The 72,089-nt window shown below is 48.1% G+C and overlaps 1 protein-coding gene across 4 annotated transcripts; it reads right to left on the reverse strand.

The window, feature by feature from the left end:
* Positions 1–4,364: 4,364 nt before the first annotated feature.
* LOC134928511 (7-alpha-hydroxycholest-4-en-3-one 12-alpha-hydroxylase-like) lies at positions 4,365–51,257 on the reverse strand. 4 transcript variants are annotated; one of them, XR_010177941.1, is made up of 3 exons: positions 23,722–23,819; positions 5,686–8,216; positions 4,365–5,545 (listed from the first exon to the last, which is right to left on the reverse strand). XR_010177941.1 is itself a non-coding variant. In XM_063924346.1 (2 exons), exon 2 carries the CDS (start codon positions 8,206–8,208, stop codon positions 6,673–6,675), a length of 1,536 nt encoding a protein of 511 aa, XP_063780416.1. In that variant the 5' UTR covers positions 8,209–8,216; positions 51,236–51,257; the 3' UTR covers positions 4,365–6,672. The 4 variants fall into 4 exon arrangements, 3 of the variants coding, with proteins under 3 accessions (XP_063780416.1, XP_063780415.1, XP_063780414.1); XM_063924346.1 differs by lacking the exon at positions 23,722–23,819 and adding an exon at positions 51,236–51,257 and having other exon boundaries at positions 4,365–8,216; XM_063924345.1 differs by lacking the exon at positions 23,722–23,819 and adding an exon at positions 50,418–50,533 and having other exon boundaries at positions 4,365–8,216.
* Positions 51,258–72,089: the final 20,832 nt, after the last annotated feature.

Here is a 72,089-nt window from a genome sequence, read left to right on the forward strand (position 1 = left end):
GAACGGCAAGCACTGAACTGATCGCAGATGCCGAGTAAGTCTCGAGCTACTCAGAAACTGCACAGAGATGTATTTTCGCAATAATGCGAATCTTTTGTTCGCAATTTTAAGAAGCTAAGATTCACTCCTAGTAGGCGGCGGTTTAGCGTGTGCAATGCTGCTAAAAGCAGTTTGCGAGCGAACAACTCGGAATGACCCCCATAGTTGGGTGATTTTTCCAGAACGCCCAATTATGCATTTGCTAAATCAAACTGTGAAGCAGATAATGGCCCTCATTCCAAGTTGATCGCTCACTACTTTTAGCAGCCGTGCAAACACATAGTCGCCGCTCACGGGGCAGTGTATTTTTGCTTTGCAAGTGTGCTAACGCCTGTGCAGCCGAGTGGTACAAAAACATTTTGTGCAAAACAAGACCAGCCCTGTAGTTACTTATCCTGTGCGATGATTCCAGCGACGGAGGTCCTGGAATTGACGTCAGATACCCGCCCTGCAAACGCCTGGTCACGCCTGCGTTTTCCCTGCCACTCCCAGAAAACGGTCAGTTGACACCCATAAATGCCCTCTTCCTGTCAATCTCCTTGCGATCGGCTGTGCAAATGGAATCGTCGCTAGAAGCAGTGCACAGCAACGATGCTGTTTGTACCCGTACAACGCGCGTGCGCATTTCGGTGCATACGCATGCGCAGTTTTGCCGTTTTTATACCTGATCGCTGCACTGCAAAAATCGGCAGCGTGTGATCAACCCGGAATGACGCCCAATGTGTCTGTCACTGCAAAAGCTGTATCACACCTGGAGGCATTAGTTTCCCTTATTTCTGTTGAAGAGCCAGTCAGTCGCGGGACTCCTCTGTGGCCTTGTGATGGTGTTTGGTGTCTGACGATGCTGCTATATGTTGTTGTAAGCACAGATCAGTCTAGACAAGGGGGCTGATTCTCATTCACGCAATTCTTAATGCAGTTTCAGTATTTAGCAAACTGTGCATGCGTTGTGTGCTGCAGAATAATTTTAAAGTACTTACGAGCCATCTTGAATCAAACGCAGAGTGGTCATTTGTCACTTGTGGATGTATGGGCATTAGTGGGTGGCAATGTGGCATTTGCATATAGAACACAGAGTTGTGTCCTCAGGGCGGCCATAAGGAATTGTGTGACAAAATAGGCAGGGCCCCCACCCCCAGAGGTGAAACAGACTATGATGCCCCCCTCCCCTGATAGCGCATGCGCAGTAGCACAGCTGGGGGGACAAAGTTGTTAGTAATGTGTCAGTCCAGCCAGCCCCCCTTGTTTCTCTCCAACCAGCCCCCCTTCTGTCTCTCTAGCAAACCCCCCTTCTGTCTCTCCAGCCAGCCCCCTTATGTCACTCCAGCAAGCCCCCCTTGTTTCTCTCCAACCAGCCCTCCTTCTGTCTCTCTAGCCAACCCCCCTTCTGTCTCTCCAGCAAGCCCCCCTTATGTCACTCCAGCAAGCCCCCCTTGTTTCTCTCCAACCAGCCCCCCTTCTGTCTCTCTAGCCAACCCCGCTTCTGTCTCTCCAGCCAGCCCCCTTTATGTCACTCCAGCAAGCCCCCCTTGTTTCTCTCCAACCAGCCCCCCTTCTGTCTCTCCAGGGAGCCCCTCTTTTGCCTCTCCAGCCGGACCGTCTTCTGTATCTCCAGCCAGACACCTGTTCTGTTTCTCCAGCCAGTCCTCGGTTCTCTCTCTCCTGCCAGCTCCCCTTCTGTCTCTCCGGCCAGCCCCCATCTGTCTCTCCAGCCAGGACCACTTCTGTCTCTCTAGCCAGACCCTGTTCTATCTTTCTAGCTAGACCCCCTCCTGTCTTTCCTGTCTCCCCAGCCACCCTTCTGCCACACCTGCCAGCTACCCTTCTGTCTCTCCAACCAGCCCCCATCTGTCTCTCCAGCCTCCTTCTGTCTCTCCAGCTCCAGCCTGCACCCCTTCTGTCTCTCCAGCCAGACCCTCTGCTGTCTCTCCAGCCAGACCCCCTTATGTTCTGCTTCTCCAGCCAGCCTTCAGTTCTCTCACTCCTGTCAGCTCCCCTTCTGTCTCTCCAGGCAGCCCCCTTCTGTCTCTCCAGTCAGCCCCCCTTCTGTCTCTCCAGCCAGCCCCCTTCTGTCACTTCAGCCAGGTCCCCTTGTTTCTCTCCAACCAGTCCCCCTTCTGTCTCTCCAGCCAGTCCCTCTTTTGTCTCTCCAGCCAGACCCTCTTTTGTCTCTCCAGCCAGTCCCCCTTCTGTCTCTCCAGCCAGTCCCCTTCTGTCTCTCCAGCCAGCCCCCTTTGTTTCTCTCCAACCAGCCCCCTTCTGTCTCTCCAGCCAGCCCCCTTCTGTCACTTCAGCCAGCCCCCCTTGTTTCTCTCCAACCAGTCCCCCTTCTGTCTCTCCAGCCAGTCCCTCTTTTGTCTCTCCAGCCAGTCTCTCTTTTGTCTCTCCAGCCAGCCCCTCTTTTGTCTCTCCAGCCAACCCCCCTTCTGTCTCTCCAGCAAGCCCCCCTTATGTCACTCCAGCAAGCCCCCCTTGTTTCTCTCCAACCAGCCCCCCTTCTGTCTCTCTAGCCAACCCCGCTTCTGTCTCTCCAGCCAGCCCCCTTTATGTCACTCCAGCAAGCCCCCCTTGTTTCTCTCCAACCAGCCCCCCTTCTGTCTCTCCAGGGAGCCCCTCTTTTGCCTCTCCAGCCGGACCGTCTTCTGTATCTCCAGCCAGACACCTGTTCTGTTTCTCCAGCCAGTCCTCGGTTCTCTCTCTCCTGCCAGCTCCCCTTCTGTCTCTCCGGCCAGCCCCCATCTGTCTCTCCAGCCAGGACCACTTCTGTCTCTCTAGCCAGACCCTGTTCTATCTTTCTAGCTAGACCCCCTCCTGTCTTTCCTGTCTCCCCAGCCACCCTTCTGCCACACCTGCCAGCTACCCTTCTGTCTCTCCAACCAGCCCCCATCTGTCTCTCCAGCCTCCTTCTGTCTCTCCAGCTCCAGCCTGCACCCCTTCTGTCTCTCCAGCCAGACCCTCTGCTGTCTCTCCAGCCAGACCCCCTTATGTTCTGCTTCTCCAGCCAGCCTTCAGTTCTCTCACTCCTGTCAGCTCCCCTTCTGTCTCTCCAGGCAGCCCCCTTCTGTCTCTCCAGTCAGCCCCCCTTCTGTCTCTCCAGCCAGCCCCCTTCTGTCACTTCAGCCAGGTCCCCTTGTTTCTCTCCAACCAGTCCCCCTTCTGTCTCTCCAGCCAGTCCCTCTTTTGTCTCTCCAGCCAGACCCTCTTTTGTCTCTCCAGCCAGTCCCCCTTCTGTCTCTCCAGCCAGTCCCCTTCTGTCTCTCCAGCCAGCCCCCTTTGTTTCTCTCCAACCAGCCCCCTTCTGTCTCTCCAGCCAGCCCCCTTCTGTCACTTCAGCCAGCCCCCCTTGTTTCTCTCCAACCAGTCTCCCTTCTGTCTCTCCAGCCAGTCCCTCTTTTGTCTCTCCAGCCAGTCTCTCTTTTGTCTCTCCAGCCAGCCCCTCTTTTGTCTCTCCAGCCAACCCCCCTTCTGTCTCTGCAGCCAGACGCTCTTCTGTCTCTCCAGCCAGACCCTCTTCTGTCTCTCCAGCCAGACCCCCTTATGTTCTGTTATCCGGCCAGCCCTCAGTTCTCTCTCTCCTGCTAGCTCCCCTTTTTCCTCTCCAGCCAGCTCCCCTTCTGTCTCTCCGGCCAGCCACCATCTGTCTCTCCAGCCAGGACCACTTCTGTCTCTCTAGACAGATCCCATTCTATCTTTCTAGCCAGACCCCCTTCTGTCTTTCCTGTCTCCCCAGCCACGCCGTCCTTCTGTCTCACCTGCCAGCTCTCCTTCTGTCTCTCCAACCAGATCACCATCTGTCTCTCCAGCATCCTTCTGTCTCTCCAGCTTCAGCCAGCACCCCTTCTGTCTCTCCAGCCTCCTTCTGTCTCTCCAGCTCCAGCCAGCACCCCTTCTGTCTCTCCAGCCTCCTTCTGTCTCTCCAGCTCCAGCCTGCACCCCTTCTGTCTCTCCAGCCAGGAACCCTTCTGTCTCTCTAGCCAGCCCCCCTTTTATATTCAGCCAGCTCAACTTTATTCATTGTACTGTACCAGCCAGCCTCCGGTGAGCGCCAGTGACCACCACACTACCACTTCTACACTACACACTATATGCAGTGATCCATCCAGTTTAAGTCAGAACGTCAGGACCAAGCATAGCATTGGTGCACATGCTGACTATAGTGTTGGCAGCTGCTCTCTGAAGTGAAAGGCTGGGAGCAGTGTGGTGATGTGAAGGACTCAGAATACCGGCAGTTGTTTGCATGGGACTAATGATAGAAGTACTTGTCTGGAATTGCAGCCGCATCACATGCAACTCAGATTGAGGTCCAATGACTTTTTGAATTAAAATTTGATTTTCACATGGAATACTGTTTTATTAAAATAGAATTTACTCAATAATAAGATTAAAGCCATATTAAAGCATTAACAAAATAGATTGTAACATATGATGTACAATTTGCTACAGTTTAACTTCATTGTTATATGATTACATACAACTATGACTATATTTGTTTCTAGAGTTATGTCGTGATACAGCTCCCTGTAGTATGTAGAAACTTTAGTCGTTGACTTACCCTCATTATGTTAGCAAAGAGTTAGGGTGATCCTGCACAGCTGATGACAGCAATCTATCAATTGTGTATAAGAACCAACTATAGAGCTCATTTTTATAAATCGTAATATAAGTGCCTGTATAAGTGTTGGTGGTGCTCCCCTGAGGAAAATGACATGAATATTACAAAAGGTTGTCCCTGTATAGGAACAGGGAGACAGAAAGTTAACCTCTTTGTGGGGATACTCTTGTATATAATAAGTCTTGTTATTTTTTAAAATAAAACTTTTATTTCGTACTAAATAGATAAAAAAAAAGTTTTTGAGTTAAACAGAGAGTTCCTATCTCCTCCGCAGATTAGCAACTTCTACTATTAAAATGAAGAGGACATTAGTTATACAAGAAAAAGTTTCTATATGAGCCTCTAATATCCCTTTTCCACTAGCTCAAAAAACACAAGTAAATGCACGGGGGCGCACATTTATCCGTGTTTTTTTCTAGTGGAAACGGCTCCCTCAGGAAAAACCCAGATCAAGTGACCCGTGAATCCTACCCGGGTAGCTACCTGGGTAGGACACGGGAATGATCCGGGTAAGGTGTAGTGTAAACGGAAGCCGTGTTGATGAGACACGGCTCCCATTTACACTGTATAGAAGGGCGGCGCTGGGAGATCATGTGATCTTTCAGCGCCGCCCCTGCCATGTCACCAGCAGCGTTACCAACCCGCCAATATGCCGGGATGGTGACTGCTGATGGGAAAGGGGCCGATGCGGGTCGCAGCCGGGTAGCACCCGTGTCAGGCTCCCGGCTGCGACCCGCATCGTAGATGGAGAAGGGGTATTAGTAATCTAATTACATGGAAATCCTTTATAGTTAATTAGTCATAGAAAATTCTTTTGTCATTAAATTTGTAGTTAATTTGTGGGTGATAATATTGTAATTCAGTGGTAATTCCTCTAACCAAGGCATGTCCAAACTGCGGCCCTCCAGCTGTTGTTGAACTACATATCCCAGCATGCCCTGACACAGTTTGCTATCTAAGAATGCTAAAGATGTGTCAGGGCATGCTGGGATGTGTAGTTTCTCAACAGCTGGAGGGCCGCAGTTTGGACATGCCTGCGGTCTAAACACTTTCAGGCACTATCTGTAAATATTCCTGCGGAGAGAGACACGTTTCTATAGATTGTGCTTATACTATATTAATAAATGGCGAGAGAGCAGAGAAGCCATATATTGGTATATACAAGAAATTGTATTGCTCAATGTTCCCCGTTACACAGGAAATGATGTGTGTAAGCACTTATTCCAATATCACTAAGAGATGAATGTACCTGAACCGGGTCTCCAGTAACCTCTGCTTCCTTCTCATGTGTGTCTAAGCACAGTGAATGAGAGGTGAGAGGGTTAACTGGTCAGTGCTGGTAGGAAGAAAGTAGTGGCGTGTCTGCTGTTGGAGGCTGCAGTGCTCGGCAGCTCTGATAACCCTTTGGTCATTGCAGAGTGTCCGGTCCTGCCGCACCCCAATGAGAGGATGTTAGGATACCTGAGGTGTATGCGTGTGTCACAGCTCCATTCAGTTGTCTCTCAGTAAAAGATGTTCCTCTCCGTGCCTGGTAACCAGCCCCGTGTGCGCTGCACGGGATTCCGGAAATGACATAGGGTACGGCCTCGAACGTACGTTTCACCCAGGGCAGGGCTTGCTATGAGCAGCATTACCAGTTCTAAAAAAACTCCTACCTTAGTAAATGTACCCCTCAGAGTGCTGTTTCTTTCTGCATAGTGCATTTTTCTGAACTGTGCTATTTACCTAGAACAGAATTGGACGTTATGTATATATACTCTGTGGTGTGTGTATATGTATATACAGTATATATATATATATATATATATATATATATATCAGCCAGTTGAATGCATATTTCAAAGTTTGCTTTGCTTTTGGATGCTTAATATAATTTTTCTGGTGAAATTCTCCCAGCATCTCTGCAGTTCTTTCATCAACTGTGCTTTCCTTCACATGGACCGTCTCTGAAACATCTGTGTTCTCAGTTCCCCTTGAAAACCTTACGGGAAGCAGACAGGTTAGTGGTGGTTCCTTTGCAGCTAGTAGCGTAATCGATACTTGAACTGGACGTCGTGCGTAGGTTGCATGGAGCCAAAACCCCATCGATTTGCATCGATGCCTGGAATCTCTTCTTTGGGATTCACAAGCTCAAATTCAAAATATGTCAACATAAGAAACACAAACTGTTTCAGTTCATTGGTAGCAAAGAAACGACCGGGGCAAATGGTGGTTCCTGCTCCCCATGGCATTGTGAAGAACTTCAGCCGCTTCCCGTTCTTGTAGAAATCATTTTTTTTAGTGCCATCCTCATTTAGGAAACGGTTGTACTTGAACTTCTCTGGTTCTGGATGCACTTCTGGATCCATTTGAACAGCTGTGTAGGGGAAAAGGGCAACTCTGTCCCCTTTACGAATGGCATACTCTTTCCCACTGGACATCTTGAGGTTCATGTTCTCCTTCACCGCTCTAATCAGGACAGGAGCAGCAGTCAGCCGCAAGGTCTCTTCCACAACGCTGTCCAGAATGGGGGTCTTCAGTAGCATATCTCTGGTGAGATTGATGGGAGGGCTTCCAGGTTTTACTTCTTGTCTCGTTTCTTTAATTACCTTTTTTACCTCTTCACTGACAGCCTCCATAGCTTCAGGATGCTTCATTAGGTAGAGAAGTAGCCAGAAGCAAGATGGACCTGTATTGCCTTGGGAGGCCCAGAGAAGAAGAAACATGAACCTGTCCTGCATATACTCTGGCATCCCATTTTCTTCTCGAAATTGGAACTGATCTGTGATCCACCCACTTATATTTTCTTTCTGCAGGGTTCTCTTAATAGACAGTATATTCCAGAACAATCGTTTAAGTCTCTCAGCCTCCAACTTGTCTTTTGGAGGAAGAACGGCATACGCCAGACGTGGGAATAGGCGATCATACTTTCGAAACTCGGTAAACAACTTGTCTGAACTTTCCCGATCAACTTTCTTGGCCTTTTCTATGCCTTCTTTGCCTTTAGCTGGCTCATTACCAAATAAAGCAAGATAACCAGCCCGGAAAACAATATTGTAGCTGTAATTGAAAAGCCCGTCCTGATGCCATTTTTTTTCACCAACCCCGGAGCCAATGTCATGAAGCATCAAGTTTTGGAGGTTGTCCATCATCGCTTGGGTCATGACTACTAACCCATCACCCATGAGATGCTTTGTGCTTGCCTTCTCAAGCATTTTGTGGTCATTTTGTATAGAATGATAGCCAAATACTCTGGCCACCAACTCCATTGCAAACTGCTCAAAGTCCAACTTTGTTCTGGCTTCCTTTACAATGGGCCCAAATGAAAGTGGGTCTGTTACGAAAGTGAAGTAATAGCCGGCAATTTGGACCGTGAAAATGTCTCCATGTTTTTTCTGCATTCTCTGTAGAAAGGTTGCGCTGTTATTTCTAAAGTCCAGAGCGTAACCCAACCATGGAATACTGCCTTTGTCTAGAGGGGGCTCATTCGGTCTCCTCTTCCGGAACATCCCTAACATGTAGAGGCCTCCAAGAAGGGAAACCAACACAGCCAAAAGGACTGGGAGCAACAGGCCCATCTTGGATGCTAAAAACAAAGCAAAAGCAAATAGTTTATATTATGAAAAGTTAGAAACATCATCAAAATGAATACAGCAAGGATACAGTACTTATTTTGAAAGCATTATACATGTGTGTATTATTTTATTGCCTCCTTGTAAAAACAACAAATTTTTAACATTTGTCCTGGCCACATTGGATTCCCTTCTTTTAATGCCTATAAAATGGTATTCGACCCTAACTTGGCTTAATATGCAGCTTAACAGATACATAATCATCTACCCTTCTCAAAACGTTGGGGAGACTCCTGAATCTCATGGAGATCTCCTGGACTCCCGGGAACATAGACTAGTCTCCCAGTGTAGTGAGAGGACTGAGAGCTTGATTACATGGATGGCACCAATTGACAAGAATGAGCACATAGCAATTATGTTAACGAATGAAAATAAATAGTTGGTAGCTGTCCATAATTGGTAGCTGTCCCTACTTTCCAGGGACAGTATGGCATTTTACTTCAGTACATACTGTAGAAAAGTATTCACCCAATTTTGGCAATCTCACATTTTATTTCCTGCAATTTTTGTGTCTGTGTATATTTACTAACCATCAGTTTTGGTCCTAAACCAAAACTACTGATCAACAGCGGTTATCAATGGGTTATAGATGTCCAAACACCGACTAATTATCATCCTTCGGGTTTCAGCTTCGATTGAAGTGCGTCGTTGATGTCAGTCGGGTTCCTGCAGCTCTCAATGCAGTCGCTGGTTTTGATAGTTTCAGTACAAAACCAACGGCAAACAAAAGGTAAAATAAACTATGGCAAACCAGTCCTAACAGATGCATACCTCCCAATAAGACCCTCTCCAGGAGGGACAGAATGCTCTGCTCCTGGTCTTCCCTCTTAGTTTATGATTGCCATCACCTGTGCTGAAACACCTTTCTTATCCATTGACCTGTTCAAAACAGGTGCCAGCAATCATAAAATTAGAGAAAAGTCCAGAACCAGAGCATTTTGTCCCTCCTGGAGAGGGTCATGTTGGGAGGTATGCACATGCACGGCACAGATCACTATTATCCGTGAAGGTTGAAATGTATACAAAAGGGTTAAAATAACAAAACAAAAAAAGTTTGATTCCCAACCCCCCCCTTCCCCCCACGTCCAGATCAGTAACCAGCCATGGACCTCTCTGCCTGGGCTGGTACTGGAATAGGTTTCCCCTGTTTTCCAATAGTTGGGGGCTTTCCCCTGTTTTCCAATGAACTAGTTGGGGGCTTAATGCCATAGCAGGGAGGCACACAGCGTGCAGTTCCCCCTGCCATAATATTTGCTAGCCCCAAATTGGTCAACAGGCCCACCATCAAAGGGGTGCTGCGTGCACAGTTGTCCCAGGCCCAGCATCTCTAACAGAGAGGAGTGGTCCCGGGCTGCCCATGACGCCATCCGCCTGCCTTCCTCTGCCGCCGCAGTCCGCAGCAATCTAATAAAAATGTCCCGCTCAAAATGGCCGCCACCTCAGAGGAGAAAGTTATTAAAGATACTAGAGGAGGCTCTAGTATCTTTAGTTACTGTCTCTTCTGAGGCGGTGGCCATTTTGGGAGGGACGTTTTCAACTGAAGCAGGAAGGTGCGAACAGTCTGCACTGCAGTGGCAGTGGCTGCAGCAGCAGCGGCAGAGGTGGGGGGGGAACCCCCGAACCCTCTTACAATGAGCAGAACCCTCACAATGAGCAGGTACTACATAATTAATGTGGGGGCATAATATGGTGAAAAGGTCATTAATGTTGGGGGCATAATATGTTGTCAGGAGGATTACTGTATGGGGCATAATATGGTGAAGGGGCTATGGTGTTGCTCCGTATGTGTATAGGATTTTCTTTTAAAAGTTATATTTACTTTTCTCTAACGTCCTAGTGGATGCTGGGGACTCCGTAAGGACTATAGGGAATAGACGGGCTCCGCAGGAGACAGGGCACCTCAAGAAAATTTGGATTCTGGTGTGTTCTGGCTCCTCCCTCTATGTCCCTCCTCCAGACCCCAGTTAGAATCTGTGCCCGGACGAGCTGTGTGCTACTTAGTGAGCTCTCCTGAGCTTGCTAAAAAGAAAGTATTTTGTTAGGTTTTTTATTTTCAGAGTGTTCTGCTGGCAACAGACTCTCTGCTACGTGGGACTGAGGGGAGAGAAGCAGCCCTACTAACTGCGGATAGGTCATGCTTCTTAGGCTACTGGACACCATTAGCTCCAGAGGGATCGAACACAGGAACGCACCCTTGTTCGTCCGATCCCAGAGCCGCGCCGCCGTCCCCCTCGCAGAGCCAGAAGCCGGTGTGAGAAGCATGAAGACGTCAAAAGCGGCGGCAGAAGACTCCAGTCTTCATATGAGGTAGCGCACAGCACTGCAGCTGTGCGCCATTGCTCCCACATTAAACCCACACACTCCGGTCACTGTAGGGTGCAGGGCGCAGGGGGGGGAGCGCCCTGGGCAGCAATTAGAGACCTCTTTGGCAAAAGTTGGCATAATATACAGTTGGGCACTGTATATATGTATGAGCCCCCGCCAAAATTGTACATGAAAGCGGGACAGAAGCCCGTCGTCGAGGGGGCGGGGCTTCTTCCTCAGCACTCACCAGCGCCATGTTTTTTCTCCACAGCACCGCTGAGAGGAAGCTCCCCAGCCTCTCCCCTGCAGTTACACGGTAGAAGAGGGTAAAAAGAGAGGAGGGGCACATAATTAGGCGCAAAAATCAATATAAACAGCAGCTACTGGGTTAACATTAAGTTACTGTGTTATTCCTGGGTTAATAGCGCTGGGGTGTGTGCTGGCATACTCTCTCTCTGTCTCTCCAAAGGGCCTTATGGGGGAATTGTCTTCAGATGAGCATTCCCTGAGTGTGTGGTGTGTCGGTACGTGTGTGTCGACATGTCTGAGGTAAAAGGCTCCCCTAAGGAGGAGATAGAGCAAATATGTGTGTGTGAGGGTGTCTCCGTCGACAACGCTGACACCTGTTTGGATATGTGTAATTAAGTGCTAAGGTGAATTTATTGCACAAAAGATTAGAGAACAGACAGGAAATCTACCCATGTCTGTCCCTATGTCGCAGAGACCTTTAGAGTCTCTCAATGCTCACTATCCAAAATAATGCACTGATATTATCGACACGGAGTTTGACTCCAGTGTCGACTACGATAATGCAAAGTTACAGCCAAAATGGCAGAAAAGTATTCAATATATGATTATTGTAATAAAAGATGATTTGCATATCACTGATGACTCATCTGTCCCTGACACAATGGTACACATGTTTAAGGGGAAGAAAGCTGAGGTAAATTTCCCTCCTCTCATGAGGAAAAAGAGCAGGAATCTCCAGACAAGAGACTGCAGTTTCCCACAAAGAATTCTCAGGCAGTATCCTTTCCCCACTAGGGCCAGGATATGATGGGAATCTTCCCCTAGGGTGTCACGTTTGCCCAAAAGGTAGCCCTGACGTAACAGCTATTCTCAGGGATCCAGCAGATAGCGTGCACATTCTGGTACACTACTCAGACCGGCGATTGTGTCGGCATGGGTTTATAGCGCTGTGGCAGCGTGGACAGGTACCTTATCAGCAGAGATTGAGATCCTAGTATGTATATAGATATACATATGTATATATAGATATATATATATAGTAATGATGCCGACTTAAGAGGCATATAGAAGGCTGAGGATTGTGTGGAGAAGGGTTCTCGGACCAGGTCTCCACAGCTATAGCTGTTAATTCTGATATTTTGCCTTATATTCCTGCACAGCCTAAGAAAGCACGACATTATCAAATGCAGCCTTTCGAATAAAGAAACAAGAAAGTCCGAGGTGCGTCCTTTCTTGCCAGAGGCGGAGGCAGAGGAAAGAAGCTGCACAACACAGCTAGTTCCCAGGAACAGAAGTCCTCCCCGGCCTCTACAAAAATCCACCGCATGTCGCTGGGGCTCCACAGGCGGAGCTAGGCCCGGTGGGGGCACGCCTTCGTAAGTTCAGCCACAAGTGGGTTCACTCCCTGTTAGATCCCTGGGCAATAGATATTGTGTCTCAGGGATACGAGCTGGACTTTGAGAAGATGCCCTCTCACCGACGGCCCTGCCGGCTTCCCCCCACGAGAGAGAAACAGTGTTAACTGCAATTCACAAATTGTATCTTCAACAGGTGGTGGTCAAGGTTCCCCTCCTTCAACAAGGAGGGGGTTATTATTCGACCATGTTGTAGTCCCGAAACCAGACGGTTCGGTCAGACCCATATTGAATTTAAAATCCCTGAACATATACCTGAAAAGGTTCAAGTTCAAGATGGAATCGCTAAGAGCGGTCATTGCAAGCCTGAAAGGGGGAGATTTTATGGTGACTTGGGACATAAAGGATGCATACCTTCATGTCCCCATGTATCCACCTCATCAGGCGTACCTCAGAATTGCGGTACGGGATTGTCATTACCAATTTCAGACGTTGCCGTTTGGTCTCTCCACGGCCTTGAGAATATTCGCCAAGGTAATGGCGGGAATGATGGTGCTCCTGCGGAAGCAAGGTGTCACTATTATCACGTACTTGGACGATCTCCTCATAAAAGCGAGATCAAGAGAGCAGTTGCTGAACAGCGTGTCACTTTCTCTGGAAGTGTAACGGCAACACGGCTGGATTCTATATATTCCAAAGTCGCAGTTGGTTCCTACAGCTCATCTGCCTCTCCTAGGCATGATCCTAGACACAGACCAGAAAAGGGTTTATCTCCCGATAGAGAGAGCTCAGGAGCTTGTGACACTGGTCAGGAATCTATTAAAACCAAAACAGGTGTCAGTGCATCACTGCACTCGAGTCCTGGGAAGGAGGGTGGCATCATACGACACCATTCCCTTCGGCAGGTTCCATGCGAGGACCTTCCAATGGGACTTACTGGACAAGTGGTCCAGATCACATCTTCAGATTAATCACCCTATCCCCCAGGGCCAGGGTGTCTCTCCTGTGGTGGCTGCAGAGTGCTCACCTTCTCGAAGGTCGCAGATTTGGCATTCAGGACGGGGTCCTGGTGACCACGGATGCAAGCCTCTGAGGGTGGGGGGCAGTCACACAGGGAAGAAATTTCCAAGGGCTGTGGTCAAGGCAGGAGACTTGCCTTCACATCAATATCCTGGAACTAAAGGCCATATACAACGCCCTAAGTAAAGCGGAGACCCTGCTTCGCGACCAACCGGTTCTGATTCAGTCAGACAATATCACCGCAGTGGCTCATGTAAACCGCCAAGGCGGCACAAGGAGCAGGGTGGCGATGGTAAAAGCCACCAGAATTCTTCGCTGGGCGGAGAATCACGTAAGCGCACTGTCAGCAGTGTTCATTCCGGGAGTGGACAACTGGGAAGCAGACTTCTTCAGCAGGCACGACCTCCACCCGGGTGAGCGGGGACTTCATCAAGAAGTCTTCACACAGATTACAAGTCGTTGGGAACTGCCACAGGTGGACATGATGGCATTTATTTTGATTTTTATTTTATATATATATATATATGTCAAAAAGTGCCGGCACTCCCTCCTCATACAAGTACTGTAGATGACCAGGTGTCTCCAAACAGGTCTAACGACCACATAGACAGATGGTACCGGTATGAATGGTCGACAGTCATTATGTCGACCACTATTGGTCGACATTGACATGGTCGACATGGACAAATGGTCGACACATGAAAATGATTGACACATGAATTGGTTGACATGGATTTTTGAACTGTTTTTGGTGTAATTTTTTCCATAACATGACCAGGAACCCCAATTGGTGTACTGTATCCCCTTGCATGGCTCGCTTTGCTCGCTTGATACTGCACCACATTACTAAACACAAATACTACACCCACTACTACCAAGACACACATACTGCACCACTACTACCAGGACACACATACTGCACCACTACTACCAGCACACTCATACTGCACCACTACTACCAGGACACACATACTGCACCCACTACTACCAGGACACACATACTGCACCACTACTACCAGGACACACATACTGCACCCACTACTACCAGGACACACATACTGCACCACTACTACCAGGACACACATACTGCACCCACTACTACCAGGACACACATACTGCACCACTACTACCAGGACATACATACTGCACCCACTACTACCAGGACATACATACTGCACCCACTACTACCAGGACACACATACTGCACCACTACTACCAGGACACACATACTGCACCCACTACTACCAGGACACACATACTGCACCACTACTACCAGGACACACATACTGCACCCACTACTGCCAGGACACACATACTGCACCACTACTACAAGGACACACATACTGCACCACTACTGTCAGGACACACATACTGCACCTACTACTGTCAGGACAGACATACTGCACCCACTACTGTCAGGACACACATACTGCACCACTACTACCAGGACACACATACTGCACCACTACTGTCAGGACACACATACTGCACCACTACTACCAGGACAGACATACTGCACCACTACTACCAGGACAGGCATACTGCACCTACTACTGTCAGGACAGACATACTGCACCCACTACTACCAGGACACACATACAGCACCCACTACTGCAAGGACACACATACTGTACCCACTACTGTCAGGACACACATACTGCACCACTACTACCAGGACAGACATACTGCACCCACTACTGTCAGGACACACATACTGCACCTACTACTGTCAGGACAGACATACTGCACCCACTACTGTCAGGACACACATACTGCACCACTACTACCAGGACACACATACTGCACCACTACTGTCAGGACACACATACTGCACCACTACTACCAGCACACACATACTGCACCTACTACTACCAGGACACACATACTGCACCCACTACTACCAGGACACACATACTGCACCCACTACTACCAGGACACACATACTGCACCACTACTACCAGGACATACATACTGCACCCACTACTACCAGGACACACATACTGCACCACTACTTCCAGGACATACATACTGCACCCACTACTACCAGGACATACATACTGCCCCCACTACTACCAGGACACACATACTGCACCACTACTACCAGGACACACATACTGCACCACTACTACCAGGACACACATACTGCACCCACTACTACCAGGACACACATACTGCACCACTACTACCAGGACACACATACTGCACCACTACTACCAGGACACACATACTGCACCCACTACTACCAGGACACACATACTGCACCCACTACTGTCAGGACACACATACTGCACCACTACTACCAGGACACACATACTGCACCCACAACTGTCAGGACACACATACTGCACCCACTACTACCAGGACACACATTCTGCACCCACTACTACCAGGACATACATATTGCACCCACTACTATCAGGACAGACATACTGCACCCACTACTGTCAGGACACACATACTGCACCTACTACTGTCAGGACAGACATACTGCACCCACTACTACCAGGACACACATACAGCACCCACTACTGCCAGGACACACATACTGTACCCACTACTGTCAGGACACACATACTGCACCCACTACTGTCAGGACACACATACTGCACCACTACTACCAGGACACACATACTGTACCGACTACTGTCAGGACACACATACTGCACCCACTACTACCAGGACACACATACTGCACCCATTACTACCAGGACACACATACTGCACCCACTACTACCAGGACATACATACTGCACCACTACTGCCTGGACATATTCTGCACCCACTACTACCAGGACACACATACTGCACCCACTACTGTCAGGATGCACATACTGCACCCACTACCACCAGGACACACATACTGCACCCACTACTACCAGGACACACATACTGCACCCACTACTACCAGGATTCACATACAGCACCCACTACTGCCAGGACACACATACTGTACCCACTACTGTCAGGACACACATACTGCACCACTACTACCAGGACAGACATACTGCACCCACTACTGTCAGGACACACATACTGCACCTACTACTGTCAGGACAGACATACTGCACCCACTACTGTCAGGACACACATACTGCACCACTACTACCAGGACACACATACTGCACCACTACTGTCAGGACACACATACTGCACCACTACTACCAGCACACACATACTGCACCTACTACTACCAGGACACACATACTGCACCCACTACTACCAGGACACACATACTGCACCCACTACTACAAGGACACACATACTGCACCACTACTACCAGCACACACATACTGCACCTACTACTACCAGGACATACATACTGCACCCACTACTACCAGGACACACATACTGCACCCACTACTACCAGGACACACATACTGCACCCACTACTACCAGGACACACATACTGCACCACTACTACCAGCACACACATACTGCACCTACTACTACCAGGACACACATACTGCACCCACTACTACCAGGACACACATACTGCACCCACTACTACCAGGACACACATACTGCACCCACTACTACCAGGACACACATACTGCACCACTACTACCAGGACATACATACTGCACCCACTACTACCAGGACACACATACTGCACCACTACTACCAGGACATACATACTGCACCCACTACTACCAGGACATACATACTGCACCCACTACTACCAGGACACACATACTGCACCACTACTACCAGGACACACATACTGCATCACTACTACCAGGACACACATACTGCACCACTACTACCAGGACACACATACTGCACCCACTACTACCAGGACACACATACTGCACCCACAACTGTCAGGACACACATACTGCACCACTACTACCAGGACACACATACTGCACCCACTACTACCAGGACACACATACTGCACCCACTACTGTCAGGACACACATACTGCACCACTACTACCAGGACACACATACTGCACCCACAACTGTCAGGACACACATACTGCACCCACTACTACCAGGACACACATTCTGCACCCACTACTACCAGGACATACATATTGCACCCACTACTATCAGGACAGACATACTGCACCCACTACTGTCAGGACACACATACTGCACCTACTACTGTCAGGACAGACATACTGCACCCACTACTACCAGGACACACATACAGCACCCACTACTGCCAGGACACACATACTGCACCCACTACTGTCAGGACACACATACTGCACCCACTTCTGTCAGGACACACATACTGCACCACTACTACCAGGACACACATACTGCACCGACTACTGTCAGGACACACATACTGCACCCACTACTACCAGGACACACATACTGCACCCACTACTACCAGGACACATATACTGCACCCACTACTACCAGGACATACATACTGCACCACTACTGCCAGGACATATTCTGCACCCACTACTACCAGGACACACATACTGCACCCACTACTACCAGGACATACATACTGCACCACTACTGCCAGGACATATTCTGCACCCACTACTGTCAGGACACACATACTGCACCCACTACTGTCAGGACACACATACTGCACCCACTACCACCAAGACACACATACTGCACCCACTACTACCAGGACACACATACTGCACCCACTGCTACCAGGACACACATACTGCACCCACTACTACCAGGACATACATACTGCACCCACTACTACCAGGACACACATACTGCACCCACTACTGTCAGGACACACATACTGCACCCACTACCACCAGGACACACATACTGCACCCACTACTACCAGGACACACATACTGCACCCACTACTACCAGGACACACATACTGCACCCACTACTACCAGGACATACATACTGCACCCACTACTACCAGGACACACATACTGCACCCACTACTGTCAGGACACACATACTGCACCCACTACCACCAGGATACACATACTGCACCCACTACTACCAGGACATACATACTGCACCCACTACTGTCAGGACAGACATACTGCACCCACTACTACCAGGACACACATACTGCACCCACTACTACCAGGACACACATACTGCACCCACTACTACCAGGACACACATACTGCACCCACTACTACCATGACATACATACAAATTGATCCCTCTCCACAACCTGTACTTCTTTCCATTAGAAAGGAGCAGGACCATTGGCATTTCTATAATGGGTGCAATGCACCTATATTTTAATACTTACCTTCCGGAGACCAGCGTCGGGCGCTGCAATCGCCGCAAAAAGCACAGCTAAAATGTCCACAGCGCATGCGCAGTAGTCAAATTGGTCTCCGGAACATGACTGGCGACATGTTTCCAGAGACCTGCGCATGCGCAGTAGATTCTGGCACAATGCCGGAGACCACTGCGCCGTGCAGAGGAGGGGGCACACCCGGAGGTGAACATGCGCCCCCTCCTCTGTTAAAACGCCCCTGAGGTGGGCTTTGGGATCTAATGCCATCTGGAACTGGAATCAGTTCAAACCAATGAGAAATAATACTTATAAAGGCAAAATAATGTTTCCTATAGATTTATTTTACACCCTTCGCACACCTTGGCATAGTTTCCAGAAGAACGTGTTTCAGGCAGAGTGAAATATTCTATTAGGAATAAAAGAGAAACACCTCAGACAATGTGAGGAAATGCAATATCTGCTGGAATCCAAACAACGGCCCCAGAAATGCTGCAGACCATTGTACAGTTTCCCCTCTGTTCCTCCCATGTTAGCGCTAGTTGTAAAGACTCATTTCTTGCTCCACAAATGGCTCATTTCATCTTATGCTGCATTTTGGCTTCTGTTGATATCTTACGATTGCTACCTTGTTCTGAAACAAAATATTAATATAAATAACCCTACCCAGTTAATTATCCTTTTAATTAATTTGCAGGAAGCATTGGGTTACTAAGAAGAAATCATTTTAATATGGTTATGCAAGATAGAGTCCACTTTTTAATATAAACATACTACTTTTTGCTAGGGAAGTAGATGGGAGTCAGGAGGGAGCCCTGCTCTCACAGGACTCTAGGGAACCTCCCTGACATCCAGGAGTCTCCCAGACAGGAGAGCAGGCAAGTATCAATAAAGTACAGGTTGAGTATCCCATATCCAAATATTCCGAAATACGGAATATTCCGAAATACGGACTTTTTTGAGTGAGAGTGAGATAGTGAAACATTTGTTTTCTGATGTCTCAATGCACACAAACTTTATTTAATGCACAAAGTTATTAAAAATATTGTATTAAATGACCTTCAGGCTGTGTATATAAAGTGTATATGAAACATAAATGAATTGTGTGAATGTACACACGCTTTGTTTAATGCACAAAGTTATTAAAAATATTGGCTAAAATGAGCTTCAGGCTGTGTGTATAAGGTGTATATTAAACATAAATGCATTCTGTGCTTAGACTTAGGTCCCATCACCATGATGTATCATTATGGTATGCAATTATTCCAAAATACGGAAAAATCCGGTATTCAAAATACTTCTGGCCCCAAGCATTTTGGATAAGGGATACTCAACCTGTATTGTCAAATTAGAGCGCAAGCAGTTGTGGCACCACAAATGCCAGCATGCACTGACAGGCCACGCATGAGTATTTTGGCATGCTAACACAAGTAGAACTACTAGTCCTAGCATGCACCTGCCTGACAGTGGATGTCATTCATAATGCCACAAATGAGCCCTACACGTGCTGTACTAATTCAATACATTGCAGTGCCCATTTTAGATCAATAATTAGCTTTAGAAGTTTTGCAAACCACAAGATATTGGTTTTGAATTCATGCCTCTGGACCACAGGACAGCAAATACTTTTTGTTGAAGCTGAAATAACATCCGATGTGTTATAGTATGAAAACCACAAAAAAAAATCCCTCAAGTTCTTATATTTTCTCTACTGAACATTTTGTTTAGCCTTTCCTTTGCATAGTGGGGGTCATTCCGAGTTGATCGCTAGCTGAATTTGTTCGCAGCGCAATGATCAGGCTAAAAAATGGCAGTTATGCGCATGCGGCACAATGTGCACGCGCGATGTACGGGCACACCGAACGATGCAGTTCTGCACAGGGTCTAGCGATGCATTTCAGACGCACTGGTTGCCGCAGAGTGATTGACAGGAAGAGGGCGTTTCTGGGTGGCAACTGACCGTTTTCAGGGAGTGTTCGGAAAAACGCAGGCGTGCCAGGGAAAACGCAGGCGTGGCTGGGCGAACGCTGGGCGGGTGTGTGACATCAAATCCGGAACTGAATAGTCTGAAGTGATCACAAGCGCTGAGTAGGTTTTGAGCTACTCTGAAACTACACAAAAAATGTTTGCAGGCGCTCTGCGATACAACCGTTCGCACTTCTGCTAAGCTAAAATATACTCCCAGTGGGCGGTGGCATAGCGTTTGCATGGCTGCTAAAAACTGCTAGCGAGCGATCAACTCGGAATGAGGGCTAGTGTCCTCTCTCATAGTGCTTTGTATGGTCAGAATACTTACATTTGCAGTAAGCACCAATAACATCTGTAACAGTCCCCTGGTATGTGCAGCATCCATATGTTCTGCTACAGTTTACTGGGTGGTAGCGCAGCGCCAGTCTGCTACTGATTCTTACTTATTTCCCTGGTGTAATAACCAGTTCTACATAAATTATTTTCCTTCAACCTCCAATAACTACTAATGCAAGTAATTACAGGGTGTCCGTAGCTTGATGCCCCCAGTTTTCTAACATGTAAATTGCTTGACAAATTCAACAAATTAATAAAATCAAATTGACAACATTTTTAAATAATTTCCAATTTGCTGCTGAGCCCCTGAATGTAAACATGTCTTGTGCTGTACAGTCTCAGGGGGTAATTCTGAGTTGATCGCAGCAGCAAATTTGTTAGAAGTTGGGTGGGTTATTTTGTTTCCGTGCAGGGTAAATACTGGCTGCTTTATTTTTACACTGCATTTTATATTTCAGTTTGAACACACCCCAGCCAAATCTCTCTCTGCACATGTTATATCTCCCCCCCCCCCTGCAGTGCACATTGTTGTGCCCAACTGCCAACAAATTTGCCACTGCAATCAACTTTGAATTAGGCCCTCCATGCACTACAATCTCCATCATGTCTTGCTTAATGAGTTTAAGCTCTGTAAAATAGAGCTTAACTACTGTATAGTTGTTACACAATAAAGATAATTTCTACTTGTTTTGTGTAAGTTTAATACTAATATGGCACCAGCATAAACTAAAATTATTTGTCAATGTGTAGTACAAAAATGTAAAATAAATAAATTTAGAGGTTTCTTAACAGTACAGGTACGATGGTGTGCAAATTAACTTGGGACAGAGTACGTTTCTGTGATTTTGGAGTTTTAAATGTGGGTGCTAGATAGAAAAAAAACATTAATGACAGTGATATTGCTGACTTTGCTGAAGTCAGTTCATCTAGTGTTTCGAGACTACTTATAACTTAGCGAAAACTGATCCATGTCACCAAACTAGAAGGGAAAATGTGGATGGAAATGTAAAAAAATATTTAAAAAAGGACAAACTATGAATTTGAAAAACTGTTATTTGTCCAGAAAAAAAACTGGGGGGGGGGAGATGTCTAAAACTTTGGAGAGAGATAAAGTGGAGATAAATAAAGTATTAATCAACTTCTGTCATGACTATGTTTGAAAAATGATACCAATTGATCAGTTGGTTATTTATCTTTCTCCATGGTTTGATACATATCACCCCAGATTTTAAACAGTTTGGCACAAACTTCAAGAAGTGGCATGAACTACTAGAACAGTGATTTTCAACCTATTTTAACTCACGGCAAACTAAATAAGATGTAAAAATTGCCAAGGAACACCATCATTTTTTTTTAACTCAAATGTACAGTATAAAGTATTGGTACTTCCGCACCTGGAATATTTTGTTCAGTTTTGGGCACCACTGTATAAAAAAAGGCCTAGAGGGAGTAAGAGGGACTAGATTATGAGGAAAGGCTTAATAGGTTGAATAGGTATACACTAGAAAAGAGGCGCCTAAGAGGGGATATTATTAATATCTTAAAATATGTAAAGGGACATCACAAAGAGTTATCAGAGGAATTATTGCCGGAGCCGCGTCTGAGAAAGCCAGTTAGAATTGGTGATGTAACCACTAGACCCACCAGTATTGATCGTTCCAGGGCTACAGTGGTGACTGCGAACTGGTGGGCCTTAAGACAAAAGTACTCCCGCACCAGATTTTATCAATAAATGATCACACAGGGAATATTGATGGCGTACCAGTCTATGTTGACAAATCAAATGTTCCAACATAACGCACATGTATGTGGTGCTGCTTGTTGATTGTATATTATATACGAATTTTAAAGAGAAAGTAGTCAATCAACTTGAATAGCAGCACTCTTCCCCTTCAGAGAAAGATTCAATTCTTCTTTAATGAAAAAAGCAACAACATGTTCTATACTTTACTATTAAAATTGAGGTTACGATACCCATATGTGATGTAAATGTTACATCACATATGGGTATCGTAACCTCAATTTTAATAATAAAGTATAGAACATGTTGTTGCTTTTTTCATTAAAGAAGAATTGAATCTTTCTCTGAAGGGGAAGAGTGCTGCTATTCAAGTTGATTGACTTCTTTCTCTTTAAAATTCGAACTGGTGGGCCTGGCTCTGCTTCTATGGCGGGACACCTTAGGACTGCTCTGTGCCGCGGCACAGTGGTTGAAAAACACTGTCCTAGAAGATGATAAAAAAAAATCATCTCCTCATAACGAAAATTAAGATAACTCATATTATTTATTAATACTATGTAAAAAAAATTGTGGATGTTTTTTTTTTTTTTTATAAATACCAGTAAACACAAAAGCTGTGTCCCAGTTACATTTCTTACCACTGTACAATAGGTGTCTGTATTATGTTCATGCAAGAAAAACTTGAAAAAATAAAATGCAACTTCAAGTTCATTGGATACAGAAACCAGTTGCTGAATCAGAGTAACCCAGAACCCACAGTGACTTTGCTGCAATTCTGTAGCACGTAACTGACACAAGAGCTAACAAACTCCAGTGATTATTACACAGTAACACCAATGCTGCTGCTGCAGGACCATAGACAGCCTGGTGCTCTCCGCTGTAATATGGTCTTGTAGCCACTGACAGCTGCCCCAGGACAGTCCCAAATATTAGAGAACTGTCCCTCAAATTGTTGTCCCTTTAACATGTCCCTATTTGTTCTGTACTGAAGATCCACAAAACCTCCTCCTTGTCCTCCATGTTAGATGCAATGTATTGTAGTCTTTAGTAGGCGGAATTTATTGAAAATTAGGATTTATTAAAATCTAAAAAAAAACCTCTCTATAATCAGACCAGGTAGACGTGACTTAGTGCGGATTGTGCAAAGCACGGCCGCCATAGCGTGTAATCTGCGCAGATGCTCCCAAATAGAGGAAAACGTCCTGGGAGAATAGTGTAATGTTAGCAGCTGTGGACAGCAGAGTCTCATTCTCATACACAGACAGCGATGACACAAACATGAAGGTCTGTTACCTGCTACCAGCCGTCAGTAGAGTTCCCAGCTAGACTGAGGCTGTCAGTAAGAGTTCCCAGCTAGAAGGCAGCAGTCAGTGGCCTCACTGTTTGGTTAATCTTCAGATATCCAGCCTCCCCGCCTGCTCCACCTATTCTCTACTTGTGTGGAGTAACTCTTTCACAGCCAGGAACACCACAGAGGACTTTTACTCACATTTTGGGGCCTATATATTCAGGGCCGTAACTAGGTGTGTGCGGAGGGGGCACTGTACATTGCGCTGCAGGGGAGGGGGCACTGTTGGCGGCACTTGTCAATTATCTGTTTTAATTACTTTCACTTGCAGCGGGTATGGGTCATTAGGTCAACAGTCATTAGGTCAACCACTATTGGTCGACATACATTAGGTCGACATGAGTTTTTTTTTACTTTTTTTGGTGTTGTTTGCTTAGTAAAGTGACCGGGAACCCCAATTGGTGCACCATGTCCCCTCGCATGGCGAGCGAAGGGCAAGGTTACTATTCCCAATTGTAGTCCACATGGATCATAAAGTATGAAAAATTTCAAAAAAATTAAGAAAAAGAACTGTGAAAAACACGTCGACCTAATGACCATGTCAACCTACAGTGGTCGACCTAATGATTGTCGACCTAGGTGTGGTCAACCAAATGACCGTATCCCCTTGCAGCTTCCCCTCTTTTTGAAGCCCAGCATCTCCTGACCGCCACTGTCTCCTATCCTGACCCTTTCTGTCACTAATACTTATACAACATTCATGAACTCATCTTGAGATTACTTTCTTATTCAGTCACACTGCCCTTTATTACATTTGAAGATGCTGACATACCCGGGATTCAAACCCATTGCCTGTGGCATTGCAGTCAGACAATCTATTCATTGAGCTATCTGCTCTTGCATAGAAAGGTAGATAATTCTGTGCTAGAGAATTCTAACTATTTGAAGCTGAGCAGATCTATGTAGTGTATGGCTGCAAGAGATTGGATATGTGGCTGCACACATATCCAATCCCTAAGGGCACTACACACTTGGCGATGTTAGCGATTTTATCGACCAACGATATTATCGATGGTCAATTTTTTCCGCTAACAATTTTTACTTACACACTGGGCGATATCAATGGGCAATTTAGACGATATGTTAGTACATAAATTTATATCGTCCAAATTGACTTGCATGTATTAACGAGGCTAGATCAAGGATGAACGATCGTGGGGCCACGTATCATTCATCGTTGATGCATACACACTGACCGATATGAATGATTTATCATAGAGATGAGCGGGTTCGGTTCTCAGAGAACCAAACCCTTCCAGACTTCATGCCACGAGCCCGGATCCGAGTCAGGCTCGGGTTTTCCCGCCTGACTCGGAATCCAGAACGGGGCAAAATGTCATCATCCCGCTGTCGGATTCTCGCGGGATTTGCATTCCATATAAACAGCCGCGCGTCCCCGTCATTTTCACTCCGGCGTTGGAGAGTGTAGAGAGAGGACGTGTCTCCGTCCTCAGTGTCCCCAGTGTCCGTGTCTTGTGCTGCATCTGTCCAGTCACAGTGGTTGTGTCCTGTGCTGCCATATGTCCAGTGCTGTTGTATAATTTATTGCAGTGGTGCTGTGTTCTGCTGCATCAGTCCAGTGGTGGTGTCCCTGTGCTGCCGGCCTGCCGTATATGTCCAGTGGTACTGCTGTATATGTCCAGTGATCCTGCCGTATATGTCCATTAATAATGCCGTATATGTCCAGCGGTACTGCCGTATAAATCCAGTGGTCCTGCCGTATAATTCCAGTGATCCTGCCATATAATTACAGTGATCCTGCCATATAAATACAGTGGTACTGGCGTATAAATACAGTGGTACTGGCATATAAGTCCAGTCCAGTGATACTGCCGTATATGTCCAGTGATACTGCCGTATATGTCCAGTGATACTGCCGTATATGTCCAGCGGTACTGCCGTATATGTCCAGCGGTACTGCCGTATAAATCCAGTGATCCTGCCGTATAATTACAGTGATCCTGCCGTATAATTACAGTGATCCTGCCAGATAAATCTAGTGATCCTGCTGTATAATTATAGTGGTACTGGCGTATAAGTCCAGTCCAGTGATACTGCAGTATATGTCCATTGATACTGCCATATATGTCCAGCGGTACTGCCGTATATGTCCAGCGGTACTGCCGTATATGTCCAGCGGTACTGCCATATAAATCCAGTGATCCTGTCGTATAAGTCCAGTGATCCTGTCGTATAAGTCCAGTGATCCTGCCGTATAATTCCAGTGACCCTGCCGTATAATTCCAGTGATCCAGTGGTACTGGTGTGTATAAGTCCAGTGATTCTGCCTTATAATTCCAGTGATTCTGCCGTATAATTCCAGTGAGATGGGCCAGGTGTTTGTGCCGCACACTTGTGTCACTTAGCTTAGTCATACAGCAACCTTGGTGCACCTCTTTTTCATCTTTGCATCATGTGCTGTTTGGAGCATGGTTTTTTTTTAAAGTGTCATTCTATCTGACACTGCCGTATAAGTCCAGGGGTACTGCTGTATTAGTCCAGGGGTACTGCCGTATAAGTCCACCCATTGCAGAATTTTTGAATAATGACAGGAACGTGCAGGAGATGCTGTCAGTAAACTGAAAAATTCTGGGCCACTTTCGACATTCAGCCACTGCGTGCCACTACTAGATGGGCCAGTTGGTTGTGTCGCTTAGTTTAGTCATACAGCAACCTTGGTGCACCTCTTTTTCATCTTTGCATCATGTGCTGCTTGGTGCTTGGTATTTCAAAGTGCCATCCTGTCTGACACTGCAGTGCCACTCCTAGATGGGCCAGGTGTTTGTGTCGCTTAGCTTAGTCATACAGCTACCTCATTGCACCTTTTTTACATTTTTGCATGATGTGCTGTTTGGGGCCTTTTTTTTTTATATCTGCCATCCTGTCTGCCACTGTAGTGCCACTCCTAGATGGGCCAGGTGTTTGTGCCGCACACTTGTATCGCTTCGCTTAGTCATACAGCCACCTTGGTGCACCTCTTTTTCTTATTTGTATCATGTGCTGTTTGGGGACCAGTTTTTTTAAGTGCCATCCTGTCCGACACTGCACTGCCACTCCTAGATGGGCCAGGTGTTTGTGCCGCACACTTGTTTCACTTAGCTTAGTCATACAGCGACCTCGGTGCAACCTTTTGGCCTAAAAACAATATTGTGAGGTGTTCAGAATAGACTGGAAATGAGTGGAAATGAATGTTATTGAGGTTAATAATACCGTAGGATCAAAATTACCCCAAATTCTGTGATTTTAGCCATTTTTATGTTTTTTTCAAAAGTCATCCAGATCCAAAACCAAAACCGAAACACGAAAGGGTGGTTTTGGCAAAACCAATCCAAAACCAAAACACGAGCGGAGAATTAGAACCAAAACCAAAACACAAAACACGAAAAGTGTCATTTTTGAACAATAGCAATCATCGTTATCGCCAAGTGTGTAGGACCCATTAGATCTGCTCAATTGCAATGCTGAGTCATTTTTTTTATAAAGTACCAGTAGCTTCGTATAGAGAGAGTAATTCAGACTACATCACTGCAGCGGCAGCGATCGCAGTGTGAATTACTTTGTGGCATGCGCACTCGCAGCGGCCGAACTGTGAGTGCGCTCCCCGGGAGCCCAGTGAGATGCTATCAGCATCTCACTGGTGCGATCACCTCTGCCTGATTGACAGACAGAGGCGGTCGCGGGGCATGACAGTGGCGTTATAACGCCATTTTGCGGGGCGCGGTCCGTACTAATGATCAATTAATTATTATTTTATATATTCACCAATACTGTGCTTTCTCTTACGTCCTAGGGGATACTGGGAATCCATTTAGTATCCATTTAGTACCATGGGGTATAGACGGGTCCACTAGGAGCCGTGGGCACTTTAAGAAATTGATAATGTGCGCTGGCTCCGCCCTCTATGCCCCTCCTACCAGCTCCTAAAGAGTTTTCTGCATTTATTTTCTGTGTTTGTTATTTTCAGGCAGGACTGGATGGCACCAGCCTGCCTGCTTCGTGGGACTTAGGGAAGGGAGGGGAGAGAGGGAACGGCCCAACCTCTCTCAGGGCTAAATGGTCCCATTCCCCACTGACAGGACACTAGCTCCTGAGGGAACTATTCGCAAGCCCCACCACGGCGAGCGTACATTCCCGCAGCACGCCACCACCCCTAACAGAGCCAGAAGAATGAAGAGTGGTGAGTACTAAGCCGTCGCGTCCGGTTTAGCGGGTCGCTGGCCATTATGGCGGCATGAGGGTACGGAGACGCACGGCATCTAAATGGGGCAGACTGCGTCTCCCGCTGTGTACGGACACAGACGCTAAACAGCGTACACAGTACCCAGACTGGCAACATAGCCATAAAAGGAGTCTGTCTCCATTTTATGCATAAGACACATACAGTCATTATGAAAAAGTGCAGAAAGTCTGCGCGCCATTGAAGGGGCAGGGCTTCACTATGAGCGGATCCAGCAGCTTACCAGCACCATTTTCCCTCTGCAGCTGACACAGACGCTGACTGACAGGGATTCGCAGCTCCTCCGGAGAGGCTCCAGATTACCTCAGCAGTGCCAGGGGGTCATAGCAGGGGGGGAGCGATTGTTAGTGTACTAAGTCCCTAATCTAGGTACTTAGGGGGTCATTCCGACACAATCGCATGCTGCAGTTTTTCGCAGCGGTGCGATCAGGTCTAAACTGTGGATGCACCGCGACTGCAATGCGCAGGCGCGTCGCTGCCCGGCGACGGGAAACGTCGGGCAGGGTGGGGACCTTACAAAGAATGCAATCGCAGCGGCGATCGCAAGGTGATTGACAGCAAGAAGGCGTTTCTGGGTGGCAACTGACTGTTTTCTGGTAGTGCCGTGGAAAACGCAGGCGTGTCCAGAAGTTTGCATGGCAGGTGTCTGATGTCAATTCCGGGACATGACAAGCTGAAGTGATCTCAGTGGCTGAGTAAGTTCAGAGCTACTCAGAAACTACACAAAAACTTTTTGCACAGCTCCCCTGCACAAGTGATCGCACATTTGCTATGCTATACATAGGCGTCGACTATCTGATTGCATGGCTGCAAAAAACTGCTACCGTGCGATCAGCTCGGAATGACCCCCTTAGTCTGCGACTCGGCTAAGCTTGGCACTAGCGTTAAGGGTGCCGTGTGCTGGTTCCATACTCCCTCTGTGTCTCCCTGAAAGGGCTCTTTGGGGGTAATTCCTAGTTGATCGCAGCAGGAAATTTTTTAGCAATTAGCCAAAACCATGTGCACTGCAGGGGGGGCGGCAGATATAACATTTGCAGAGACAGTTAGATTTGGGTGGGTTATTTTGTTTCTGTGCAGGGTAAATACTGGCTGCTTTATTTTTACACTGCAAATTAGATTGCAGATTGAACACACCACACCCAAATCTAACTCTCTCTGCACATGTTAAATCTGCCTCCCCTGTAGTGCACATGATTTTGCCCAGCTGCTATCAAAATTCCTGCTGCGATCAACTTGGAATTACCCCCTTTGTACTGTAGGCTAATTGTGCAATTAACCTTTTCGTGTGAGTGAGTGCTGTCACTGTTACAGTACATCAGGCAGAGAGTGTGTTTCATGTAAAGCATAGTGTTCCTCTTCCCCAGGGGGTTCACTAGTGTGCACTCAATGTAGTGTCCCTTCCCAGGCTAGCGAGACAGAACCAGCATGGCTGGACTCCATTTGGGGAATGATTTCCACAATCTCTACTAAGTTATCTCGGAATGAGAAAGAGACCTAATACTTAAGACAATCTATGACTGAGATGAAAAGAGACTCCGTACCCAAACCAGCGTCTCAGTCCCCTGCCATTTGTACGCAAAAACGCACTTTGTCTCATATCCTGCAGTCTGACTTGGATGATGAGGGGTCAGACATGGAGGAGGGTAAGGTGGACTCAGAGGTGGGGGAGGGTACTGTGTCGCAGGGAATAGAGGCTCTCATAGAAGCTATCAGAGGAGTTCTGAATATCCCTGATAAGGTGACAGAGGAGAGTGAGGAATCTTATTTTAATATAAAAAATAAATCCTCAGCCACTTTTCCTGTGTCAAAGGAATTAAATACCCTGTTTGAAGAACCATGGTGGTCATTCCGAGTTGATCGCTCACTAGCAGTTTTTAGCAGCCATGCAAACGCTATACCGCCACCCACTGGGAGTATATTTTAGCTTAGCAGAAGTGCGAACGAAAGGATCGCAGAGCGGCACCAAACTTTTTTTGTTCAGTTTTAGAGAAGCTCAATACCTACTCAGAGCTTGCGATCATTTCAGACTGTTCAGTTCCTGTTTTGACGTCACGAACACGCCCTGCGTTCGCTCAGCCACGCCTGTGTTTTTCCTGGCATGCCTGTGTTATTCTGAACACTGCCTGAAAACGGTCAGTGGACACCCAGTAACGCCCTCTTCCTGTCAATCACTCTGCGGCCAGCAGTGCGAATGAAAAGCTTTGCTAGACCTTGTGTGAAACGACATAGGGGGTAATTCTGAGTTGATCGCAGCAGGAACTTTGGGGGTAATTCCAAGTTGATCGCAGCAGGAAATTTTTTAGCAGTTGGGCAAAACCATGTGCACTGCAGGGGAGGCAGATATAACATGTGCAGAGAGAGTTAGATTTGGGTGGGTTATTTTGTTTCTGGTCAGGGTAAATACTGGCTGCTTTATTTTTACACTGCAATTTAGATTTCAGTTTGAACACACCACACCCAAATCTAACTCTCTCTGCACATGATATATCTGCCCCCCCTGCAGTGCACATGGTTTTGCTAACAAAGTTCCTGCTGCGATCAACTCAGAATTACCCCCATAGTTCGTTGCAATAGTATGACGCGCATGCGCATTGCACCGCATACGTATGCACAGAAGTGCCATTTTTTTGCCTCATCGCTGCACAGCGAACGAATGCAGCTAGCGATCAACTCGGAATGACCCCCTGTGGGTTAATCCTGAAAGGAGATTTCAAATCGCTAAACGGTTATTATCATCCTTTCCTTTTCCTCCTGAGGATAAGAAAAAATGGGAAAATCCACCAATAGTGGATGCATCAGTATCAAGGCTCTCACGGAAAACTATATTGCCTGTCCTGGGTGCAGCCTTTCTGAAAGACGCGGCTGACCGTAAGATTGAGACTACGCACAAATCTTTATATACAGCTGCGGGGGTGGCCCAGAGACCCACTATAGCATGTGGGTGGATTATGCGAGCCATTGCTAAATGGTCGGGTAACCTAATTGAGCAGTTAGATACCTTACCTCAAGGGGAGATTGTTTTACTCCTGCAGCATATACTGGACTCTTCAAAATTTATGGTGGAAGCCATAAAAGAAATAGGCTTGCTTAATGCACGCACTACAGCTATGGCAGTGTCTGCACGCAGGGGTCTATGGCTACGCCAGTGTACTGCAGATGCAGACTCCAGGAAAAGCGTGGAAGGTCTATCTTTCACAGGCGAGGCCTTATTTGGAGATGAACTAGACAAATGGATCTCCAAAGCTACTGCAGGTAAGTCCACATACCTTCCTTCTGCAGCTCCCCCAGCTAGGAAGGACTATTTAGGACCCAATTAACAGTCCTTTCGGACTGCCAAGTTTAGGGGCAAGCCCAGAGGTTCTTCTACAGCCAGAGGCACTAGAGGTTCTACAGCCAGAGGCGCTAGAGGTCCTGTGCTGGTTCACAGGAACAGGGCTCAAGCTCTGCTTCCTCAAAACCTTCAGCATGACGGTGGAACGAGATGCCTGGAAGACTGGCAGGTGGGAGCCCGGCTAAAATTCTTCAGTCACATCTGGACAACATCGTGCCAGGATCCCTGGGTCATGGATCTTATTTCCCAGGGCTACAGACTGGAGTTTCAAGAGCTCCCATCTCACAGATTCTTCAAATCACGCTTACCAGTTTCACAAGAGGCAAGTATAACTTTACAGAACGCCATTCAAAAACTAGTACAGATCCAGGTCATTGTTCCAGTTCCACCTCATCTGTAAAACTGGGGGTACTATTCCAACTTGTTTGTAGTACCAAAACCGGACGGTTTGGTGAGGCCGATTCTGAACCTCAAGTCGTTGAACCCGTACTTACGAGTGTTCAAATTCAAGATGGAGTCTCTGAGAGCGGTGATCTCAGGTCTGGAGGAGGGGGAATTCCTAGTGTCTCTGGATATCAAGGATGCGTACCGTCACATTACGATCTGGCCGCCTCACCAGGCTTATCTACGGTTTGCACTGCAGGACTGTCACTACCAGTCACAGGCCCTGACTTTTGGTCTTTCCATGGCACAGAGAGTGTTCACCAAAGTGATGGCAGAGATGATGTTTCTACTCCGCAAACAAGGAATGAAAATAATTCCATACCTGGACGATCTTCTGATAAAGGCAACGTCCAGAGAGCGGTTGTTGGACAGCATTGGCCTCTGAACCAGACTACTCCTGGATAACGGGTGGATTCGGAACCTACCAAAATCTCACCTGGAACCGACACAGAGGCTACCTTTCCTGGGAATGATACTGGACACAGAGTCTCAGAGAGTGTTCCTTCCCTTGGAAAAGGCTATGGTAATCCAGTCGATGGTTCAGGCTGACCTGAAGCCAACCCGGTTCACAGAGATCTGATGCGCAAGGTTTTAAAAGTCCTCCCTGTGCATCAGCCTGCTGTTGATTCACAGACTGGTGTAGCTTTAAAGGTATTGGCAGTAGGAGCAAGGGGTGGGCCCCACTCTCTGTAAGGGCCTGGGACACTGGTCCCCACAGTCCCCCCCCCCCCCCCTGATGGCTGCCCTGTCAGTTAGTTATTCATCTATATTTACCATGCTGCTTGTTTGTATTCAGGGCCGTCGAGAACAGAGAGGGGCCGGATACTGTGGGGTGGGTGTGGTCAAATCCAAAAGGTATGGCTCTGCAGAGGGGGGAGGAGATGCCCTGCACTATAAGCAGCACTGTATAGTTTTGCTTGTGGGAATTAAAGCCACCATCAGATGCTGTTGATTCCAGGAGCCTTCTCCTTCCAGGGCCGGATCTACACCTTGCGGCACCCCGGGCGAAAAATAGGGGCGTGGCTTAATGGAGAAGGGGCGTGGTCAGTTATGCCCCCTGTAGCTGTGCCCACAGTAGTATTGCCCCCAGTACTGTGTCCCCTGTAGAATTGCCCCAGTACTGTGCCCCCTGTAGAATTGCCCCCAGTACTGTGCCCCCTGTAGAATTGCCCCAGTAAAGTGCCGCTCTTCGGATCTATGGGAGAGATGTCATGACGTCTCTCCCATAGCACCGCATAGACACTAGAGGTCAACTATGACCTCTAGCATCTATGTGCCGCTCCCACAATGCAGTGCGGTGCGCAATTACTTAATCGCACACAGCACCGTACAGCACCACACAGCACCGGCACCAGTAGCGGATCTTGCCACGGTGGCGGCGCCCTCCGGAAGGCGGTACCCCGGGCAAAAATCCTGCTTGCCCATAGCAAGATCCGCTACTGGCTCCTTCCTATGGGAGGGCGGTCCGGCGTTGTGAACAGGGATCTGCCCCTGCTCGGTTCCCTCTGATGGATGTCAGGTTCTTTGTGCAGGTGTGGATCATTGCATCGACAGGTTCTAGGTCGACAATGTTTCAGTCGACCACTATAGGTCGACAGGCACTAGGTCGACAGGGTTGGAAAGTCGACAGGGGTTCTAGGTCGACTTGGTCTAGGTCGACAGTTCAAAAGGTTGACAGGAGTTTTTCATGTTTTTTTGGTGTCGTTTTCTCCATACAGTGACCGAGAAGTCCGATTAGTGCATCGTGTCCCTTCGCTCGGCACAGGTTACCGTTCCAATCGTAGTCCACGTGGATCGTTAAGTACAGTATGAAAAAATTCAAAAAAAGAAAAGATTTTAAAAAGTCATGTCGACCTTTTGACCCGTTGACCTAGAACATGTCGACCTAGGAACCATGTCGACCTAGTGACTGTCGACCAATAGTGGTCGACCTAGACAGTGTCGACCTTCAGACCGGATCCCCTTTTTGCACATGCTACTTTTCACTGCTGCCAAAGTATCAGTTACAGAGATTGCGGGGACAGATGATTTTTGTATCAGCTGTCCCCACACCAGAGCAATGTTGAATTGTTACAGTGTTTTTTAGTATCAACCGCTGCTTGATACATCTCCCCCATGAACTTATGTAACTTCTGCCCTGTAAAATGTAATCTCTCACCTGCACCGTGCTCTACCCTGTGTCTTATGTCTGTCCCCTCTCTGTCATCCTTGTCTGATCTTGTCATGTTTTATGCAAACTGTTTATGTGGGTTCAGTATGAGTTACCGATGGACGGGATGCCGGCGGTCAGTACAACAGCGGCATCCCGTCCATCAGAATCCCAACAGCCCCCCATTAAGCCCTTTCACCCTCACCTTTTCCCTACCCTAACCCTAACCCTCCCCTCTGGGTGCCTAACCCTAACCTTCCCCTTCTATGTGCCAAACCCTAACCCTCCCCTTCTATGTGCCTAACCCCAACCCTCCCCTTCTATTTGCCTAACCCTAACCCTCCCCTTCTATGTGCCTAACCCTAACCCTCCCCTTCTATATGCCTAACCCTAACCCTCCCCTTCTATGTGCCTAACCCTAACCCTCCCCTTCTATGTGCCTAACCCTAACCCTCCCCTTCTATGTGCCTAACCCTAACCCTCCCATTCTATATGCTTAACACCAACCGTCCCCTTCTATGTGCCTAACCCCAACCCTCCCCTTCTATGTGCCTAACCCTAACTCTCCCCTCTGGGTGCCTAGGTGCCTAACCCTAACCCTCCCCTCTGGGTGCCTAACCCTAACCTTCCCATTCTATGTGCCTAACCCCAACCGTCCCCTTCTATGTGCCTAACCCTAACCCTCCCCTTCTATGTGCCTAACCCTAACCCTAACCTTCTATATGCCCAACCCTAACCTTCCCCTTCTATGTGCCTAACCCTAACCCTCCCCTTCTATGTGCCTAACCCTAACCCTCCCCTTCTATGTGCCTAACCCTCCCATTCTATATGCTTAACACCAACCGTCCCCTTCTATGTGCCTAACCCCAACCCTCTCCTTCTATGTGCCTAACCCTAACTCTCCCCTCTGGGTGCCTAACCCTAACCCTCCCCTTCTATGTACCTAACCCCAACCCTCCCCTTCTATGTGCCTAACCCTAACCCTCCCCTTCTATGTGCCTAACCCTAACCCTCCCCTTCTATGTGCCTAACCCCAACCCTCCCCTTCTATGTGCCTAACCCTATCCCTCCCCTTTTATGTGCCTAACCCTCCCCTTCTATGTGCCTAACCCTCCCCTCTGGGTGCCTAACCCTAACCCTCCCCTCTGGGTGCCTAACCCTAACCTTCCCATTCTATGTGCCTAACCCTAACCTTCCCCTTCTATGTGCCCAACCCTAACCCTCCCCGCTTGGTGCCTAACTGTAACCCTTCCTCCCCCGATGCCTAACCCTAACCCTCCCCTCTAGGTGCCTAACCCTAACCCTCCCCTTCTATGTGCCTAACCCTAACCCTCCCCTTCTATGTGCCTAACCCTTACCCTCCCATTATGTGTGCCCAACCCTAACCTTCCGTCCCTGGTCCCTAACCCTAACCTTCTTGTGGCTGCACCCTTACCCCCCTTCTGCTGCCTATACCTAATTTCCCATCCACTGAAGTGCGTCCCGCTGTCCGAACGATCGGGATGCCGGTTGTCTGTATTTTGACGCCAGCATTCTACCCAGTGTCGGCATATCGATGCCAGGTTTGTGTCCTCCCTCTGGATCCTGGCGTCAGTATATCGACCGCCGGTATGCCGTTTGTCGGGACGCTAACTGTTTACCGTTTATGTTTGCTATGTTATGTGTTCTGTTACTTGCATCCATCTTTGTCTAATTGTGTTCTGTAATACCTGCTCCTGTTCCACCTTCATACATTAGGGGGATACTTAATATTTGCAGCTAACCCCCGAAAAGCATACTTGCTGACTTTATGGCTACTCTCACCAGGAGAGAGCAGCCAGATCGGCTCAGCAGGGGGCAAGGCAGTGACATGATGTGCAGAGGGGGGCAGGCCAGAGGCGGAACGGGGGCATGACAGAGGCGGAACGGGGGGCGTGACTCATGGATCACGTCATGTAAGCCACGCCCCCTCTGTGTAATGCCGCTATTACCGGCATTATACTGTAGGGGGCGTGGCTATGATGACACGATTCAACAAGAATTTACTTGCCAAATGGGCGGCCCGGGCAGGGGGGACCAGTGGCGGATTCAGAAGGGGGGCACACAGGCACGTGCCCCCCCTGTCGTCATGATCAGGCTGCCCTGACTGCAGTGCCGGCCGCAAACTACACGGCCCTGAACTGCTAAAGAGAGCTGGCAGCCTGTCTCACATATTCAATGAGCTGCTGCAGACGCTGCTTTCCCCCTCCGTGTAGTGCCTCATCATGCATATGTAATGAGCGGCGGAGCGGCATGATGTCACGCCGCTCATTACATATGCACAAACTGGGCTGGGGCAGGATGACCGCTACGTTCGCGTGGAGCCTCAAGCGGGGGAGAAATGTTTGAGCGGGTGACCCTCGGCCCGCCTTTCCGCTGCCACGCTCAAGCTCCCAGAAGAGTACGTTCTTTTCATTTAGTTATTAATGAGGTTTTTTTTATTTAGGTATTTATTTCTGTTGCTGGGCCTGGCAGACAGTCAGGACTAAGGAGTCACTGTCTGCAGTCATTTCTTGGATTTTTAAGCCAGCCAGCAGGGATACATTTAAAATTAATATTATTTAATACTGTGCCCACTGTATTATAAGCCAGCCAGTGGAGATAAGTTTAACATTAATATTATACAACATGGTGCCCTCTTTAATAAAGCATGTACCAGTTTAGTTTTATTTGTATTTCACTTCATGCTTTTAAGCTTTTGTGTGGGTATAATATAATTTATTTCACTATACGTGTCACCATGAAGCAGGGCTGGCCGGAGCAGAGCAGCGTGGCAGCGGGCGTGATTTGGGGCACTGCTTCTACTTCCCCTCAGCCGGGACTACTGTGGCTGGGTCCCGACGCTGCCTGTACCCGCTGTGGTCGCTGTCAGTCAGGGCAGCCTGATCATGGTGATGCCTTTGTGTGTGCGGTGCTGCGCCTCTCTGGGGCCGCCTGGCTCCTTCTCTCTCCCCGTGTACAGAAGCTCCACATCAGCCCCACTCTGGCATCCAAGGCGCCAGTGTCCACCGCAACGGGTCACGGCGACCAAGAGGATGATATGACCAACTCCAATGCCAGGGTAAGACCCCCTCTTATACACCTATAGTGTCATTGCCCATATGTGCTGTATGTCATACCCCCTATATCCTATAAACTGTGCCATGTGTACTGAGGTCACTCCCCCTGTATACCTGTCCATACTATTCCTATATATCGTGTGCCCTGTATGAGGTGATGCCCCCTATGTACACACTCACTCCATCCCCTACCAGACCTGTCCCCGCACACTCACTCCGTCCCCTACCAGACCTGTCCCTGCACACACCCTGTCCCCTACCAGACCTGTCCCCGCACACACACCCTGTGCCCTACCAGACCTGTCCCCGCACACACACCCTGTCCCCTACCAGACCTGTCCCCGCACACACACCCTGTCCCCTACCAGACCTGTCCCCTTACACTCACCCTGTCCCCTACCAGACCTGTCCCTGCACACTCACCCTGTCTCCTACCAGACCTGTCCCTGCACACTCACCCTGTCCGCTACCAGACCTGTCCCTGCACACTCACCCTGTCCGCTACCAGACCTGTCCCCGCACACTCACCCTGTCCCCTACCAGACCTGTCCCCGCACACACACCCTGTCCCCTACCAGGCCTGTCCCCGCACACACACCCTGTCCCCTACCAGACCTGTCCCTGCACACTCACCCTGTCCGCTACCAGACCTGTCCCCGCACACTCACCCTGTCCCCTACCAGACCTGTCCCTGCACACTCACCCTGTCCCCTACCAGACCTGTCCCTGCACACTCACCCTGTCCCCTACCAGACCTGTCCCCGCACACTCACCCTGTCCGGTACCAGACCTGTCCCTGCACACTCACCCTGTCCCCTACCAGACCTGTCCCCGCACACTCACCCTGTCCGCTACCAGACCTGTCCCAGCACACTCACCCTGTCCCCTTTCAGTCCTGTCCTGTACACTCAGCCTGTCCCCTACCAGACCTGTCCCTGCACACTCACCCTGTCCGCTACCAGACCTGTCCCTGCACACTCACCCTGTCCGCTACCAGACCTGTCCCCACACACTCACCCTGTCCCCTACCAGACCTGTCCCTGAACACTCACCCTGTCCCCTACCAGACCTGTCCCCTCACACTCACCCTGTCCCCTACCAGACCTGTCCCCTCACACTCACCCTGTCCCCTACCAGACCTGTCCCCGCACACTCACCCTGTCCGCTACCAGACCTGTCCCTGCACACTCACCCTGTCCCCTACCAGACCTGTCCCCACACACTCACCCTGTCCGCTACCAGACCTGTCCCCGCACACTCACCCTGTCCGCTACCAGACCTGTCCCTGCACACTCACCCTGTCCCCTACCAGACCTGTCCCCGCACACTCACCCTGTCCCCTACCAGACCTGTCCCCGCACACACACCCTGTCCCCTACCAGGCCTGTCCCCGCACACACACCCTGTCCCCTACCAGACCTGTCCCTGCACACTCACCCTGTCCCCTATCAGTCCTGTTCTGTACACTCAGCCTGTCCCGTAGCAGACCTGTCCTTGTATACTCACCCTGTCCGCTACCAGACCTGTCCCTGTACACTCACGCTGTCCCCTACCAGACCTGTCCCCGCACACTCACCCTGTCCCCTACCAGACCTGTCCCCGCACACTCACCCTGTCCCCTATCAGTCCTGTCCTGTACACTCACCCTGTCCCCTACCAGACCTGTCCCCGCACACTCACCCTGTCCCCTACCAGACCTGTCCCCGCACACTCACCCTGTCCCCTATCAGTCCTGTCCTGTACACTCACCCTGTCCGCTACCAGACCTGTCCCCACACACTCACCCTGTCCCCTACCAGACCTGTCCTTGTATACTCACCCTGTCACCCACCAGACCTGTACTCCATGCCCACAGCGTGATAAAAATGAGGTTGTGGCTCGTTGGTATGGTACTGTGACACCACAACCCTTGTTATGAGACCACACTCACCTTCCCAGGAGCATGCGCAAAAGCCAACACTCCCCCCCCCCCCCACCTTCCCCTATCATGGTGCCCCCCCTGTCATTTTGTTCTGGATCCGCCCCTGGGGGTGACCCCAGAAATTGGGAGACTCCCTGCTCTTCTGGGGGGGCCGGGAGGGTCACCTGATTTTCGGGAGCCTCCCGGCCATTCCAGGAGAGTAGGCAAGTATGGTTTAAGTTAAGTTGAAATGTAATGGTAATATAAGATCCCTAGCATGTAACTTCAGTGCTTCACCGGAACCCGTGTCCCAGGGCTGACATGCTTGGCTGAATGAGCCATCGCAGTGAAACAGCATGTGCAGCCTAAGGTCCTATGTTCTACCCACTTGAAGAACAAGCTAAAATAAGGGCCCAGAGATTGCGTCTCAGGATGGTTTCTGCAAAGCATAAATATCTGGATGACAGGCTAATACTAGATAGTGGTGAATTCCTTAGATAGAATTCAGGTCATAAACATCCCGGCTATCATTGAGGTGGAAAACTGAAGGTCAGGGTAAAACCTGAGATAATCAATGATATTTATTATTAGGTGGGGAGTGAAGATGCTTTTGTTGGTTAATGTTGTGATTTGTAGCTGTAGGTCACCTGCAGTCTGTGCTTCATGGTGTAATAATACAGATGGAGCCATCTTTATCTTGGCCTTTAATAGTATTAATTGAGCCAGGGCAGTCAGACTTAATCCCCTGCTGTAATGACAAAGGGAGTCATACCGGGTTGATCGCTCGCTAGCAACTTTTAGCAGCCGTGCAAACGCATAGTCGCCGCCCACGGGGGAGTGTATTTTCGCTTTGCAAGTGTGCGAACGCCTGTGCAGCCGAGCGCAGCAAATAAAAAAATTGTGCAGTTTCAGAGTAGCTCTGGACTTACTCAACCCTTGCGATCACTTTAGTCTTTTTGGTGGCGGAATTGACGTCACACACCCGCCCTCCAAACGCCCGGACACGCCTGCGTTTTCCCAAACACTCCCAGAAAACAGTCAGTTGACACCCATAAATACCCGCTTTCTGTCAATCTCCTTGCATTCGGCTGTGCGAATGAAATCTTCGCTAAATCCATCGCCCAGCACCGATCCTCTTTGTACCCGTATGATGCGCCTGCGCACTGCGGTGCATACGCATGCGCAGTTTTGCCGTTTTTTTACCTGATCGCTGCACTGCGAAAATTGGCTTCAACTCGGAATGACCCCCTTAATCCCTTGATGTATTGTTCTCTCTGTATTGTATTGCAGCTGAGAACAATAGATGCAGGGCTTATGCTAATAAACCTTGGTGCACTTAGGTGCAGCAGAGAAGACAAAGGTAAAATAAAATACCCAAAGGTTAGTTTCATACTACTGACTTTTCACCCCCTCTTTCCCCATTCTCCTCACTGGACTTAGCTGGTCATCCCCCTCCACCTGACTAGTGAATTCAGTAGGGTCATGGGACCTCATTCAGACCTGGAAGATGCTACAACAGCGGTCGCAGGCTAAAGCGCGGTGAGGTGATTGACAGGAAGAGACGGTCGCGGGGCGGGTTGGTGACATTGCAGCAGCATTTTCGGTGTTTCCGGACCATTTGTGGGCTGCTGTGGCCCAAAACATGGCTGCTTAGGCAGGGAGCAACATGGCAGGAGCAAAAGTATCGCCGCCGTGCTTTGATTCTGAATGTCTTTGGGGGGGGGGGGGGTGTCAGGACCAGGCATGCTGGCTGGACTAGCCTTGTGCTGTGCGTCCCCCTGCATGTCAGACATTTAATTGTATGTTTTTTCGCACATCTACGATCAGGTCTGAATTCGGCCCGTGGTACTCCCAATTAGTGGAACCCACTTTTGTCCAGCCCCTGAATGTCCTCTGAGCACCAGGGGTGGGCATTACAGTCAGTTCTAACTAAGTCCATCTTATCAGGCGCTGTTATTTCCTTTATACCCATGCCTTGGTTCACAAATGGGTAACGGGTGTGCGTGTTAATCAATACCTCAAGATCTCACAGCAAGTGATACCCAGATACGGAGTAGGATGTACTACGCATCGCATCCGCGGTGCAATACATCCTGCCATTTATCACGTACATACCTACGTTAATAACGCTGGTATTAACTTAGAAATGTGATTACAATCACAAAGGCTAGCTTTCCTGATAAGAGCTGTGCTCTGTGATAGAAGGACCTCCGGGTTTAGGACGTGGGAGTACTTCTGCGCAGTGATGTAACAGTGTCTGTCATACAGGACAGTGGTGGTCATTCTGAGTTGTTCGCTCGGTAATTTTCTTCGCATCGCAGCGATTTTCCGCTATTTGCGCATGCGCAATGTTCGCACTGCGACTGCGCTAAGTAAATTTGCTATGAAGATTGGTATTTTACTCACGGCATTACGAGGTTTTTTCTTCGTTCTGGAGATCGGAGTGTGATTGACAGGAAGTGGGTGTTTCTGGGCGGAAACTGGCCGTTTTATGGGAGTGTGTGAAAAAACGCTACCGTTTCTGGGAAAAACGCGGGAGTGGCTGGAGAAACGGAGGAGTGTCTGGGCGAACGCTGGGTGTGTTTGTGACGTCAAACCAGGAACGACAAGCACTGAACTGATCGCACTGGAAGAGTAAGTCTCGAGCTACTCAGAAACTGAACAGAGAAGTCTTTTCGCAATATTGCGAATCTTTCGTTCGCAATTTTGATAAGCTAAGATTCACTCCCAGTAGGCGGCGGCTTAGCGTGTGCAAAGCTGCTAAAAGCAGCTTGCGAGCGAACAACTCGGAATGATCACCAGTGTACATACAGTATACAGATTGGACCACAGAAGAGGTGTAGGAGGGGAGAGATAAGGAAGGGGCATGGGGAGCAGCAAGAGCCGAGAGGGCCTACAAGCAGGCAGCAGTTCACTATACCAACGCTGGAATACTGCCCTGTGGTAAGCCCGATAGTCAGCGGGAATAGAACCTGTGGCGAGCGCAGGCGAGTAAAACAAGGGGCTTTGTTGCGCTCGCCCCCCACCGGCATTCTAAACACCAGGATCCCAGTGTCGGGATGGTGACGGGCGGTATCCCAACCGCTGGTCACTCATACCCAACCCCATGCGATACGATTAATGACCAACATTTCCCCAACTGTCCTGATTTAAGTGGTTGTCAGTGAAAACAGTTTTCGGTGGACATAGACGGCTCTGGTTTTCCAGTGTCTTTATATCTACTGTTATATCTCTGTGTATTAAGCATTTATTACCTATCTTTGTAATAACAGTGGAAGCTGAAACTGGACTCCCAGCATCATGCCTGCGCCGGGACCCCGCATACGCGCAGTGGAGCAGAACAAGGGCCTCACAGCTATAAGTGACGCTTATTCTCCTGGAAAGATTTTGCTGTGTTAGTAAATTAGATTTTTTAAATTGTGGAAAAAAGTAGATTTTTTATTGTTGATATAAATGTAATTTTACATAGGCCTCATATCCACTCTGCTCATAAGGGGGGCTGCACAGAGGTGAGCCGGCTGCAATCGCGCCCACATTGTGTGCACGAAAGTATATGTCAGTATCCGCCCGTAGGCTGAGTTGTATGCAGTGATGCAAGTAGAAATTTTTTTGTAGTGACAAAAAATGGGTGTGGCCACATGCCACATGGGGTGTGGCGAATGAAAATGGGGGCATAATACCAATATGGGGGGCCAGAAACACATATGACCCCAATAGTGCCAGATACACATATGCCCCCACAGTGCCAGAGTCAAATATGCCCCCACAGTGCCAGATACGCCCCCACCGTGCCAGATACAAATTTGTCCCCAGCAGTGCCAGATATGCTCCTACAGTGCCAGATACAAATATGCCCCACAGTGCCAGATACACCAATGCCCCCACAGTGCCAGATACACCAATGCCCACAGTGCCAGCTACACATATGCCCTACAGTGCCAGATACACAAATGCTCGACAGTGCCAGATACACATATGCCTCACAGTGCCAGATACACAAATGCCCCATAGTGCCAGATACACAAATGCCACAATGCATATGTCCCCCCCCCCCCTCCCTCCCCTTGCTGCTCGCCGCTGCTGTTGTCGCTGCTGCTGTGTGAGGGGAGAAGAGGAGAGCGCAGTGCGGTCCCTCAGTGCTCCGTCCGGTCTCCGGTGGCGGCGTGTATCTTCTCAAATGAGACGCTGGTTCATTAGCCAATCAGAGCTCACGGACCGGTGAGCTCTGATTGGCTAACGAACCGACACCTCATTTGAGAAGATATACGCTGCCGTCGGAGACGATAGTCGGACTGAGCACTGAGGGACCGCGCTGCGCTCTCCTCCCCTCACACAGCAGCAGCTGCAAGCATGGTGGTCAGGCCGGCGATACTGCGTACTGACTGGCAATTTCTTCCAGTATGCAGTACCGCCCCGTACCACCATACTTGCAGCTCTGGTTGTATGCCTCTCTGCATTCATACTGCCTCATTGTGTATGCTTGCTTTCATAGCTGCCATCAATATCAGTGGGCATTGTACTGCAACATATGCGGAACTCTGCATAGCCCACAATTGCACTGTCACATTAACGGCACAGCCGAGCTAAAGTTTGGCAGGGTCAATCAGTTGTGTACTACTCGGCATCAGCCATTGTTGTGTACCCTCAGCTCCTGAGTATGCGCAGTGCGAAAATACGCAAGATTCATCCGCAACACAGAATTGCGCTCACTTCTGCATCAGCAGCAAACACGTCTACAGGACCATGCAAGTATTTGGACAGTTCTGTGCGGAGGTGATTCTCCTGCATTAGAGGGGATTGTTCTATAGTAACCCAAGAATAAAGGAATTCCCATACTTACATGCAAATAAAAGACGGTGAATTAATCAGGCTTATTGCCGTTATCTCCGATTGCTGATAATAATGATATGAGCTGACCCTGACCCGTGGACTTGTGTTTATGGCCCAAGCTATATTGGAGAAAACCTAGGACGGAGCACCTTCTAGTAAACTGTATGATAAGCAGCTGGGTGTTTCACCGAGCTACATGTAGCCGAGTCCTTATCCAGTATTACAGTGTTCTGCAGCACGGGACAATAAGAGAATAGAAACATAGAATTTGACGGCAGATTAGAACCACTTGGCCCATCTAGTCTGCCCCTTTTTTTTTTATCCTTTAGGCCACAGGTTCTCAAACTCGGTCCTCAGGACCCCACACAGTACATGTTTTGCAGGTCTCCTCACAGAATCACAAGTGAAATAATTATCTCCACCTGCGGACCTTTTAAAATGTGTCAGTGAGTAATTAATACACCTGTGCACTTGCTCGGTTACCTGCAAAACATGCACTGTGTGGGGTCCTGAGGACCGAGTTTGAGAACCACTGCTTTAGGCAATCTCAACCCTTTTTGAACCTTAATTCTTTGTAAGGATATTCATATGCCTATCCCAAGCATGTTTAAATTGCTCTACAGTCTTAGCCTCTGTCACCTCTGATGGGAGACTATTCCACTTATCCACTACACTTTCTGTGAAGTAATTTTTCCTTAAATTTCCCCTGAACCCCCCCCCCCCCCCCTCCAGTCTCAGTGTATGTCCTCGAGTTCTAATATTTCTCTTCCTTTGAAGAATGTTTCCCTCCTGAACTTTGTTAAGACCCTTGATATATTTGAAAGTTTCTATCATGTCCCCCCTTTCCCTTCTCTCCTCCAAACTATACATGTTAAGATCTTTTAGCCTTTCCGGGTAAGTTTTGTGATGTAGGCCATGCACCATTTTAGTTGCCCTTCTTTGTACACTCTCTAATGTATTTATATCCTTCTGGAGATATGGTCTCCAGAACTGGACACAGTATTCCAGATGAGGCCGCACCAATGACCTATACAGTGGCATTATCACTTCTTTTTTCCTACTACTGATTCCTCTCCCTATGCAACCAAGCATCTGACTTGCCTTTCTCATTGCTTTGTTGCATTGCTTTCCTGCCTTCAAGTCACTTGAAATAGTGACTCCTAAATCCCTTTCCTCTTCAGTAGTTTCCATTATAGTACCCTTGATACTATATTTAGCCTTTGGGTTTTTGAGACCCAAGTGCATGATTTTGCATTTTTTAGCATTAAGCTGTAGTTGCCACGTTCTTGACCCTTTCTCAAGCCTACCTAGGTCATCAATCATTTTTTTGACCCCTCCCGGTGTGTCTACACTGTTGCATATCTTTGTATCATCTGCAAAAAGGCATACCTTCCCTTCAATACCATCTGCAATGTCACCAACAAAGATAATAAAGAGAACTGGACCAAGTACAGATCCCTGGGGTACTCCACTGGTAACATTTCCCTCCATAGATTGCACTCCATTAACTACGACTGTCTGTTTCCTATCCTGCAACCAGTTTCTTATCCATTTAACTATTTTTGTTTTTGTTTTAACTGCACATTCTTTAGCTCTTTGAGTATCCTTGGGTGTATCCCATCTGGTCCCATTGATTTATCCACTTTTAGTTGTGAAAGTTCTGTTAGGACCTTCTCCTCTGTAAATGTACTTTCATCTACCTTATTTTTATGAATGTCCTTGCAACTTAACTGTGGCCCCATCCCTTCTTCTGTAATAAATACTGAGCAAAAATAATTATTTAGGTGATCTGCTATTGCCTTGTCTCCCTCCACCAAATGCTCACTCTCTGTCTTAAGTCTTATTATTCCTCCATTTGATTTTCTCCTTTCACTTATATACTTAAAAAAAGTTTTGCCCCCTTTATCTACTGACTGGGCCATTTTCTCCTCAGCTTCTGCCTTTGCACGTCTGATCACTTTCTTAGCATCCTTCCGTCTGTCCAGATACACCTCTTTGTCGTTATTATTTTGAGTCTGTTTGTATTTCCTAAAAGACATCTTTTTTGCTTTCACACTAGTTGATACTTCTTTTGTGAACCACACTGGCTTCCTTTTCCTGGTGCTTTTCCTAACCCTTTTGATACAAAGGTCTGTTGCCCTTAGTACTGCACTTTTCAGTTTTTCCCACCTCTCCTGCACTCCTATAGGGCACACATACTGGCTGGCGCAAAGATGATCGCCAGCTGGACGTAAATTACACACAAAAAAAAAATGCATGCAAAAATTGTGTATTTGTACCCCAGTGTGAGATACATTCTGGTCAGGAGGGATACATATGATTCCCAGGCTGATGTGATGCCGGCTGTCACTATACTGACAGCGGCATCCCAGCTTCGAGACAGCGAGTCCCCTCGCAAATTCGTTGCATGCACCTCGCATCGCTCCCGGTGGCTCGTTTTGCTCGCTACAGGTTCTATTCCCACTCGGTTGGTGGCATGGACCCACCAAACCACATGGGAATATCATACGTGTGTCAGGATTCTGGGCGTCGGTATTCCACCGGCTGACGAGATTCCGTCGTATGTCTCCTGAACGCCGGGATCCTGACAGCTGGTATATTGACTGCATCCCGGTCAGGAGCAGTTTGCATGCGTCGTATTTGTACCAGACTGCGTCATAGACGCTTACATTCCACTTGCACCCATGTTATAAACCATTTACAGATGTAGCCATGTTCATCATTGCTGCGATGTGGCATGCTGCATGGCAAGCCGGTCTGCAATGTGAGAATTTGCAGTCGGCGATCACTCCATTTATAACATTAGGAATGAATGGAGCGATGCCGACCGCGAATATTTACAGCCTGGTATGCCCGGTAAGCAGGATATGACTGGGAGGTGACATAGGGGTGGCTCGAAATACGCATGAAGATGTGTGTTATGATAGTGTTGCAGGTGTGTCACTGACAGAGCCGGATTAAGGGGGGTCCGCTGGGGGTAAGTACCCCTGGGCCCCACGCTGTGAGAGGGCCCCCCACCACCCACCGCAGATCGGATCTCTATTGCCGATCTGCGGCGCTGCGCTTACCTATGACAGCTATCAAGCAGCCGCCGGCGCTGCAGAGATGTACAGGGCAGCCGAGCCGAACGAAGGCTCAGCTGTCCAATGATAAGTGAAGCTGCAGCCTGCGGCTCCATGACTGGTTGGAGCGCAGGCTGCAGGGAAGAAGGAGGTGGGATCCCGGGCATGCGGCGCAGCAGGGGTTGGAGGTGGTTATACCCTGCAGATGAAAGAAAGGAAAGTGCTCTCCTTCATTCGTCGCAGCCGCCACTGGCTATCAGCACAGTAAGACAGGCTGCATTAACTTTTTGTTTATTAGATGGAAATTTGAAGCTAATGTTCTGGGTTTTATATATATATATATATATGAAAACAGGATTCAATTCCTGCGCTGCATGTCCATGTCTCCAGAGTCTCTATTAATTGTTAGTTCTGTGCTGCTCAATCCCACTCCCAGCCAGGGAGTAATTGGTATTGGTACTAGAAACAAAATAAGGAGAGCGCACCGGTAAACGTAAAATCATTCACTTTATATAAAAAGAGTAATATCCACATACATTGCAGTAAAAGTATCCAAACTCAGCGAGGTCCACACGGCCTTCAGAATAACGCTCAACCGAGCTGGAACTGTCTCGTCGGCTCCGGACCCGGCGGGTGACGTCACAACGTCCTCAGCAGATAGCCACGCCCAACGCGTTTCGACCTATCACAGTCTTCGTCAGGGGATGTGGTTAATGTGTGTGGGTACGGTCTTATATACCCATTCCAACTGATAACAGCTGCTAGCAATTAGTTGTGATCCACAATTATACAATTTACATTTAACAACGGCAGATTGTCCATGCAAGCTTCTCAGCAAGAACTGTCCATCCCATTTACTGCATATCCTTAGACCCAAAATTTTGATTTAATTATAAATCTCCAGAATAGTTTTAATTAGAAACACTTGTTTGATAAATTAGCTGTCTGCTGCCACACACACACACACACACACACACACACACACACACACACACATATATAATCTATATGCACCAACATTTTGGGGCTCGCATGCCCCTTCTTCTAGGTGACACGTGCCCTGAAACGTCTTTGGACTTTTACATGTATTCATCATAAACCTGCCTTTCACAAGTCTCCAGAGTGCCGCATTGGGGGATCCGCTATTATATACACCCTGTACTGAGGGTACCGTAGCACCCATGTGATTATATATACATATATATATATATATAAAATTAATTTAATTTTAGACCTTAGGGCCCCCTTGTTTTAAGTACCCCGGGCCCCCGGAGCCTTAATCCGGCTCTGGTCACTGAGAGCGGTTGTATACAAGGATGCACAGCGGCACAAATAGGAGGCCGTACTCGGACACATTAACAGCACCAGCCATTGGGATGATGCACGATTCCATGGTGCATCCGATGGTGCATGAAAAATAGGCACCAACTGGTACTTCAGTGTCTAAGGACGCTGACAGTAGGGCCCTCATTCCGAGTTGTTCGCTCGCTAGCTGCTTTTAGCAGCAGTGCACACGCTATGCCGCCGCCCTCTGGGAGTGTATCTTAGCTTAGCAGAAGTGCGAACGAAAGGTTAGCAGAACGGCTCGTAAATATTTTCGAGCAGTTTCTGAGTAGCTACAAACCTACTCCTACCTTGCGATCACTGCAGTCAGTTTGGTTCCTGCATTGACGTCACAAACACGCCCTGCGTTCGGCCAGCCACTCCCCCGTTTCCCCAGGCACGGCTGCGTTTTCAACTGACATGCCTGTGTTTTTTTAGCACACTCCCGGAAAACGGTCAGCTACTACCTCCCAGAAACGCCCCTTTCCTGTCAATCACTCCCCGATCAGCAGTGGACTGAAAAGCGTCGCTCGGCCTTGTGTAAAACTGCATAGTGAATGTACGCCGCGCGTGCGCAGAAATGCCGATTTTAGCTTGATCGCTGTGCTGCGAAAATCTGCAACGAGCGATCAACTCGGAATGACCACCTAGGTGTCGCTGTCTCAGCTGTTTAGCAGCATTATCATAAGGACGCAGATGCAACTGCGTACCACTCAGAATAATGCCCAATGGGCCTGAGTTGGATTTGGAAGCAAAGCAAGAAAATGGACAAAATCATGCTGCACTGCAGTTGGGGCAGATGTAACATGTGCAGAGAGAGTTAGATTTGGGTGGGGTGTGTTCAAACTGAAATCTAAATTGCAGTGTAAAAATAAAGCAGCCAGTATTTACCCTGCACAGAAACAAAATAACCCACCCAAATCTAACTCTCTCTGCACATGTTATATCTGCCCCACCTGCAGTGCACATAGGGGGTCATTCTGAGTTGATCGCTCACTAGCTGTTTTTAGCAGCCGTGCAAACGCTATGCCGCCTCCCACTGGGAGTGTATGTTAGCTTAGCAGAAGTGCAAACGAAAGGATCGCAGAGCGGCTACAAAAAAAAATGTGCAGTTTCTGAGTAGCTTCAGACCTACTCAGCGCTAGCGATCACTTCAGACTGTTCAGTTCTTGTTTTGACGTCACGAACACGCCCTGCGTTCGCCCAGCCACGCCTGCGTTTTTCATGGCACGCCTGCGTTTTTTCGAACACTCCCTGAAAACGGTCAGTTGATACCCAGTAACGCCCTCTTCATGTCAATCACTCTGCGGCCAGCAGTGCAACTGAAATGCTTCGCTAGACCTTGTGTGAAACGACATCGGCCGTTGTGAAAGTTCATCGCGCGTGCGCATTGCGCCGCTTACGCATGCGCAGAAGTGTCGGTTTTTAGCCTCATCGCTGCGCATCGAACAAATTCAGCTAGCAATCAACTCGGAATGACCCCCATGGTTTTGCCCAACTGCTAACAAATTTGCTGCTGCGATCAACTCTGAATTACCCCATTGTGTCCAAATTCTGGCAGCTACAGTACTATAGAGCCGCTGTAACCTAGTAACTATCTATTAACCCATTATCACTACAGGAATAGGTCCCTCATGTAACCCAGCGGTGTGTAACACCCCAATTTGTCTCTCTGGGTTCCGTACGGGCAATAGATGAGGATTTCACACACCCCACAGAGCCCCGGTGAATAAACAGGGTAGTATAATAACCTAATAACTCTGATGTGCAAAACGCGTAAATGCAGCAAAGGTGAGTCCTAGCTACTGTATTAATATACACCAGTTAATAAGTTGCGGCCAGTATGTAATTACTAACAGTGTTGCTGATGTGACACTTACAGCAATGCAGCAGCTTCTCCATGTGATAAATATACACATATTGGTAATCACTAACGGTATCGCCGTCTTTGTATGTGGGGTCTCCTGCCTGGATACGTGCTTGTAGGAAAGCGCAGCAGAGGTTGTTCTTCCTCAGGCAACTAAGGAAGTTCAACATTCCACAGAAGCTCCTGCTCCTCTTCTACTCCGCGATTGTGGAGTCGGTACTGTGCTCCTCGATACTCGTATGGTACAGCTCCGCCAGCGCGAGGGACATATGCAGGCTCCAAAAGGTGGTCAGAACCGCAGAGAAGATCATCGGGGCCGACCTTCCCTCAGTCCAGGACCTGTACTTGTCCAGAGCTAAAAAGCGGGCAATGAAGATAGTAAAAGACCAGCTACACCCCGGCCACAGCATGTTTAACTTGCTTCCTTCAGGCAGGCGTTACAGGGCTGTCCCCGCCAGATCCACCAGAAGCCTCAAAAGTTTCTTTCCCCAAGCTGTCCGCCTGCTGAACTCCTGAACATTGACTGACTAGACGTACATGTAACTCACTTGTGTCCCTACGGTATACCTATCTGTGTAACTTTACTTGCCCCCCCCCCCCCCCCCACACACACACACACACACACACACACACCTGCTTACCTGTTACCTACTTGGCTGTTGTATAGCAAACCGAAGACAAATTCCTAGTATACATAAGTATACCTGGCCAATAAAGCTGATTCTGATTCTGATTCTGATTAACCAGTGTTGGTCCATGTAACAGCAGGAACCACATCTGCATACCCTGTGTACCCAGGTTCAGCATTACAATTAGACAAACCTAGATGGTCGTCTATCAGAAATGGTTTCACCGTTAGGGGACAATGATGTCACTGTCCAGCACCACAGTCCCTGACTCCCCACCGCTTCCCATCTACTAAGAAGCAGCACAGGGAATAGAACCCCCCCCCCCCCCTCCAATCCTTCTACCACTGGCGCTGGGCATACAGAGTTCATGGACGAGGTGCAGCCAACCCAAGCAGGGCAATACTGGTGCTCAGATGACAAATATATTGTAGCATTACTCATTTTCAGGGAAATATACTGTAGGGTATAAAGTATTTCTACTAATTGTCAGTATAGCAATTGCACACTGGAGATGGGGGGCGGAGCCGATGTGAGGCCACGCCCCCTAACAGCTCTCATTCCCTTCTACAGATGACATACACTGAGACACCTCTCCCATACACCTACCTACCTAATGAAGATGACGCACGGCACACCTCCACTCATCTGTCAGTGCTTCATCTGGAATCATCTTTACCATAACTCCAAACTGTCTCGATTACAGCAGGACAGTCACACTATTCGAACACTGTCCTGCTGTCCCACCCACAGGTCGCAGTGTCCCACAGGTGGGAGGGGCCATTGGGGGATCCTTTGATCTCCCACTGCTCTGCAAAGCAGCAAGTGATTTCTGATAGATGCCGTACGCATCGGGAGCGATGGGCACGTTACCAAAATAGCGAAAAACGGGTCTGTGCAGCGAGGCCACACCCACTCAGCAGAGGCCACACCCACACAGGACCATGCCCCTTTGCCGGGTTGCGTGCCACTACGCCACGCAAGGGTCCCGAATCTCGGCTCTGAAAAGTTTGGAGGTATGTCTTTACTAGGTAGGTGGGACCTGTTCTCTTTGACATACTTGCAAATAAACGCAGGTCTTACACACTAAGGATTGCAACTGCAAATCTGTTTACAGCAGCTTTGCGCTTGCAATCCTTAGCAATGCAAATGCAGGTTGCGTTGTTCATCTGTGACGGCAGGTTTGCCGTTGCAGGTGGCCTTGTGAGGCCGAGAAAACTGCAGTCCTTGGCCACGCCAGTCCCGGAAGACAAGGACCACCGCCCCCGTTCCTGGCAATGCTGACTACCTGTGCCCATGCCTGACGATCAGGCAGAGGTGTTTGCATTACTGCGATTGCATCGCAGGACCTGTTGCCATCGGGAAACTGCACAGAGGATCACTTATGTGATCGGTAGTGATTCACCCTCTATATTCACACATACACTATGCAGAAAGTAAACACACACTATACACCATACAAGCTGTATATAGGGCCTAATTCAGACCTGAGTGTTGCCCGGACCGCGCCCCCTAAACGGCAGCCAAATGCCGCCGACCCGCCCCCACCCGCCCAGCGACCGACCCTGCCTGTCAGTCAGGCAGAGGCAATCGCAGGGCTGAGACAGCCGTCGGCTGTCTGGTATGCGCTGCGGTGCATGCGCAGTTCAGTTCTGATCGGCTGCTGTGCAAAAATGCACAGCAGCGATGAGGTCTGAATTAGGCCCATAGACAGAGAGAGCCCCAGCTACAGCATGTGACTGGATGCGATCCCCTAACCCTGCTGCTGTCTGGATAAATGTGGCTCAAGAATGTGCTTCAGTGTACCCCTGCTGGCTGACAGAAAGAGAGAGAGCTGAGAGAACCCACTGCTCGCAGGAGCAGTGATGGACTGGGGCATGAAGGGCCCACCGGGGGGGGGATGCTGTGGTAGGGGCCCATGCTTAGAGGCTTGGCTAACCATTAGTACATGGTCTGGGTCCCCTGAGAAATATATATAGTCATGGTTGCAGATTTTCTGGCTGCACCCTGCGGGAGGAGGCAGCCAGGTCGTCACAGCAACGTGCGGTGCGGGGGTGTGGCTTCAAATAGGGGGCTGGAAGGGGACGTGTGGGCCCCCCTGGACTCATGGGCTCTCGTGCACCACACACACTGCACCCATTATAAATACGCCAGTGGCCTATGGGCTACTTTATCGTAGATTTTACCTTAGAGGATCCCTCTCCATCTGCCCCCACTGACACATATGCAGGCCGACAACCATGACACGGGAGGGGCCTCTAGTAACCTAACAACCTAATCCCACCCCCTGAAGTGGCCAGCAGCCTCTAGTCTCTGGGCTTCTCCCATAGGGGAGACTTAAAGGTAGGCAAGTATGCCTCCTATATATGATACACTGGCGTTTCTATAATGGGTGCAGTGTGTGCGGTGCACACGGGCCCCTGAGTCCAGAGGGGGCCCCCACCGAACACACTGCACCCATTTTTAAAATACTCACCCCTCCGAAGTCCAGCGCCGGCATCCGTAGCGCTATTAGAACTCCGTGAAAATGGCTCAGCGGCCATTTTCACAGAGTTCTGCGTATGCAGTAGAGAAATCTCAGGAAAAATGGCCGCCGCGCCATTTTCCCGGAGATCTGAGCATGCGCAGTAGAGTCTGAGCCCTCTAGTGCTTAGACTCTACAGCGCTCCGGGCCCGAATGGAGGAGGCTGAACACAGGCCTCCTCCTCTCTTAAAACGCCCCTGATATGATAGGTCTTACATCTATTTCTATTATCACTAGTGACTGTACCCCGGAACACCTGCTGCACCTGCACTATAAGTACCCGCAGGAGGCTGAGGTGACAGAGACTACAGTTGTGTGGCGTGAGGAAGAAAGGTAGAATGCCTATTCAGCACCCACCAGGCAAACAGGGGTTACACCAGCAGCAGAAGCGTAGCCCAGCACAGGGTTAATCATTACCTTTCCTAGAATGGACTTTACAAGGCTGTGCCCTTGACTTTATGTCAATACTGAGGTAGCACTGAACCTTGATCTTGATGTAGAGAAGGACCCGAGTCCTCGTCTCTTTATCCCTGATCTATATAGATTGCTGGAGATTGACCACAACCTATTTATTGATAAAACTAGGAATAATTAGAGAATACAGCCTTGTAAAATACAACTTTACTCTTTCACCTATAGTCCCCCTGTCACCATGTATATACCACCAGTATACACATGGCAAATTGTGCTAATTACATATTACAGTACATTACAATTTACCGGTCTGCAATACATCTAAGACCAAGATGTAATACATTGCGGGCCTGATTCACAGATGTACGCAAACCGGATTTTTTCACAGCTGAGCGATTATTAGCTGATTGCGAATGCGGTTCAGTCACACTGGAAATGTGCCGCAATGGACTTGCAACGGTGATTGCTGTAATTGACAGGCAGGGACCGTTTATGGGCGGCAATGGGTGTGCAGAGACTCAAATGCAGGCAGGACGCGGCTGTTTCCGGGCCTGTTTCAGCCTGCGACTGCGATCCCATATACCGTAGCAAGTACTCTGGTGCCCGACCACATGGCTACAGTACTCAGAACTCTGATATGAAATGATGTGTAATGGCTGCTGCGCCTTTGGGCCGGATTCAGAGATGGATGCAGTTCATACAGCAGCTGCGTCTTTGTACGCAGCCATGGTGCAATAATATGATAATGCCTCAGGAGGTGTTTTGCTGACACAGACGCCTTCGCTGGCTTCTCCAATCCGTTGCTGAAGCCAAAGATGCAGCATCGGATCATCTATGTGAACATCGGTCATCTGAGTGAGCCTCAAGTTAGTCATTATGGCCGGTGTTTAAATGCTGCCAGGGACACATCTGCACACCCAGAAAATGGGGCTGATACTTCCCTGGTTTCTGAAATGCTGCCCATTGCCACCCCTTCCCGCCCTCAAACAGCTGCTTACGGGGCAGACAGAGATCTGCACATGTGTTAACCTTTGGAGATGTACATAAAAACCATCAAGATTTGCATACATCTCTGTAGTAGGCCCTATGTACGCAGACGCTGAGATTTGTGAAGCTGCAGGTGGGCGTCTAAATACATATTCATATTCACAGCTGCGAATGCATTAGCGTACATCTATGAATGAGGCCCTTCCTCCATACTTGTTATAATCCCTCCTGTTTTGTGAACAAGTCTATTCATATCACACCCTCCCCCACATCCATTCCTCTCCTCTCTTGTGCACAGTCTCTCACACACTCCCCTGTTGTTGGTGTCTCCACAAATTAGCTGGGTCTGTTGTTCCATCACTCTTCAAGGGGTGTAGTATTGTATGCTGGCGGCCGGGCTCCCGGCGACCAGCATACCGGCGCCTGAATCCCGACCGCCGGCATACCAACAGCGTGGCGAGCGCAAATGGACCCCAAGAGGGACATAAAGTGTCGGTATGCCGGCTGTTGGGATTCCGGCACCGGTATACTGTGCGCCGGGATCCCGACAGCCGGCAAACTGAAGACCACCCCTCTTCAAGAGCTCCAGGATCCCAAAAATGTCCAGACCCTTCTCAGACTCCTGTCTTCAAATCAGTCAGATTTTACCCACCAAGGTTACCACCAGATTTAATAGGCATAGCATGAGGTAATATTCTTATATATCCTACATAATAAAAGGCTAATGCTGCTCCTTACCTCTGTAGGGGGAAGTGTTTTGCATGCCAGCGGCCAATAGAGGTTGCTCGGCGTAGAAACTCAAATGTTGCTCCATTCAGGCACGCACAGACGCCAATGCTGACATTACTGCCATGTAGCGATGTGCGCCCAAATCTCGGGTTTTGGGTTCTTGTTTTGGATCTGTGTCTCTTTCGTGTTTTAAATTTGTTTTGCCAAAACCTCTCTTGCAAGTTTTGGATCTGTATTTGTTTTGCATATGTTTTTTGTTTTGTTTTTAATCATAAAAACAGCTAAAATCGCAGAATTTGGGCCTGTTTTTGTTCCTACAGTATTATTTACCTCAATAACATTAATTTACACTCATTTCCAGTCAATTCTGACCACCTCACAGCTCACAATATTGTTTTCATCCAGTTTAGGCCAAAAGGTTACACCGAGATAGCTGGATGACTAAGCTAAGCAACAGCAGTGGGCGGCCCGAACATGTGGCACTTAAACTTCCAACATGGCACATCTAGGAAACAGAATGGCACTGCAGTGGCAGGCAGGGTGGCAATTTAATAAACTATAAAAATGTTTGTCGTCACAGTCAGCAATGCTCCAAACAGCACATAATGCAAAGAAAGGAGGTGAAAGATGGAACTGTCTTTGGGCCTACCCACCCTCCCTAGTGTTGTATATATTAAACAGGACATGCACAGTTGAGGAGTGTAGTGACTGAATAGGAATGAAGAGAGTTACACACCTGAGGCTGGGGATGGCCCTGTGGGTATCAGGTTATATACTGTTCAATAGGGATACAGGGATGGAGGGGGTAGTTTTATTCATAAGGGCTAGTTTGAGGCGGAGTCAGACTCTTTTTCCTTTGTCTTCCCGCCCCCCCACCTCCCATTTTTTTGTTGTTGCAGGGGGTAGCTTATTGCGCTACTTATTTGGCCGGAAAGAACGGCAGGTTACCTGTTTTAGCCTCATACATAGATTGTTCATTGATTGATTCATAGTTGGTGGTGCGCTCACCTTCGTTGACTGTGTATAACGGCTGGACCACCTAAACGGGGCAGCGACATCACCCAGACGGGTGGGTAGTCAAGGTAGAAGGTTGAGTGGATACCTTTTGTTGTTCGTTTGTTTGGTTAGGAAGTTGCAGTTTTGCAGTTTGGGGAATGAGTTCTAGACGTTCTTTCTTTGTCACCATTATCTAATCCCTTTCTTTACAGCTATTTAAAGTTAATAGTTATTGAAATAAATCAGCTAACATTTATCGGCCAAATCTAAGTCTCTGTGTTGTTTTTTTATGTAAGGTAAAGTGTTTGTGTAATGATTCATGCTCAAGGCCTTCATCAGTCGTTAGGATGTTTATAACAAACCAATCATTTCAGCATCAGGGACTGTCACTTGTGGCTGAAATTATTGGTTTGTTTGGGCCCCCACAAAACAATTTATTAGAAAGACTACCTCCGATCAGTAATGAGGATGTTGATAATGAGGGTGTTAATTACATTATAATCTTGTACAATAAATTTCATGTCTTCGCAACAAATAACGTAACATAGAGGAGGTGCCTAGATGGCTAACGTTCCTACCTCTTCTATCTTTGGCCTCACAAACGGAGCAAATACTTTCAAAAACATTGTCAGGATTGGGCTATAAATAATCTCACACCCAAGAGATGGATTTTTTGGTTTTATGCCCAGGCATCGCAATGGCTTTCTTTTTTTGGAGTACCGCAGGGCTCAGTCTTAGGTCCTCTGCTTTTCTCAATCTATACCTCATCTCTTGGGAAACTAATCAGCTCTTTTGGATTCCAGTATCATCTGTACGTAGATGATACTCAAATCTACCTATCCTCCCCTGATTTGTCTCTGTCTGTACTGGGCCGGGTCACTGAATGCCTTTCTGCCGTCTCATCTTGGATGTCATCTCACCACATCAAACTTAATATTTCTAAAATGGAGTTAATTATATTTCCACCGGCCAATAGCAGTTACCAACCTGATATCTCTATCACTGTTGAGAACTTTACAATCATCCCTACACCACAAGTTCGCTGCTTAGGTGACATACTTGACTCTGAACTGTCCTTTGCTCCCCACATTCAATCTGTCTCAAAATCATGTTACATACATCTAAGAAACACATCCAAAATACAACCATACCTTACACAAGACACAGCAAAAACTCTAATCCAGGCTCTCATAGGGGGTCATTCCAACCCGTTCGCACACAGCGGTTCTTCGCTGCAGTGCAAACGGGTCGGAAATGCGCATGTGCGGTGGACGCATTGCGCCGCCAGCGAGAAATGTGATTGCAGCAGCGATCGCAAGAAGACGGACAGGCGGGAGGCTTTCCGGGGCAGATACTCACCGTTTTCCAGGCGTGGTGAGTCCAACGCAGGCGGATCCAGGCGTTTGGAGAGTGGATGTCTGACGTCAGGACCGGGACCTTCATCGCTGGATCCGTCGCACTGGGTGAGTAACTGCAGCCCTGGTTTTGTTTTACTTGAAACTTTTTTAGCATAGCAGGGCTGCACAAGCGTTCGCAGCCCTGCTATGCTAAAATACACTCCCCCATAGGCGGCGTCAGGTTGATTGCATGAGCAGCAAATAGTTGCTATGTGCGATCAACTCAGAATCACCCCCATTATCTCCCGCATTGATTATTACAATAGTCTTCTTACTGGTCTTACTAAGACAAGTCTCCCACCATTACAATCCATTATGAATGCAGCTGTGAAGCTAATATTCCTCGCTAGACGTTTATCGTCTGCAGACCCAGTATCTACCTGTATTCTGCCGTATTCAATATAAAATACTGTTACTTACACACAAGGCTATTAACCATACTACACCAACATACATCTCTTCGCTTATCTCAAAATATCTCCAAACCCGTACCCTTCGCTCTTCACAAGATCTACGTCTCTCATCCACACTCATTACTTGCTCCCATACACGATTGCAGGACTTTCTTTGGGCTGCACCCATTCTGTGGAATGCCCTACCACAAACAATAAGACTCTCCTCTAGTCTTCAAACCTTCAAGCGTTCCCTTAAAACTCACCTATACAGACAAGCTTATCAAATTCCATAACCGCTCACATTACCTTCATAGCTCTCCTATCCAATTATATTCCCACAATACAGTCCACATATATCCCCCACATATTTTCTTTCTTCACTCTCCCTTCCTCCTGACCCTGGTTCATCACGGCTGTGATGTGACATCATATAGCCCACCAAGAACCTTTGCAATCTGGTGGACAACTATGCAATAGATAGCACCTATCCTTGTGTATCCATGTCTATTTCCCTATAGATTGTTAGCTTGCAAGCAGGGCCCTCCTACCTCTATGACTGCTTCTTTTTTCCCTGTTTTGTCTCCTAATTGTGTCCAGTTGTAAAGCGCAACGGAATTTGCTGCGCTATATAACAAACTGTTAATAAATAAATAATTGAGATGGAAGTCCAGGATAACGCATTTTGGCCCTTTGGCCCTCCTGGAATGGGTCATGTTTGGAGTACAGATTAATATACACCCCCCCACCCCCCGCTTCCTCCAGGTACCCCTGTCTTAAGTGCCCCCCCCCCTTCCCCCAAGGCTTAATCTGGCCCCGACAGCCCCATAGAAGCCTGTGAGATCTGCTATTGTGATCGGAACCAGGGAAACCAAGGCAGTTATCCAAAAGGATTTATAGCTGCTTATAGCGTGCTGGGGTGTAAGCAGCGGCATTCAGCAGGACACGGAGGATCCCCTGGACGAGCGCAGCAGCACTTTCAGACCTCAGAGACTGTGAGTAACGATACAGACTTGAACTGATACACTGTATCCATCTGCATAAAATCCTTTTGGACGGAAACTAAGTAACAACATTGTTACATTCTCCAGGACTATTACCACCCATACTGTTTTTCATAAACAATTTTGAATGACCAAAAGCAACTCACTGTGCACATACATATTGGATAGAGTAAAACGCTTAACAGCGTGTCTACCCGTTTTCTTCAAAACATCCTTCAGAATTTCTCTTCATCTGGTACTTTTCTACTTTTCTATTTTCACTAAACTCTAAGTCCTTTCTTATTTTTGTCTTATTTCTGTCTTGTTTATATGTTTTTGTTTGTGTTTATGTTATCAATACATACCGGTATTTCAAAATTTTAACTCTGATATTTATAAGCAACACATATATATATATATTTACCATATAATATATATTTATGACTTTCTGTATAAATTTTGAATAAAAACAAAAATTTATTTTACAACCTACAAGCTATATGTGTGATATCGAGCAAGCGCTGGGAGTAACATTTTTTCAAAGTGAGGCGTTCCGTGGTAGGCTGGACTAGTACCAGCAGGATGCCGCCCACTATGCAAATACTCCAGCCGCAGCAGCGCAGTGAGAGGCTGCCAGCCTGGATATGTGGGATGCCCGGCCCCTCACTGCTCTGGCTGCGGCTGGAGTACTTGCATAGTGGGCGGGCGGCAGTGCTTAATGTGGTCCTAGAAAGGTGGTGGAACTCACCCCCCTCCCCACGGCGCCCAAGTAATAAAGGTATTGCAAGCACCGCAAAAAGGGGCGTGTTCTCCAAAAGAATGGGGCGTGGTCACACAATAGTAATAATGCCCACAGTGGTAGCACCCCGTAATACACATAATGCCCACCACAGTAGCGCTTCTTATACAATGCCCACAGTTGTAGCGCTCATTATGCAATGTCCACTGTACTGGTAGTGCCCCTTATATAGACCCCATAGCAGTGGTGCCCCTTATGCAATGCCCGTATTGCCCCCAGTAGTAATGTTGCCTGTAGTAATGCCCCCAGTCGTTTAGTGCCCTAGTAGTTATACCCCCAGTGGTAATGCCCCTGCAGTTATGACCCCAGTAGTTTACCCCCCCTTTAGTTTAGCCTCCCAGTGGTAATGCCCCCAGTAGTTTGCCTGCTTGTAGTTTAGCCACCAGTAGTAATGCCCCCCTGTAGTTTGCCCCATTGTAGTTTAGCCCCTGTAGTTATGCCTCCAGTAGTGTAGCCCCTGTAGCTATGCCCCCCTTGTAGTTTAGCCCCCAGTAGTAATGCCCCAGTAGTTTGGCCCCCTGTAGTTTAGCCCTCAAGTAGTAATGCCCCTGTAGTTACGCCGCCAGTAGTAATGCCCTCCCGTAGTTTGCCCCCAGTAGTTAGCCCCTTTGTAGTTTGCCCCCTTGTAGCTTATCCCCAGTAGTTTGCCCACTTGTAGTTGGCCCCCAGTAATAATGTCCCCCAGTAGTTTGCCCCCAGTAGATACCCCCCAGTAGTAATACCCCCAGTAGATGCCACCAGTAATAATGTCCCCCAGTAGTTTGCCCCCAGTAGATGCCCCCCAGTAAAAATGTCCCCCAGTAGCTGCCCCCAGTAGTAATGCGCCCCAGGACTTTGCCCCCAATAGACCCCCCAGTAGTAATGCCCCCAGTAGATGCCCCCCAGTAATAATGCCCCCAGTTGTAATACCCACAGTAGATGCCACCAGTAATAATGTCCCCTAGTAGTTTGCCCCCAGTAGATGCCCCCCAGTGGCTGCCCCCAGTAGTAATGCCCCTAATAGATGACTACCCAGTAGTAATGCCCCCAGTAGATGCCCCCCAGTAATAATACCCCCAGTAGTAATGCCCAACCCCCAGTAGTAATGCCCCTTGTTGATTCACCCCCAGTAGTAATGTTCCCCCGTAGTTTGCCCCCAGTAGATGTCCCCGCTGCACTAAGGAAGAAAAAAAACATCATACTTACCGAGCCCCGTTCCCACTTCCAGACTGCTGCAGTCCACCTGTCTTGGCGTCCGCTCCTCAGCACTATGAGAGAGACGTCATGACTGACATCTCTCCCATAGCACACGCCGCACAGTGACAGCACCGGAAGCCGGAGCTCAGTACTGAGCTCCTGCATCCGGCTTTCGGTGAGGAGAGACGGGCGCCTGCTGGTAACACAATCTTAGCGGGCGCCCGTCATCTCCCTGAGCGGCGTCGGGGACACATAGGGTTAGGGGGGGACAGGGACGGAGGGAGAACTGCCACAAATGACAGGGGGGGCACGGGCCCGAGTGCCCCCCCTGGATCCGCCATTGCTGGTGCGCTCCGAGAGCAGTTGGCCTGCCCACAGTCCCTCTCTCCACTCAAAATACACTGTGCACATGTGTGCCGCATCTTTTCATGGCTTGTTCTGCTAAGCAGAGCAGCAGGTAAGAGATGGCCTCCCAACCTTTTCCCTATCCCACCGCAGAACAATGTGGACCGCAGGTGAGACGGAGCGACAGTGTCCGAAAAGTGGGACTATTCCGCCGAAATTGGGACGGTTGGGAGTTATGCAGCAGCTTACTCACTTTCAGTAGGAAATGGGGAGCCTGTACGTGAGCAATAAGGCTGATTTGCTGTTGTTGCGTATATGAAGTCATCTGCCACCACTGCCCAGCAAGCGTAGGGGAAAAATTTCAATAAACATTTAAAAAATACTCAAAATATAAAATCCCTCCACTAAATATAGATTGACAAACTAATGTAAATAGTATCGCCATCCCCAAAATGTGATAGCAGAAGGACTGCAGCAGTAATTCTTGCTAATAAGGCTTCCGCATGCTTTGGCATTAGGGTATACACCTTTAATAAAATTTCCTGAACCGCAAAAAAATTCAGGTCAACATAAAACTACACTACAGCTACAATGCTGGCCGACACAAACTGTCACTCAGAGCTTCTGTTTGTGCACAAAGCATTTGGCCTTGCATCTGTAGATAACCTGGTCTCAGTGTAGACATCACAGTATCATGAAGCAGACCTTTGGGTGAAGGCCGAGATCAGTTGATTTCACATGCCGATGTGACATGATAATGTATTAAACCATTTTACGGAATCAGTAATAAGATGCCTTTACTTCTTGAATAGACAATTATACGTTGTTCATAACCACAATGGAACAGGGCCACTGTAGTTACAAAATTTTTTGATGGTGTAACTGTCCAGATATGGGGTATATGCAATTGCGGTCGAATTGCTGCAAATGTCGAAAAACGGGACATTTTCGACACCAAAAAAAAATTCGACAATGCAATACAGTACTTTTCGACAAAAAAACGTCCGTTTCATATTCGACTTTTTGAAATTCGACAGTTGTCAAATCGACATGTCTGCAATGGTAAAAATGCAGCTTTTCGACAAAAGTATATTCAATTGAAGAATGTCGATTCGACAACAGTGCTTTTCGACATCTCATTTTGTCAATTTCAGTCGGCCTCATTTTTTTGGCGGAATCTACTAAAAAAATTTAAAAACATGTTTTTTTTTGTGTTTTTTTGTTGTTGCTAATAGCATATCTATTTATATTAGAAGGGATTATCTACTTGGTTTGTCTATTAGGAGCCACAAGTATTATTTATTTATTTTTTTAAAGAATTTTTTTTTTTTAACTGACTAAAATAATATGAAGAGATCAGAGCGTGTTTTTCAGTGGGAAGGGGTGGGAATGGGTTAAAAGGGGAAAGGGGTCCCATGAGTAAACATAGGACCCCTTTCAGTGCGTGGATCGGGTAATGCGGTTTGTTTTTTTGCCAAGTACGTGGATTATAAAGAGAAGAGGACAGATGCTACACAGGATTTTTGTGAGTATAATTTTATTTTCAGGTACCCCATGCATTCTACTTGGAGAAGTGGACCGAACCTCGTGTGAACATAGGTAAGTATGTGTGTATGTTGGTGTGCATGTATGTAATAAAGTTTTACTTTCACGGTGTGCTTGTACTGTTTTTATTTGGGGGTTTTTTTGCAGTAGAACTACAGGTACCAGCGGGCCCATTCCCCCCCCCGCATGCTGGTACTTGTGGTTCTCCAAGTACCCGCTTGCGGGGGAGGCTTGCTGGGACTTGTAGTTCTGCTACAAAAAACAATACTCTTTTATTTGACACAAGGCTATCAGCCCCCCATCCGCAGCCCTTGGATGGGGGGACAGCCTCGGGCTTCATCCCTGGCCCTTGGGTGGCTGGAGGGGGGGACCCCTTGATTTAAGGGGTCCCCATTCCTCCAGGGTACCCCGGCCAGGGGTGACTAGTTGGGGATTTAATGCCACGGCCGCAGGAACCGGTATAAAAGTGTCCCCCGGCTGTGGCATTATCTCTCCAGCTAGTGGAGCCCGGTGCTGGTGTTAAAAATACGGGGGACCCCTACGCTTTTTGTCCCCTGTATTTTTTGCACCAGGACCAGACGCAGAGCCCGGTGCTGGTTGTAAAAATACGGGGGATCCCCTGTCAATTTTTTCCCCGTATTTTTACAACCAGGACCGGCTCGAAGAGCCCGAGGCTGGTTATGCTTAGGAGGGGGGACCCCACGCAATTTTTTTCTGGGTTTTTTAAACACTTTTGTGCCGTCCAAAAAGTCGAATCCAGGACGCACACTATCCGTCAATTGGTCCGTTTATCGACAGCGGGACTGTCGAATCCGTTTTTTATTGAATATGTCGAATTCGGGTCCCGGCGGGAGGGTATGTGACTGTCGAATTGTGTCGAATTTAAAAACGGTCGAATTCCAGACGGAATTCGACCGCAATTGCATATACCCCATAAGCAGCATGGAGTTTTCTTCATTCATTTCAATGGGGTTTCCAGCCAATAGAATCCCCACTGAAATGAGTGGCTTACTCTAATAATATTCAACTGCACCAAATCCATCAGTCTTCTGCCACCTGATACTTATTCCAGTGTCATCTGCTGATGTAACTATGTTTATTTACGCTGTACTTGTCCTATATTGTCGTCAACTGTAAGTTGCTGTTTTCCTGCTTGATTATTTGTTTATGTACTCTGTAATTGGGCGCTGCGGAACCCTTGTGGCGCCATATAAATAAAGGATAATAATAATAACAATAATAATAATATGTATTCCTTAAGGGGCCCATGCACTCTCTAATGCAGGGATGGGGAACCTTCGGCCCTTCAGCTGTTGTTGAGCTACACATACCAGCATGCCTTGCTACAGTTTTGCTATTTGGCCATGCTAAAACTGTTGCAGGGCATGCTGGGATGTGTAGTTCAACAACAGCTGGAAGGCCGAAGGTTCCCCATCCCTGCTCTAATGGCTAGCCAAAATCTCTGGGGTGGCTGGCCACACCCCAAAACATGGGCCCCTACTACTGTATTTCCCCGGTGGGCCCGTCATGCCCCAGTCCAACATTGGGTGTGCCTAGTACTTTTGGGCCATTTACTGTAGCTGTCCCAACCCCCACTATTTACCCCCAAAACAGCATTGTGAGAACAAACACTACAAAGTGACGCATGAAATAAGACTGCCCCCACCAGTGTCGCAATTAATGTAGGACATAACAGCATCTAAACTGGGCAGCATTTGGGAACAAATGGAACAGATAAAATGAATAAAAGGGGGTGTTCCGAGAGGGGTCATTTGTTTTGACGTAATCTTGTTGCTCCCATGATGTGCATTTTCGGATGTATCCGCCAAACTGAAAAACTAGGTGAGGATTGTGAGGACCTGGGGTAATGTTAGTAAGTAGCTGTATTTTGGTCACCGCACATCGTATAAGTTGCCCTCTAAGTCAGCGGATTTATTATACAGCGGTTTGGGGGTTAAAACTCATATTGCCAACCCAAATGTGTCCTTTTTTCTCCTTATTCACCCGCTGCTCTACTACATCTCCCTGTGTCTGCCATCCCAGCAGATATCTGTTGTAATATTATGTCTATGGACAGTAAAACCTCTTCTGATTGGGGATCAATAAAGCGTTCAAAAGAGACCCCCCACCTGCACCACTTACCACCTTTTGGGGTAATCCACTATTTCCATCTGGTGTAGATAACTATTTATTTCTAGTCTGGAGGGACAAAGGCAGGGGCGTAGCCAGAACTTTGTGGGCCCCATAGCAACATTTTGAAGGGGCCACCTGTCCCAATGCTTCTAGAGCACAGGTTCTCAAACTCGGTCCTCAGGACCCCACACAGTGCATGTTTTGCAGGTCTCCTCACAGAATCACAAGTGAAATAATTAGCTCCACCTGTGGACCTTTTAAAATGTGTCTGTGAGTAATTAATACACCTGTGCACCTGCTGGGTTACCTGCAAAACATGCACTGTGTGGGGTCATGAGACCGAGTTTGAGAACCCCTGATCTAGAGAGACACTTCTCTGCAGCAGTTGTTAATTTTACACCCTATAATAGTGCCCTAGTTAATTCCCTGAACCATACTACAGCATTATTTAATGTTATGCCCAATAGTAGTGCCCTAGTGTCTTTTATGAATCACAGTAGTGCTTAAGTTCCCCCTATGTCACATGTCAGAGCTGCCAGTACACATTATGCCGCACAGTACCCCCAATTCACATTATGATATATAGTGCTCCCCATATATATTGTGCCTTATTACAGTGCCCAGGTTCATAGTATATAACATTATAATGCCCTCCACTTCATTTTATACCACACTACAATAAGCATGTCCAGGGGCATACCTAGATATATTGCAGGCCCCAAGGAAAAAGTTTGTACCACCCAATGGCGAAAAATGTATTGTAACTTTGTCAGGGAAGGTGGGCCCCTCTCAGTTATGGGCCCCATAGCAGCTGCACTGCCTGTATCTATGGTAGCTACGCCCTAGGACAAAGGTATTTCAGCCATACAAGACGTATTTTACCCAGGGTCGTACTGCTGACTATTCATCACTACATAATGGTGGGGTGGGGCTAAATGTCACCATTGGCATTAGCCCCACCTCCTCCATACAGAACCACACATACCTGATATATAGGGGCAGATGTACTAAACCTTCGAGAATGATTTAAAGCGGAGAGAGATAAACTACCAACCAATCATCTCCTTTCATTTTTGAAACACAGCCTGTAACATGACAGTTAGGAGCTGATACTTTATCTCTCTCCACTTTATCGCTCTCCAATGATCACTAGGAAGCAGGTGGGAGGCAGGAGATCTGCCCGCTCTTCTATGGGTGCTGGGGACTACCAAAAAAATGTGAGTCTCTCGAATATTGCTAGAGAGTAGGCAAGTGTGATTTACACTACACGCCAGACACGGGTGTGGTTCGTTTTATCGACAGTATCTAGGTCGACAATGTTTAGGTCGACCACTATAGGTCGACAGTCACTAGGTCGACATGGATGGAAGGTCGACAGGGTTTCTAGGTCGACATGTGCTAGGTCGACAGGTCTAAAGGTCGACATGAGGATTTTTTTTTTTTTGGGTGTCGTTTTCTTCGTAAAGTGACCGGGATCCCAAATTAGTGCACCGCGTCCCTCGCCATGCTTCGGGCATGGTGCCTTTGCTCCGCTACCGCTTCGCTCGGCACACTTTACCGTTCCAATCGTAGTCCACGTGGATCGTTAAGTATGATAAAAAAATCCCCCCCCCAAAAAAAAGTGAAAAACTCACGTCGACCTTTAGACCTGTCGACCTAGCACATGTCGACCTAGAAACCCTGTCGACCTTCCATCCATGTCGACCTAGTGACTGTCGACCTATAGTGGTCGACCTAAACATTGTCGACCTAGACACTGTCGATCTTCAGACCGGATCCCGCCAGACACTATATTTGGCCCCTCTGTGACATTGTCTCCCCTTCCCCTGAAACTGGCCCATTAATGGCCCTGATACACTTTTTTAGGTACATTGGGGCAGATGTATAAGCTGATTGGCTGGTACTTTATCTCTCTCTTTATTTCTCTTCAAGGCTTAGTACTTCTGCCGCACTGTCTTACAAAACTTGTTATTTAACTGCCGATTTGGAGGGGGTCATTCCGAGTTGATCGCTCGCTAGCAGTTTTTAGCAGCCGTGCAAACGCTATGCCGCCTCCCGCTGGGAGTGTATTTTAGCTTAGCAGAAGTGTGAACGAAAGGATCGCAGAGCGGCGGCAAAGTTTTTTTGTGCAGTTTTAGAGTAGCTCAATACCTACTCAGCGCTTGCGATGACTTCAGACTGTTCAGTTCCTGTTTTGACGCCACAAACACGCCCTGCGTTCGCCCAGCCACGCCTGCGTTTTTCCTGGCATGCCTGTGTTTTTTTGAACACTCCCTGAAAACGGTCAGTTGCCACCCAGAAACGCCCACTTCATGTCAATCACTCTGCGGCCACCAGTGCGACTGAAAAGCTTCGCTAGACCTTGTGTGAAACTACATCTGTCGTTGTAATAGTACATCGAGCGTGCGCATTGCGCCGCATGCGCAGAAGTGCCGTTTTGTTGCCTCATCGCTGCACAGCGCACGAAAGCAGCTAGAGATCAACTCGGAATGACCACCGATATACGGTACCGCTGATAAACTATGGGATAAACTGACTTTTACATGGCAGAATGAGTTGGGTATGGATTTAAACCCCAACCATTTCACCTTACACTATGATAAAACTATGTCAATATTGTACTCAAGAAGCGCATTTCAAAACTTTACAAAGAGTGTACAGATCACAGGGGCAGAGGAGACACATGATAGCGAATGAGTCTGGAGCATGTCTCAAGTGTGAACACCCTTGGGCGAGTTTCTTATACCACTTTTGGGAATGCAGTAAAGTCAGAAAATTGTGGGATAAGGTATTATCGGTTATCTCCTCTGTCACTCATCTAAATTTCAGACATGGGGCTAATTCAGATTGGACCGCAAATCCCGATCCAACCGGAATTATTGCGATCGCCCCGCGGGCGCATGCGCAGCAACCACCCTGCGCATGCACCCACACTTTCTGTGGGGGGGGGCTGCAGAAAATGCGATCACCTCTGCCTGTTAATCGGGGCGGGGGGAGGGAGCGGCAATGCACCGTTTCTATTGCAGAGACGGAGCGTTGCGGGGGCGGAGGCGGCCAAATGGGGGGCTGTGTGGCGTGAACGTGGGTGTCACACATAGCCGCCGCAATTGGGAACATGGCAGCGTGTCTCCTGCAGGCGCAGCTAAACCGTGCCGCCAGGAGGCATACTCTATTTCTGCTAACAAGCAGAAATTGCGATGGGTTTGCAATTTCTGATTGTTGAAGGAGGGGAGGCGGCGGTCAACATGCTTAAAAATAAGCACTGAGTCGATATAGATCATGATCAATCAACAAAAGTGCAGGAGCAGCAGCCAAGTACTAGCGCTGTGGCTGCTGCCAGTCATGATAGTACTACAACATCTACTAAAGATGGCCCGGGGGCAGAGAGTTTAGGAAAAGGCACCTGAAATAAAAATCTTTCACACGGTCAAAAAAAGGGGTAGAGGTGTCACATTAAAAACCAACAAATCAGTGCCCCCAAAAAATGAACACTATGGCTAAAGACCAAACTGTGTATTCACAAATCCCTGAGGAGCACTCAGGGGTGTCCACGTTAGTTATGTGTGATTCTGACATGTCTCTACTATCCTCATAGAGAACCCTTTTTCACCTCCTTCCACCATTTCTGCACCATCTGGACATGTGACTAGCAGTACAAGTTAAGTGGTGATGATGACATATAGAATTGAGGATGCTAGTGTGGAAGTGGGACAGGATGAGGGGGATATGTGTGTATTATCTGACGCTAATGAGGATATTGATGACGTTGTTTGTGTAAGTCAGCCACCAGAGGCAGCAGTTCTTGTCCATGATCAAAAGAAAGCCATTGTGATGCCTGGGCATAAGACCAAGAAAACCACCTCTTAGGTGTGGGATTATTTTTACCCAAATCCTGACAATGGGCCTTATTCAGTACTGATCGCATCAGCATTGAGATAGCTTTCTCTTGATTTTTGGGCCAGTGCACACGCACTGTGCCAGTTGTGCACGTGTGTGGGCTGGGAGGTGCGAACGCCTCTGCCAGATTGACAGGCAGACGGGTTGGTGGGGTGGTCAGGGTGGTGAAGCGGCATTATGGGGGTGTGGTGGGGAAAATGAGGGTAGGTCTGGGCCATTTTTGGGGCAGCCGCATGACATCACACACGGCCACTGCCACATGTAAGATTGCGTCAGTCTTACTGCCTTCGCAGCCAGGCTGGGCAGGGAAGGGGCTACCCTTATTTTTCCGGGACTGTGGTGCAATCGCAATGGAATTGCGATCGCATCACTGATGGCAATTAGCATGCTGGGTGACCTTGTATTGTGCTTGGTGGCCCCCAGCACGCAAGTGCTAGCAGTTGCAGTTTTGCTAAATTAGCCAAACGGCAACTGAAGCTGAATAAGGTCCAACATTTGTGAGGCCATAGTTGGTAGAAGTAGGGACATTAACCATCTAGGCACCTTCTCCATGTAACATCATTTGCAGTGAGTTCATGAAATTTATTTCACAAAATTATAATTATTTGAAATTAACACCCTCACCATCAACCTCCTTATAAGTTAATGGAGGTAGTCCTTAAAAAAAATAAGAATTTACTTACCGATAATTCTATTTCTCGTAGTCCGTAGTGGATGCTGGGGACTCCGTAAGGACCATGGGGAATAGCGGCTCCGCAGGAGACTGGGCACAAAAGTAAAGCTTTAGAACTACCTGGTGTGCACTGGCTCCTCCCCCCATGACCCTCCTCCAAGCCTCAGTTAGGATACTGTGCCCGGACGAGCGTACACAATAAGGAAGGATTTTGAATCCCGGGTAAGACTCATACCAGCCACACCAATCACACCATATAACTTGTGATCTAAACCCAGTTAACAGCATGATAACAGAGGAGCCTCTAGAAAAGATGGCTCACTACAGCAATAACTCGATTTTTTGGTAACAATAACTATGTACCAGTATTGCAGACAATCCGCACTTGGGATGGGCGCCCAGCATCCACTACGGACTACGAGAAATAGAATTATCGGTAAGTAAATTCTTATTTTCTCTAACGTCCTAAGTGGATGCTGGGGACTCCGTAAGGACCATGGGGATTATACCAAAGCTCCCAAACGGGCGGGAGAGTGCGGATGACTCTGCAGCACCAAATGAGAGAACTCCAGGTCCTCCTCAGCCAGGGTATCAAATTTGTAGAATTTTACAAACGTATTTGCTCCTGACCAAGTAGCTGCTCGGCAAAGTTGTAAAGCCGAGACCCCTCGGGCAGCCGCCCAAGATTAGCCCACCTTCCTTGTGGAATGGGCTTTAACAGATTTTGGCTGTGGCAGGCCTGTCACAGAATGTGCAAGCTGAATTGTACTACAAATCCAACGAGCAATAGTCTGCTTAGAAGCAGGAGCACCCAGCTTGTTGGGTGCATACAGAATAAACAACGAGTCAGATTTTCTGACTCCAGCCGTCCTGGAAACCTATATTTCCAGGGCTCTGACAACGTCTAGCAACTTGGAGTCCTCCAAGTCCCTAGTAGCCGCAGGCACCACAATAGGTTGATTCAGGTGAAACGCTGAAAACCACCTTAGGGAGAAACTGAGGACAAGTCCTCAATTCCGCCCTGTCCGAATGGAAAATCAGATGAGGGCTTTTACAGGATAAAGCCGCCAATTCTGACACGCACCTGGCCCAGGCCAGGGCCAACAGCATGACCACTTTCCATGTGAGATATTTTAACTCCACATATTTAAGTGGTTCAAACCAATGTGACTTTTGGAACCCAAAAACTACATTTAGATCCCAAGGTGCCACTGGAGGCACAAAAGGAGGCTGTATATACAGTACCCCTTTTACAAACGTCTGAACTTCAGGGACTGAAGCTAGTTCTTTTTGGAAGAAAATTGACAGGGCCGAAATTTGAACCTTAATGGACCCCCATTTCAGGCCCATAGACACTCCTGTTTGCATGAAATGTAGGAATCGACCTAGTTGAAAATTCCTCCGTCGGGGCCTTACTGGCCTCGCACCACGCAACATATTTTCGCCAAATGCGATGATAATGTTTTGCGGTTATATCTTTCCTGGCTTTGATCAGGATAGGGGTGACTTCATCCGGAATGCCTTTTTCCTTCAGGATCCGGCGTTCAACCGCCCTGCCGTTAAACGCAGCCGCGGTAAGTCTTGGAACAGACAGGGTCCTTGCTGGAGCAGGTCCCTTCTTAGAGGTAGAGGCCACGGATCCTCCGTGAGCATCTCTTGAAGTTCCGGTTACCAAGTCCTTCTTGGCCAATCCGGAGCCACGAATATAGTGCTTACTCCTCTCCATCTTATAATTCTCAGTACCTTGGTTATGAGAGGCAGAGGAGGGAACACATACACTGACTGGTACACCCACTGTGTTACCAGAGCGTCTACAGCTATTGCCTGAGGGTCCCTTGACCTGGCGCAATACTTGTCGAGTTTTATAAACATGTGGAAGACTTCTGGGTGAAGTCCCCACTCTCCCGGGTGGAGGTCGTGTCTGCTGAGGAAGTCTGCTTCCCAGTTGTCCACTCCTGGAATGAATACTGCTGACAGTGCTATCACATGATTTTCCGCCCAGCGAAGAATCCTTGCAGCTTCTGCCATTGCCCTTCTGCTTCTTGTGTCACCCTGTCTGTTTACGTGGGTGACTGCCGTGATGTTGTCCGAATGGATCAACTCCGGGTGACCTTGAAGCAGAGGTCTTGCTGAGCTTAGAGCATTGTAAATGGCCCTTAGCTTCAGGATATTTATGTGAAGTGATGTCTCCAGGCTTGACCATAAGCTCTGGAAATTCCTTCCCTGTGTGACTGCTCCCCAGCCTCGCAGGCTGGCATCCGTGGTCACCAGGACCCAGTCCTGAATGTGCGGCCCTCTAGAAGATGAGCACTCTGCAACCACCACAGGAGAGACACCCTTGTGCTTGGTGACAGGGTTATCCGCTGATGCATCTGAAGATGCGACCCAGACCATTTGTCCAGCAGGTCCCACTGGAAAGTTCTTGCGTGGAATCTGCCGCATGGGATTGCTTCATAAGAAGCCACCATTTTTCCCAG

The sequence above is a fragment of the Pseudophryne corroboree genome, chromosome 5, assembly GCF_028390025.1.
Source record: "Pseudophryne corroboree isolate aPseCor3 chromosome 5, aPseCor3.hap2, whole genome shotgun sequence".
NCBI lineage: Eukaryota > Metazoa > Chordata > Amphibia > Anura > Myobatrachidae > Pseudophryne > Pseudophryne corroboree.

Bases quoted from the DNA above. Each gene is read 5' to 3' on its own strand.
- LOC134928511 (XM_063924346.1), bottom strand. From the start codon at position 8,208: ATGGGCCTGTTGCTCCCAGTCCTTTTGGCTGTGTTGGTTTCCCTTCTT.